This window comes from Emys orbicularis, chromosome 13 (assembly GCF_028017835.1).
Source record: "Emys orbicularis isolate rEmyOrb1 chromosome 13, rEmyOrb1.hap1, whole genome shotgun sequence".
NCBI lineage: Eukaryota > Metazoa > Chordata > Testudines > Emydidae > Emys > Emys orbicularis.
Window position 1 is genome coordinate 3,120,976 of NC_088695.1, and position 69,464 is coordinate 3,190,439.

The 69,464-nt window shown below is 55.8% G+C and overlaps 2 protein-coding genes and 1 pseudogene across 2 annotated transcripts; all 3 read left to right on the plus strand.

Moving 5' to 3' along the window:
• The first annotated feature begins 15,129 nt into the window (after positions 1-15,129).
• On the plus strand, positions 15,130-29,522 carry DDR1 (discoidin domain receptor tyrosine kinase 1). Its single transcript, XM_065415454.1, has 17 exons — positions 15,130-15,205; positions 17,442-17,544; positions 17,902-18,130; positions 18,918-19,065; positions 19,166-19,268; positions 20,152-20,338; positions 20,525-20,771; positions 21,517-21,675; positions 21,791-21,954; positions 22,279-22,477; positions 23,908-24,018; positions 24,783-25,021; positions 26,047-26,174; positions 26,802-27,002; positions 27,191-27,425; positions 28,231-28,380; positions 29,382-29,522. The coding sequence occupies exons 1-17, from the start codon at positions 15,130-15,132 to the stop codon at positions 29,520-29,522; spliced, it is 2,820 nt and encodes a 939-aa protein (XP_065271526.1).
• A 6,247-nt stretch (positions 29,523-35,769) lies between these two features.
• On the plus strand, positions 35,770-44,851 carry LOC135888132 (zinc-binding protein A33-like). The gene is made up of 6 exons (XM_065415941.1): positions 35,770-36,198; positions 37,836-37,931; positions 38,725-38,958; positions 39,645-39,667; positions 39,974-40,260; positions 44,510-44,851. Exons 1-6 carry the CDS (start codon positions 35,770-35,772, stop codon positions 44,554-44,556), a joined length of 1,116 nt encoding a protein of 371 aa, XP_065272013.1. The 3' UTR covers positions 44,557-44,851.
• A 1,310-nt stretch (positions 44,852-46,161) lies between these two features.
• On the plus strand, positions 46,162-53,633 carry LOC135888133 (zinc-binding protein A33-like; annotated as a pseudogene).
• Positions 53,634-69,464: the final 15,831 nt, after the last annotated feature.

The following is a 69,464-nucleotide window of genomic DNA, read 5'->3' on the forward strand; positions in this document are numbered from 1 at the left end:
AGAGTGTGTGGATTTGAAACTTACTTTGTTTAGCATGTGGAGCACATGTGTGTGTGTGTGTACCCGTGTGTGTGTGTGCGTGAGAGAGAGTTGGGGTTGAAACTCACTCCTTTTCCACAACAGGAAGGGAAGAATTGAAATTCCCTTTATCCCAGGATTGGGAGGTCAGGGGTAGGGGAGAATTTGAAAATCACTTGATCCTAGCATGAGGGTGGGGCTGGGGGGGGAATTGAAATTTCCCTGAGCCTAACATGGTGTAGGGGGAATTGAAACTCACTTTATCCTGGCATTGGGAGGGGGGATTGAAACTCATTTTATTCTGGAATGGGAGGGGGGAATTGAAATTCACTTGATCCCAGCATGGAGTGGGGGTCGGGGTGCAGGGGGGACCCAAACTCACTTGATCCTAGCATGGGATGGGAGGAATTGAAACTCTCTTTATCCTGGCATTGGAGGGGGGGGGATTTGAAACTCACTTGATCCTAGCCCTGGGCAGGTGAGCAGTGAGAGAGGAAACCCCTTTGCTGCTTTTCCCCAAGCCAGCAGGTGGGGATTTTGCAAACAGCGCTCTGAAAACGGAGCTGGAATTCCCCCCCACCCCTTCCTTTCTGTGCTTGGTGGAAATCCAGGGACCCCCCCGGAGAGCTGCCCTAGGCTCCCTAGACCCAGCCACCCCCTCCAAGGGGCCCTCTCGTGGGAAGCCCGCAGCCAGCAGCTGGGAGGGGGGGGGGGGGGGGTTAATTCCAGAGCTGAGGGAGGCGGGGTGTGGAAGGGGGGGGGGGGATTTCTGGGCTTTTTGCCCAGCCTCTGCCAGCGAATCCCGGCACCAGGCTGCGGATTTGCATAAACTCCCGATGAGCTCAGGGGAGCAGCTGGGGAGACTCCGGCGCGGAAGGACTCCGGGATCGTTCGGAACCGCCGGGTGGATCGGGGCGTTTCGCTCCGAATCGGAGCTCTGGAGCCGGCTCCCCCGCAAAGCTGGATTTACACAGCGGAGCAAAACCCGGGTCTTTTCCTGCCCTGCCGAGGGATTTTCACCTTCCTGAGTTCCAGGGGATTACATGGTGTTTGGCGTCTGCCAGGCGGAAGATCGGAGCGGCCGGGAAAGGTACCGTGTTTGGGCTTGACCGTGATCCGGGAGGGCAGGAATCCGGGGGGATCTGGCGCCACCCCAAAACGTCCGGGTCTCTGACGGGGGGTGGAACTCCGCTGGATTCTGATCTCCGTGATCCCGGTGTAAATCCGGAGTGACTCCCCTGCAGTTCCGGAGTCCAGGCTGGATTCTGATCTCAGTGATCCCGGTGTAAATCCGGAGTGACTCCCCTGCAGTTCCCGAGTCCAGGCTGGATTCTGATCTCAGTGATCCCGGTGTAAATCCGGAGAGATTCTGCTGCAATGGAGTCCAGGCTGGATTCTGATCTCCGTGATCCCGGTGTAAATCCGGAGTGATTCTGCTGCAATGGAGTCCAGGCTGGATTCTGATCTCAGTGATCCCGGTGTAAATCCGGAGTGATTCTGCTGCAATGGAGTCCAGGCTGGATTCTGATCTCAGTGATCCCGGTGTAAATCCGGAGTGACTCCCCTGCAGTTCCCGAGTCCAGGCTGGATTCTGATCTCAGTGATCCCGGTGTAAATCCGGAGTGACTCCCCTGCAGTTCCCGAGTCCAGGCTGGATTCTGATCTCAGTGATCCCGGTGTAAATCCGGAGAGATTCTGCTGCAATGGAGTCCAGGCTGGATTCTGATCTCCGTGATCCCGGTGTAAATCCGGAGTGATTCTGCTGCAATGGAGTCCAGGCTGGATTCTGATCTCAGTGATCCCGGTGTAAATCCGGAGTGACTCCCCTGCAGTTCCCGAGTCCAGGCTGGATTCTGATCTCAGTGATCCCGGTGTAAATCCGGAGTGACTCCCCTGCAGTTCCCGAGTCCAGGCTGGATTCTGATCTCAGTGATCCCGGTGTAAATCCGGAGTGACTCCCCTGCAGTTCCCGAGTCCAGGCTGGATTCTGATCTCAGTGATCCCGGCGTAAATCCGGAGTGACTCCGCTGCAATGGGGTCCAGGCTGGATTCTGATCTCCAGTGACCCTGGAGCAAAACTGGTGTAACTGAGCTCAGCATCCGCGTGTTGCTATTTCAGGTTCCGCTCGGGCTGTGAAGTGTCCAGACGGCTCCGAAAGGGGCGTGTGGGGGAGACGTCAGGTATCAGCTCAGACCTGAGCCATTTTTAACCAGCCACTTCCAAGCGGTTCCCTCCTCTTGCTTTTCCACCAGTCCCTGCGTCCCACTCAGCCGCTCCCAGCCAGCTGCTCCGGGGGTCGGCAGCGCCCTCCTGCTAGGGCCAGCCCAGGAAGGAGGACTAATTACTAGCAATTAAAACAGCGTTAACAAGGATCCTTATTCTCTGACTAGAAAGGGGAAAGAAAATCTAGCGCCGATGGGCCCTGAGTACAAAGGAACAGGACCAAGAACCAGCCCTGTCAGTGGTGATGGCAAATGTCAATTAATAGCCTTGATACTTCATAATGAATAGATCTAGTAATAACTACAACCACTGCTGTTCTTAAAAGTAAAAAAAAAAGTGTAAAGAAAAGGGAATATTAACAGAGAGAATGAAATAACACCTTGCTGTAACATTACAGGTGAGAATAAATAATAGAATTTACTGTTTCTATTACAGTAATGTATCTAATTATTGATTATTATTATTATTTATGTATTTGTGTATAAACTGCAGCTGAGATCAGGGCCCCGTTGTGCCGGGCGCTGCACAGACACACAGCGAGAGACAGTCCCTGCCCCAGCTGAGATCAGGGCCCCGTTGTGCCGGGCGCTGCACAGACACACAGGGAGAGACAGTCCCTGCCCCAGCTGAGATCAGGGCCCCGTTGTGCCGGGCGCTGCACAGACACACAGGGAGAGACAGTCCCTGCCCCAGCTGAGATCAGGGCACCGCATTGCCGGGCGCTGCACAGACACACAGACAGAGACAGTCACTGTCCCAGCTGAGATCAGGACCCCATTGTGCTGGGTGCTGCACAGACACACAGGGAGAGACAGGCCCTGCCCCAGCTGAGATCAGGGCCCCGTTGTGCCGGGCGCTGCACAGACACACAGCGAGAGACAGTCCCTGCCCCAGCTGAGATCAGGACCCCATTGTGCTGGGTGCTGCACAGACTCACAGGGAGAGACAGGCCCTGCCCCAGCTGAGATCAGGGGCCCGTTGTGCCGGGCGCTGCACAGACACACAGCGAGAGACAGTCCCTGCCCCAGCTGAGATCAGGCCCCGTTGGGCCGGGCGCTGCACAGACACACAGGGAGAGACAGTCCCTGCCCCAGCTGAGATCAGGGCCCCGTTGAGCCGGGCGCTGCAGAGACACACAGGGAGAGACAGACCCTGCCCCAGCTGAGATCAGGCCCCGTTGGGCCGGGCGCTGCACAGACACACAGGGAGAGACAGTCCCTGCCCCAGTTGAGATCAGGGTCCCGTTGTGCCGGGCGCTGCACAGACACACAGGGAGAGACAGTCCCTGCCCCAGCTGAGATCAGGGCCCCGTTGTGCCGGGCGCTGCACAGACACACAGGGAGAGACAGTCCCTGCCCCAGCTGAGATCAGGGCCCCGTTGTGCCGGGCGCTGCACAGACACACAGCGAGAGACAGGCCCTGCCCCAGCTGAGATCAGGGCCCCGTTGAGCCGGGCGCTGCACAGACACACAGGGAGAGACAGTCCCTGCCCCAGCTGAGATCAGGGCCCCGTTGTGCCGGGCGCTGCACAGACACACAGGGAGAGACAGTCCCTGCCCCAGCTGAGATCAGGGCCCCGTTGTGCCGGGCGCTGCACAGACACACAGCGAGAGACAGGCCCTGCCCCAGCTGAGATCAGGGCCCCGTTGAGCCGGGCGCTGCACAGACACACAGCGAGAGACAGTCCCTTCCCCCAAAGATCTTACATAGGAGACAGACAAGGGGTTGGAGGGGAAATTGAAGCCCAGAGACTGCCAGTGAGGTGCCCAAAGTCTGTGACAGAGCCAGGAACAGAACCCAGGTGTCCTGCCGCCCAGTCTGGAGCCCCGCCCACTCGACTGTTGTTATGCAGATAACCACTAATAGTAGCAATAACAACAGTTATAATCAGTTAAGAATCCGTAGGGTGAAAGGTCGTGATTATTTCTGCAGAAAAATCCTGTTTAGGATTGAATCCACGGACAGAATGGAAATGGTCTGCCCGGGTAGTAGCCTGGGGTGAACGCGAGGTGTGGATTTTTCAAATCTAAGTAATATTCTCATTTTGATTTAGCTCAAAACAATTAGGAATTGATTTAAGTTTCAACCAAATTAAAACACACTTAAAACACACACGGGGGGTTGGCACCCAGTTAACACAATTATTTAAAGGTGGCAGATTTGTGGGCAGACAAAGCTGGGATTTGAGAGGGGCTTGAAACTCACTTTGTCCCCCAGCAAGAAGGGGAGGTTTGAAACTGATTTTTTCTCCAAGGAAGAAAGAGAGGGATTTTGAACTCCTTTGAAAAGTGAGTTTCAAGGCCCAAATCCCATTTTATTTCCGCAAGAACCAAGTGCTTTCAGAAATCTGACCTGGGATCCTAATTGCTGTGATGCCACGTAAGCATCCATGGTCTTGTCCTTGTTTCTTGTGAATATATTCATTGCAATTGCGGTTGTGTGTGGTGTCGTTGTTCAGAAGTGTGTGTTGCTGTTGCAATTGTCACAGGGCATTGTGGTCTATTGTGTATGTACATGTTGTTGGCTGTTGCTACTGCATCATTGTTTATCTCTTGCTGGAAGTTCATAAGAACGGCCATACTGGGTCAGACCAAGGTCCATCCAGCCCAGTGTCCTGTCTAACGACAGTGGCCAACGCCAGGTGCCCCAGAGGGAGTGAACCTAACAGGTAATGATCAAGTGATCTGTCTCCTGCCGTCCATCTCCACCCTCTGACAAACAGAGGCTAGGGACACCATTCCTTACCCAAGTTGTTTCTTGCTACAATTTGTGTGCATTGCTATTGTAATTGTGTGTTCTCATTTATTGTGTGTGTACCTGTATTGGTGGCTAGCATTGTGTTTAATGCACTGATTTCTCATCTTGTGGTTGTGTGTTGGTTCTTGTCACGGTTCATGTATGTGCGATATGGTTATGCATTGTTGTTTGTTGCATATGTGCCCATTGTTGGGAAGTGTTGTAAGAGTGACACGTTTTGTTAGTTTTGTGTTGTCGCTTCTTGTCACGGGTTTGGTAGATCTGGGCAGGAACTGTGTTTTCCATTTTGTGGGAAGTTCTACAATGCTGAATTTTTTTCCTGTTCTAAAGTGAAACGAAAACACATTTATTTAAAATTTCCCATGAAACAAAATTCCCAAATAATGTCATTTTCAGGCCAATCAAAATATTCCATTTCAAGGAATGTGAAACATTTCATTCTGCTTTTGACTGTACACAACTTTTTATTATTTGTGTCTCTGAAGAAACAAGGAACTTTGCTTCCAGGTGCAGTTTCCAAACGAGAACTCCAAACCAATCCGAAAACGTCAAAACCGGGACGTTTCCACATGAGCCAAACGCTTCATTCAGGGTTGTACCAAAATGAAATTTTGTTGAAATTGACACGTTTTTCGAAACGTTTTGGTTTAGCCAACAGTTGTGCTGGTGATGATGGGGGTTTTGTCACCAAAAAGAAAAAAAGTTTAGATGAAAAATGTCCAGCTTTGCTGATCGTCCTGGGGTGTCGGGGTTTATTGTGCGGATGTGAATTGCAGACGGCAGTACGTTTATGGCCACGACTGATAAATTTATGAGTGGAATGATACACTGGGACTGGCTGAAATAACAGGGGACTGGTCCCAGTGACCCGGTTCTGTAGCCTATGTTCCTATTATGAGTAGCTCATGTTGCCAATACATGGATCCATATTATCCTCCTTGGTAGCATGCCAAGGTGCGTGTTGCTGTTGTGGTTTATTGTGTGTATCCGTATTGCGGTTGGCAGTGGCTGCTGTTGGTTTGTGTTCTTGTTAAATAGTGGGGGCAGGGGTGTGTGTGTGCCGCACAGTATCTGCATCGCTTCTCGGCTCTCTGTGAGCTGAGGGGTGAAAACATTATCTACTATCGGTTCTTATCTAGGGTGACCAGATGTCCCGATTTTATAGGGACAGTCCCGATTTTGGGGTCTTTTTCTTGTATAGGCTCCTATTACCCCCCTATCCCCTGTCCTGATTTTTCACACTTGCTGTCTGGTCACCCTAGTTCTTATCAGTTTAATATTCATCGTCGCCGGTGTGTGCGTTGTGGCATCTGTGTTTAGTTGTGGCTGACGTTGCCGGCAACAGGTCGTGAGTTTGCTGTTTGTTTGTTAGTGTTGTGTCTGTGATTTTGATCAAAACCTCTCCTCGCTCCATCCCCATCTGCATCGCTCTGTATCCATCCCTGCCCGCATCTCTCCCTATCCATCCCCGTCTGCATCGCTCTGTATCCGTCCCTGCCCGCATCTCTCCCTATCCATCCCAAGCCAATTTCACACCCTAGGCTGGCCTCCCATCTGCAGCCCATGGCCGAGCGCCAGCTGTCTGACACGGGAGCTGTCTTTAGCCCTTGGCTCGTCCCCCGCGGTGCATGACTCCGCGGGCACCACGGTCGGCTGAGCATGTTGGGGGCAGTTACGGGTGCTCTGGGGATGCGTGTGTGGGCCAGGAATCCCAGCTGAGGGGGGCCCAAGGCCATTACGATCCTCCAGAGACCCGGCATGTTTCAGAGTACCACGGCGTTCTCCTGGCTTCTCCGGGCAGTAGGGGCTAGTTGGATGGTTATGACCAGGACTGGGGGAAGGCTGTAGGTTTTGCAGCGGTGCATGGGGAGGGCTGGCTGGCTGCGCAGACCAGAGGTGCTCAGGGAAAGAGACCGGCTCTAAGGGGGCGTTGCAACTGCATGTGGAGCATGTGGGAAGTGGGAAAAGGGTGGCTATAAACGCTTCGCTCAATAGATCATTAATTATTAAGAATTCGTCGACTGCCCAGCTGACTGTATTAATTAACCCGAATTATGATGACTCCAAAGCCCAGATCAATACATTACAATACTGTTAATAATCTAGGGATCTGTACGTTATTGGTAATACTCACTCTAATGACTGGATCACGACGTTATGAAGTATTGGTGATAATTTCATACTCTTTTACTGCAGGTTGACGAGCGAAAGCACAGCTAGTGTGAGAAATGCCTAGATTAATACTTCATTAATTATACATGAGCAGTTATTAACCACTTAAGGACTAAAGCAATACCTTAATAAATATTAATGGCTAGATTAATCCTTAATAATTTGACTGCATTGATACATCATTAATTACTAGTTGAGTCTAATGCCTAGATCAATACATTAATTATCTAGTCATTAGTCATAATTATTAATCATTAATGCAATGAGCTAGGCATTAGAGTAATTATATATTACTCTAATGTATTCATTAATTAATAATGTATTCATTAGAGTACTAAATATTAATGGATTGCTCTAATCATTACAGGAATTAATGTATTGAGTCATAATTATTAATGTATGTATGTAGTCAGTGAATTATTAATATATAATTAATGTATGTCATTAGAGTAATAATTAGTTGATTGCTCTAATCATTCGAGCAATAATTAATGTATATTTATCTAGTTGTTAGTCATAAATATTAATAAATAGATCACATGAATAATTACTCTAATGACTAGAGGGATTCATTAATAATTATGATGCTAATGACTAATAATAATTACTCCAATGCCTAGATCAATACATTACTAATTACTCATCTAATGACTGGATCAATACTCTATCAATTGTTACCTGACCAGCAGTAGGCAAACAAGAACTGCACATCTCTGCAGTCAGCAAGTCTGTAGCGTGGGCCAGGGTCCCGAGAGGATATAGGCACCTCATGGCCCCATTAGGCCCCAAAATCCCAGCACCAGGCCCCCCTGGCGTTCCCTCGGCACCCAAGTGTCTGCCGTAGATGCTTCCTGGGCGTGGCCGGCTGTGTGCCCGTGCCCTGCAGCGCCCTCTCCCTTCGGCATCCGGACGCCTAAACCCCACAGCGCTGCCCCAACACAGACGTTCCTCCGCCGAACTCACCTGTGGGCGCGAGCCGGCCGGCGAGCTCCCAACACGCTTCCCGGATCGGGCCGCAACACAGCCCTACCTGGGCGCCCCCTGGCTGGAGGAAACCTCAGTTCAATTCCCCCGGCCTGAAAAGAAGGGCTTTGAAGAGGGGAATCTCAGGTGAGTGCTCTAACCACTGAGCCCTGGGGAGACTCGGCAGAGTGCGATTTGTTTTTTAAATCTGTCATTTCGACAGGCAAATCGATGTTTATTTTTAAGCATCCCCCTGCCCCCCCGCTGTGGAGCGATTGAAGCTTTCGCAGTTGCGTGCACTCCTGGGGGGTTCAGCATTTCCCCCCTCCCCTCAATTTGGTATCGATTTTAGCTGTTCACAGTTGCAGGAGATTTGGGGGGTGGATTTGACGCTGGTCTTTTAGCCACATTAACGCAGCATTCTTCATACAATCCTAGAAATGTCGGGCGGGAAGGGACCTCGAGAGGAATTCAGTCCAGCCCCCTGTGCTGAGGCAGGACCCAGTAAACTAGACTATCCCTGACAGGTGTTTGTCCAACCTGGTCTTAAACACCTCCAATGACAGGGATTCCACAACCTCCCTTGGAAGCCTGTTCCAGAGGCTAACGTCCCCTGTAGTTAGAAAGTCTTTTCAATATCTAACCTACATCTCCCTTGTTACAGAAGAAGCCAGTTACATCTTGTCCTGCCTTCAGTGCATATGGAGAGCAATTGATCACTGCCCTCTGTATAACAGCCCTTCACAGATTTGAAGTCAATTTGATCCCCCTTCAATTTTTTTGCTCCTTACTTTGCCTAGCTGGGAATTTGGATTGTTATCGGCGGGAATAACTTTTCTTGTCGGTTTCGCTGTGGGATGGTGAAATTGACGTTTACCGACATTGACTGATAAAAATCGACTCCCTCCACACCTGGATGGCATACGGCTCCCTCAGTCTCTGCTGTCAAAACTTTGCCACTATGGGGAAATATTTTTAAGAGGCAGTTGGAGTGGGGGGCACTGGGGCCTGACTTTCCCGTATGAGAGCTCCCGCCGCCGGACGACAGGGTCGTTCTGCTTGCTCTCCTTCTGATCCTTTCGCTCTTTAATCCAGAGTGGCACAACTTCCACAGGAGAGATGGAGGGAGCTGGGAAGACTACCCTGTTGCCCAGTGGTTCGGGCACTCCCTGGACAGGTGGCGGAGTCCAGTTCAAATCCCGTCACACAGAGCGGGGAATCGAACCTGGGTCTCCCAGCTGGGTACTCTAATGACCAGGCTAAAAGCTATGTGGGAGATTCTCCGCCCCACCCGGCGGAGGCCACCAAGAGGGGGTTTGCAGCTGAGACGGTCGAGCGGCACTAGACATCTCCCTGCAGCCTGGACTTTGTCACCTGTCTTGGGGAGAGGGGCGGGGATTAGGCCACACCCCTCCAGTCGGCATCTCCCATTGGCTAGTTCAGGCTGCTTCCCGCCTAGCCTACATTCCGTTGTGAATCTGGCCCTTAGACGCTCCGTGGCTCAGTTTTCCCATCCGTAGAATGGGGATAAGAACATTGCCTGCCGTACAGGGGTTTGTGGAGGATAAATCCACAAGTTTGTGAAATGAACAAGAACTACTGATGAAAAGGGCTGTCTAAGAGCTAGGTATTCTAATTACATATCAACACCAATCAGCAATCAACAGTATCAGCAATTAGACATGATATTTTATTATTACAATCTGCACATTCATCTGTGGCCAACAATTAATATGATCAGCAGTTAGCAACTACACTTTTATTATAATCATTTAATGATTTATTATAATGGGAAATCAGCTATTAAGTATTATAACTATTCTTATTAGCAAGGACATCTTTGATTGGTTTTTGCCAATTAGCGTTTAGTACATTGATATTGTATATCAGCTAGTGGTCGATAATTACTAAATATCACATTGTTGTTATAACTGTAATTAGCAAATAGCCATTATATATTTGTCACTATTTGCTCTTAGAAGCATTTATTCGTGCCAGGCAAAATTCTGACTCCGGTGTGAATCCGGAGTGACCTGAGTGCCGTCAATGCAGTCAGAGCCGGCTTCTGATCTCAGTGATCCCACAGTGAATCCGGCATGACCCCATTGGGCTGGGTGTGGGGTGGTACCTAAGCAGGGTGCGGGAGATATCCGGTGGGAATGGCTGAGACGGACTTTAGAACAGGACAGAGATTGGTATGTTTGGATGGAGTTGCTGGTAGCTGATCTGGTTCTGGGGTTAGAGTCAGACTTTGATCCCCAATTTTCTTTCCTTCTTTCTCCACCTGCCTCCTGTCTGAACCCCAGTACCCCAACTTGAATTGGGGGTGGGGGGTAGAGTTTGACCATTCCCATGCAGTGATTGGCTGGGTAGCGTGCCACCTGCCGGGCAGAGGTGTATTACACTGGGAGAGGGACTTGGGGGTTTTGGGGGGTGCTGGCGTGCATTGGAGGCAGAGCTCGAGAGGTGTGCGCATAGGGTGATCCGAAAGCAAGTGTGGAAAATCGGGATGAGGTGTGTGGGAGGGAATAGGCACCTATATAAGACAAAGCCGTGAATATCGGGACAATCCCAATACAGTATGGTTGGGATGTCCGGTCACCCTGTGTCTGTGCCTGGCCTGGTCTCTGTGCTTTCAGGCTGGTTGGGAATTTTTTGACAAAATGTTTCTTTCCCCCCTGCCGAAAAATGTTGAATCATTCAAGCTGATCCCGCCTGACTGGAAAACGTGCGGAATTTTGTTCCCGAAACTTTCCAAAACTCCGGTGTTGGTATTTTTGGAATGAAAAGTGTCGTGTTTTTTTTTTGCCGGCGAGAAGCAACTTGTTGCTTTTAAAACTGAACTCAGCAGAAAGTAAAGAGAGGTTGGACTGGGAACAAAATGTTTGGATGATTTCCACTCCCCCAACCTGACATTTTTCTTTTCTTTGTTCCCAATTTTATTTTAGTTTTGAAATTTCGACTTTCTGTCCCGATTCGGGACGGGAAAATCGGTCAGAATCTCAGGGTTGGGTTTGTTTTTTGCGTGACGGGGGGAAACCAGGATAAGAAAAAAGCCCTTTTGTGTGTGTCTGTGCGGCCCCACTGAGCACGTTGGCCTGTCTGGCTCTGGCGCTAGCTTGGGCGCTGACTCGCAGGCAGGAGCGTTTGGCTGAAGGTTAATGAGATGCCAGAGGTTGTGTTTGCAGGAGCTGTTCAGGGAGGGTGGGGGCGTGTGTGGACCCACCTGCTTCCCCATGTGCACAGTCTAGCACAGGTTGAGTACACGCGCCCTGCCCCCACCAGTGTCTAGGCTTCTCCCCCCCCGCAACCAGCCAGGCCATTGTGCTGGGTCTGAATAGAGCCGGGGAAGCGTGGGCAGCATGGCAATGAGATGGGGGGAGGGGAGATGTAACATGCTGCTCACGGCGCCGCAGGGCGCGCTCAGGCCCACGGTCCCACACGCACAGAGCATTGCAACTGCACAGACACTCCCCCACACATCCAGCCCCCGTGCTCTAACCACTGGGCCCCGCTCCCCTCCCAGAGCCGGGGAGAGAACCCAGGCGTCCTGGCTCCCAGCTCCCTGCTCTAACCCACGAGACCCCACTCTCCTCCCAGAGCCGGGGAGAGAACCCAGGCATCCTGGCTCCCAGCCCCCCCTGCTGTAACCCACCAGACCCTGCTCCCCTCCCAGTGCCAGGGAGAGAACCCAGGCATCCTGGCTTCCAGCCCCCCGCTCTAACCAGCAGACCCTGCTCCCCTCCCAGAGCCAGGCAGAGAACCCAGGTGTCCTGGCTCCCAGCCCCCACTTGCTCTAACCACTAGCCCCCACTCCCCTTCCAAAGTCGGGGAGAGAACCCAGGAGTCCTGACAAGAAATCGCTGAAGTTAGGCAAGTCGCCTGCGGGCCCCTTAACCCTCCCCTGCTGTCTGCTGTGTCACCGTGGCTGCGCGCCCCACATACCCAGCTGCCTCTGACATTCAGCCAGGCAGCCAGCGGAAAATGCCTTATGTTGTAACTGCGTTTGCTTGGGAACCACCCAAGCCAGTCGCCGGGCCTGGGCCCAGATCAGAGCCGGCGCCCCCTAGAGGGGACAGGCCCCTGCCCCATTCCCCGCCCCCCTGGCAGAGGGGTGTGTCTGTGTGTGTGTGGGGGGGTGTCTAATCTGGTGCCCTTGGCAACTGGAAGGTCCTTGACTTGCACCGCCAGCATGTGAGGCTGGTGACCAGGTGACCTCCTCGGGCCCCTGGGCTCTGGGAGAAAAGGAAACTCATTGAACGGAGGCCAGGGCGAGGAATGCCAGCGATGTGCCAGGAATGTGAGGCAGCCACGAGCAACGCGCCAGCCCGCACAGTGCCCTGCGTGAGAGCCACACTGCCCTGCGGTGCCCCTCACTCCCGACCCGTGGCCCCCCACTAGCCCAGCCCTGCGGTGCCCCTCACTCCTGACTCGCAGCCCCCGCTAGCCCAGCCCTGCGGTGCCCCTCACTCCTGACTCGCAGCCCCCGCTAGCCCAGCCCTGCGGCGCCCCTCACTCCCGACCCGCGGCCCCCGCTAGCCCTGCCCTGCGGCGCCCCTCACTCCCGACCCGCAGCCCCCCGCTAGCCCTGCCCTGCGGCGCCCCTCACTCCTGACTCGCAGCCCCCGCTAGCCCAGCCCTGCGGCGCCCCTCACTCCCGACCCGCAGCCCCCCGCTAGCCCTGCCCTGCGGCGCCCCTCACTCCTGACTCGTAGCCCCCGCTAGCCCAGCCCTGCGGTGCCCTTCACTCCCGACCCGCAGCCCCCGCTAGCCCAGCCCTGCCCTGCCCTGCGGTGCCCCTCACTCCCGACCCGCAGCCCCCGCTAGCCCAGCCCTGCCCTGCGGTGCCCCTCACTCCCGACCCGCAGCCCCCTTTGGCCTTTGCAGGTAGCTCTGCCGGAATCCAGCGCCTGTCTAATGTCCAGGAATCTCCCCACCCACTTCTGGGTGGGAGCCCCTCCAGCCCCTGTGTGGGACCCAGCCTGGCTTTGAGCAGCTTCAGTAGCCCGCTCTGGGGATCAGCCCCATTCGTGGGTACAAAGGGACCCACCCTCCATGCCCTGATTCCTCCCCTCCCCGTCCAACTTGGCACCAGCCCCCCCTGCCCCCAGCCTGTCAGCTGCTGTTTACCAGGGCAAGAGACAGGCAGCTGTTGGGAGGGACATTCCAGCAATGCGTTGTCGGAGCAGCTGGCCTGGGGCGCCCCACACCCACACAGCCTCCCCTCTGCATCCAGGGGGCTCCTGCTGCTGGGAAAGGGGGTTGGTTGGGGCGCTGGGCTGCAGGGAGTGGGGCTCACTAGGGGGCGCTGGGCTGTGGGGAGCGGGTGGGGCTCAGCAGGGGGCGCTGGGCTGTGGGGAGCGGGACGGAGGGAAGCAGGGGGCGCTGTGCCGCAGGGAGTGGGTCAGGGGGCTCAGCAGGGGGCGCTGGGCTGTGGGGAGCGGGACGAAGGGCAGCAGGGGGCGCTGTGCCGCAGGGAGTGGGTCAGGGGGCTCAGCAGGGGGCGCTGGACTGTGGGGAGCAGGTGGGGCTCAGCAGGGGGCGCTGGGCTGTGGGGAGCGGGGCGGGGGGCAGCAGGGTTGCTGGGCTGCAGGCAGTGGGTCAGGGGGCTCAGCAGGGTACGCTGGGCTGCAGGGAGCGGGGCGGGGGGCAGCAGGGGGCGCTGGGCTGTGGGGAGTGGGGCGGGGGGCAGCAGGGGGAGCTGGGCTGCAGGGAGCGGGGCAGCAGGGGGCGCTGGGCTGTGGGGAGCGGGGCGGGGGGCAGCAGGGTTGCTGGGCTGCGGGGAGCGGGGCGGGGGGCAGCAGGGGGCGCTGGTCTGCAGGGAGCGGGCCAGGGGGGCAGCAGGGGGCACTGGGCTGCAGGGAGCGGGGCAGGGGGGCAGCAGGGGGCGCTGGGCTGCAGGGAGCGGGGCAGGGGGGCAGCAGGGTTACTGGGCTGCAGGGAGAGGGGCAGGGGGGCAGCAGGGGGCGCTGGTCTGCAGGGAGCGGGGCAGGGGGGCTCAGCAGGGGGTGCTGGTCTGCAGGGAGAGGGGCAGGGGTGGTACTGGTGGAGGTCCCATTTCCCCCCCCAAGGTCCTGACTACTTAATAGAGTCCAGGCGTGAACCCCGGTGTCCTGGTCAAATCCCAGTGGGGGTGAGGATCCCATTCATCCACGGGAACTTCCCCGCAGTGTCAAGCGGAGTTGGGAGTCACTTCCTGTCCTAAACAGCTCTGCTGGGGTGTGTGTGTAGGGGGTTGTGTAGCAGGGTGTGTGTGTGTGTGTGTGTGTGTAGTAGTTCATGTGGGGGAGGGGAGGCAGTGGTGTCCGTGCGTGTGTGTGTGTTGGGGGTCAGTGGTGTCTGTGCATGGGGGGGGAGGGGATCAGTGGTGTCTGTGCATGGGAGGTGGGGGCAGTGGTGTCCATGCAGGCACGTGTGTGTATCCGGCTGGCTGTTCACTCCTCCGCCCGACGTTGTGCCGGGGAAGCGCTGACAATCGCAGGAAGCCGCGATGCCCTGGCTCCACAGCGTGTGTTACTCAGCCCTTGGGGATTCCCAGTGCGGGGACCTGCAGGAAACATCCCTGGCTGGGGAGGGGCAGGATTTCCCATTCATCAGCTTCCCCGACCCTCTGCCACACCCCAGAGCTGGCTGCATTTCCCCACCGGGCGAACTGCGTCCACGCAGTGTCTCTGCGTGGCTGGTACCCAGCTGCCTCACCCCAGAGCTGGCTGCATCTTAGTGCTGGGCAAACCTTCCCTTTGCAGGGCTGTTCTGGGTGGCTGTTCCCCAGTCGCCCCACCCCAGAAGCAGCTGCATCTCAGTGCCGGGCGAGCCATCCTGGAGCGGCATCGCTGTGCGGGGGTAACCCAGCTGTTCCGCCCCAGAGGTGGCTGCATCTTGGTGCCGGGGTGAGCGGTTCCCGCTGAACTGACCCTGCTTTCTCCTTTCTGCAGGCATGAAGACCCTGTTGCCAGCCTAACGTGGCCTGAGGGGCTGAGACCGGGCGGAGCACGATGAGACCCATAATCCTTTGCAGCTTCCTCTTGGCGTCTGTCCAGGCATCGGAACTGGAGGGGCACTTTGATCTAGGTATCTCTAGGAGAAACCAGCCAGGGGGGCGGGGGGTTGTGTTTGTGTGTGCAGGGGGGCTTGTGGCCAGGTAGTGCCGTGGCGGGGGTGGGGGGAGGAGCAGGGATGGAGAAATGGAAGAATGAAGGAAGGAAGGAGTGAATGAAGGGATGAAGGGAGTGATAAGAGAACGGAGGGGTTAAGGATTGAACGACAGTGGAAAGGCCAGAGGGGGGAGAGGCGTGGCTGATGGGGGGGAGAGGGAAGAATGGGGCGGAGCAGGGGATGGGGTGCGAGTGGGGGATGGGGCGCAGGGCGCAGAGGATGCGAGGGACACCGGATAGGGGGTGCTGGGTATGGGGGATGGGTTGGGGAACGGGTGCTGCAGGAGGAGTAGGGTGGGGGGGAAATGGGATGGGGATTGGGGTGGGGGATGGGGGTGAGCAGGGGAGGGGGTACCGGGTGTGGGGAATGAGTTGGGGAGCAGGGAGCAGCAGGGGGGGATGGGGTGGGGAGGAGCAGGGGAGGGGGTGCTGGGTGTGGAGGACTTTGTATGTTCTGTACATGCTAATGCACACGCACGAATATGCTCTGTACATACTAAGGCACAGAACAGATCTGATTCCCACCAGCAGGGGGCAGTCACACACACACAGAGTGAGAAATGCCCTGCTGCTCCTCAGCCCCCCTGGGTGCCCCCCCAATTCCTCACCCCGGGCATGGGCGAGAGCCCCCCCCCTCCGCCCGGCCTAGACTCAGGTCCCTCACTGCCCCTCCAGCTGTGCCCCGGGCGAGGAGAGTAGTTCTGGGGTGTCGCGTGCTCCTGGACGGGAGAGGGGGCAGGGCAGGGGTGGGCGGGCAAGGGGCTACGGGCTGCATGAGCCAGGAAGGGAGGGGTGAGGTGAGTGGGGATGGGAGGGGGATGGGAGAGGGCAGGGGGGAATGTGGGAAGGCAGGGGAGGGGAGAGTGGGGAAGGGAGGGGAGGGGTGAGTGGGGGGTGAGTGAGGAAAGGAGGAGAGGGGAGTGGGGAAGGGGGAGAGGGGAGGGAAGGGGTGTGTGGGGAAGGCAGGGGAGGGGGGAGTGTGGATGGCAGGGAAGGGGGGAATGTGGAAGGGAGGGGTGAGTGGGGAAGGGGGAAGAGGTGAGTATGGAAGGGATGGGAGTGGGGGTGTGGAAGGCAGGGAAGGGGGGAGAGGGGAGGGGGTGTGTGGAAGGGAGGGCTGCGGTGAGTGTGAAAGACTGAGTGTGAAAGCAGGAGGACAGGGTCATGGCCAAGTGGCTTGGCTTGTGTGTGGGGCTGGGGCGCCCCCTGGTGGCCGGATTGGGGCTTTCCCCTTTCTCCTCCCCCTCCCGCTGCTAGAAGACTCATCATCCCCCTGCCCCCGGGGTCCGAGCTGGGCAGCGTTACCCCCTCCCCCCCGGTCTCTCTGCCTCGGGCTATGGGGCAACGGATAGGGCTGGGGGCAGTGGAGGGGGCTAGGTAAGGGGACTGGAGGATGGGGTGGGAGGAGGGATATAGGGTCATGTGGACGTGATGAATAGGGTATGAGGGGGAATGTAGAGGAGATGGGTGCCTTATAGGGACATGTATGGGGCGTTGGTGAGGTGTATAGGGGCTGGATGCGCTATATGGGCCAGGTAGAGTGAACATATAGGGGCTGGGTGGGTTATAGAGGCAGGCGAGCAATGGATGAGCTTGTAGGGCTATAGGGGATGTGTAGGGCCCGGGTGGGCTATAGATGTATAGGGCCCAGGTGGGCTATTAGGATTTATTGGGGCTGGGGGGACTATAGGGGGTATATAGGGATTATAGGGGGTTATTGGGGCCAGGTGAGCTATAGGGACTAAGTGGACTATCAGGGTGTATAGGTTCTTGGTGGACTATAGGGGGTATATAGGGCCCAGGTGGACTATCAGGGATGTGTTGTGACTGGGTGGACTATAGGGGGTATGTAGGGGCTGGGTGGGCTATAGGGGGTGTATAGGGGCTGGATGGGTGTATAGGGGCTGTGTGGGCTATAGGGGGTGTATAGGGGCTGTGAGGGCTATAGGGGGTGTATAGGGGTGGGTTATAGGGGCTGGGTAGGCTATAGGGGGTGTATAGGGGCTGGATGGGTTATAGGAGCTGGGTGGGCTATGGGGGTGTATAGGGGCTGGGTGGGTTATAGGGGCTGGGTGGGCTATAGGGGTGTATAGGGGCTGGGTGGGCTATAGGGGGTGTATAGGAGCCACTCTCCATTCGCTCTCTCTCTGCAGCCAAGTGTCGCTACGCGCTGGGCATGCAGGATCGAACCATCCCTGACGAGGATCTATCTGCCTCGAGTGCCTGGTCTGACTCCACGGCCGCCAAGCACAGCCGGTGAGAGCCCCCCCTCCCCCACTACGATAAGTCTCAGCCCTCCAGGGAGACCCTACAATAACAAACCAGCCCCAGATCTCCTGAGAGACCCTACAATAACAAAGCAACCCTGCTCCTTATCAAAGATGCTATGATAACAAATGGGCCTATGTAGGACTGCGAGGCAACCCTACAATAACAACCCAGCCCCAAATCTTGTGAGAGACCCTACAATAATAACCCACCTTCAGATCTTATGAGAGACCCTAAAGTAACAAACTTGCCCAGGCAGCTCCAGCATTTCCGAGAGACCCTACAATAACACTGGGGCTAACCCCCCTGTGTGTGTCATGTCCCCCCCCCTTCCCTCGGGCGCAGGCTGGACACGAGTGACGGGGACGGGGCGTGGTGCCCGGCGGGGCCCGTTTATCCCAACGACGCCGAGTTCCTGGAGGTCGACCTGCAGCGCCTGCACTTCCTGACCCTGGTGGGCACCCAGGGCCGCCACGCGGGGGGCCATGGCAAGGAGTTTGCCCGGACCTACCGCCTCCACTACAGCCGCGACCGGCACCACTGGCTCGCCTGGCGGGACCGCTGGGGCAACGAGGTACGGGGAGGGGGGAAGGGGACAGACCGCTGGGGCAGCAGGATGTGGGGGGAGGAGCAGAGGGGAAGGGGAGGGAGTTGGGGACAGGGGGTGGTTGAAGGGGTGGAGGAAGAGGGGGTTTAGGGTGTGGGGAGGGGGCAGTGGCAGGAGAGGGGGCAATGTGGGGAGGAGGGGCGGTGAGTTAGGGAAGGTATGTTTCATGCCCAGGCTCTGTCATGCTGGACTTCCCCCTTCCATCGCCACCCCCTGTGACATCATAATTGTCTCCCTGTGATGTCACAGCTCCCTGTGACATGATTGTCTGTGACCTCATGACCCTCTGTGAGGTCTCCTCAATACGACTTTGACATCATGACCCCATTGTGACATCGTGACTTGTCTGTAACACCACAGCCCCTTGTATGTGACATCACAACTGCCTGTGACATCACAGTCATCTCTGTGATGTCATCGCCCCTTCAGACATATTCTTTGCCCACCTGCCTGTGACGTCCTCATGCCATGTGACTCTGATGACACCGGTGGTGGTGGGGGTCACAATGTTACAGGGCTCATAAGGTTACCGCAAGAGCATGATGACATTACTCTAGGCTGTGATGTCACAATCAGACAAAGATGACATCAACACCAGGGTGGCAACACCATGGTGTCCTGTGATGTTGCGCTGTGATGTGATAGGGCCCAGGGCTGTGATGTCCGGCAGTGGGGGAGGTCCCAGCAGGGTGGGTGGGGCTGGCACGAGGAGCGGGGCTCCGGCTCCGGGAGTGATTAACCCCTCCCTGCCCAGGTGATCTCTGGGAACGAGAACACCAACGAGGTGGTACTGAAGGACCTGGGGCCGCCCATCATCGCCCGCTACGTGCGCTTCTACCCACGCGCCGACCGTGTCATGAGCGTCTGCCTGCGTGTGGAGCTGTACGGCTGCATCTGGCGTGGTGAGGTGCCCTGCCCCCGCACCCGCTACTTTGCTCTACCCTCCCCCCATCGTGTGGGTCCCGGTGGCTGATGCATGTCCCTCTGTGTCTCCCCCTGCAGACGGGCTGCAGTCCTACACCGCCCCCCTGGGCCAGACCATGGCCCTCCAGCCGGAGCCTGTCTACCTCAACGACTCCACCTATGACGGCTACAGTGTCAGCAAGTGAGTTCTTACCACCCCCATACCCCTCTCCCAGCCCCGGTCCCCCACCCCTCCACCACTGACCCACCCTATTCCATACCCTACTCCACTCTCTGCTGACCCTGCCACCCTTGTCCCCTAGCCCCCATCCCCCTGAGCCCCATGTCCACCCTGGCGAACCCCCCCATCCCCTAAACAAACACTCCATCGTCCCTGACCCCCCTGCCTCATCCCCTAAACAATCCCCTTCCCCCTCAGCTAGATCTGAGAATGGGTGAGTAAATGGATAGGTAGGTCCGAGAATGAGTGGATGGATGGATCTGACAAGGTAGAACTGAAGATGGTTTGACAGATGAATGGAGAGATAGATCTGATGATGGATGGATGGATAGATCAGAAGATGGATGGATCTGGTGGGTGGTTGGGTGGATGGATGGGTGGGTGAATCTGGTGGGCGGATGGATAGACCAAAAGATAGGTAGATCTAATGGATCTGGTGGATAGATGAGTGGATGGTTGGATGGATCTGGTGGGTGGATGGATTAACCAGAAGATGGATGGATCTGGTAGGCGACTGGATAGACTGGAAGATGGATAGATCTGATGGATCTGGTGGGTGGATGGATGGAAGGGGGGAATCTGGTGGATGGATGGATAGACTGGAAGACGGGTGGATCGGCTTCTCCTGTAGGTCCCAGTTCCTGTTCCCCAGTGTACCAGCCTGATACACTGGTCTCCCCCATCTCACTCCCCCAGTGCAAGAACCCAGGAGTCCCAGCCAGTCCCCCTCCTATGGGTCTGGAGGGGCCCCTGGGGCCATCCCCCTCCCAGTGCAGCACCTGACTCAGGGCAGGTGGGGAGCTGGCATTACCCCTGTCCGTGGTGCTATGTCTCCTCCTGGCAGGCTGCAGTTTGGGGGGCTGGGGCAGCTGACGGATGGCGTGGTGGGGCTGGACGACTTCACCCAGACTAAGGAGCTGCGGGTCTGGCCGGGCTACGACTACGTGGGCTGGAGAAATGACTCCTTCCCCAAAGGCTACCTGGAGATGGAGTTCGAGTTCGACAGCCTGCGGGTCTTCACTTACATGAAGGTACCATCCGGACCCAGGACAGAGACTGTCTGGTTCAGGGGAATGGGGAATGGGGTAGGGGGCCTGTCCCCTCTAGCGGGTGCCGGCTCCCATCCAGCCCCAGGGTGGAAGAACTGGCTGGCTCAAGGGTGCGGGAATGGGGGAATTTGGCATCCTCTCCACAGCTGACCCTTCTTCTTCCCCCAGATCTACTGCAATAACATGCACACGCGGGGGGTGAGCATATTCCGGCAGGTGGATTGCAGGTTCAAACGCAGCCTCCCCACGGCCTGGGAGCCCGAACTTGTCTCCCACGAGCTGGCTGTGGACGTCAAGGACCCCAGTGCCCGGTCAGTCACCGTGCCCCTTGAGGGGCACCTCGGGCGTTTCCTGCAATGCCACTTCCATTTCTCCGGCACTTGGATGCTCTTCAGTGAGATCGCCTTCCTCTCGGGTGAGTTGGGTTCCTTCGTTCGTTAGCTAGCTCATCCATTACTCAGTTAGGTTGTTAGCTCGTTTGTTCATTCAGGGTCGTTGGATAATTTTTTTGTTGGTTCCCTCATTATTTATTTAATCAATTCTTTCATTAATTAGTCAGTTCTTTCGTGTGCTTGTCTTTCCTTTGTCAATTTTTAGGTGTTTTTCTTCATTAGTTGGTTAGTTCGCTGGTTGGCTGACTGATGGTTGGTTGGCTTGTTGCCTGGTTGATTGGTTGTCTGGTTTATTTTGCTGGTTGGTCGGCTAGTTCATTGGTTAGCTGTTTGGTAAGTTTATTGATTGGCTTCTTGGTTGGCTGGTTAGTTTAGTTCATTTGTTGGGTTCATTGGCTGGTCAGTTCCTTAATGAAATGGTTGGTTGGCTTGTGCCTTGATTGGCTGGTTATTGCATTGTTTAATGTGTTGGTTACTTTGGTTCATTTGTGGTGGGTTGGATGGTTGGTGGGTTAGTTGGTTGATTAGTTTGCTGGTTGGTGGGTTAGTTAGTTGGTTGGTTGCATTGATTCGTGCGTTGTTTTGTTGGTTCGTTAGCTCTTTTTTTTGTTCTTTCATTTGCTAGTTCTCTCACTCATTAATTAGTTGGTTCTTGTTGTTCGTTAACTCATTGGTTCTTGGTTTCCCCCCTCTCATTCTTCAATGAGTGTGTTGCTGAGTTCATTCTTTCGTTTGCCATCCATTCAGTCGCTGCTTCTCTTTCCCTAGATGTGGTGGACGACGGGTCCGTTTCTGGAACAAGCCACTGGCCCCCGATGGCTGGCCCCCGGCCCTCGGGCAGGGGTGCTGCAGCCCCCCGTGTCCTGGAAGACCCTGGCTCCACCCTTCACAGAGACACCGGGGTCACATCCAACCTCACACTCCAGGGTAAGCTACTCGGCAAGGGGTGGGACAGTGCATGGGGTTACTGTGGTCTTCTTCCCTGGGATCCACCCACTGAGAGGCTGGTCCCAAATCTTCTCCTTGTCTCTGTCCATTTCAGACCTCGAGGTCCAAGGAGAGTCTAAATCTGGCCAGCCAATCGCCAAGGATGATAACAGCAATACCTCCATTCTGATTGGCTGCCTGGTGGCCATTATCCTGCTGCTATTGGTCGTCATCTTCCTCATTCTTTGGAGGCAATATTGGAAAAAGATCCTGGGGAAAGTAAGTGAGATGGGGCCAGGGGGGCTGCAGGTCGGGATTGAGGGGCCCTGGCAGAGCTGTATAGGGATGTGAGTGTGTGTTATATTTGCCATTGGGTGGCATTACAGAGCATATACCTATACATTCCTTAACATGCGTGCTGTTCCTATATCTCGTGGGGCAGACATGAATCAGGACACCTGGGGGTTGGGATTGGGGTCTAGTGGGTTACAGCAGCAGGGGCTGGGAGCCAGGACTCCTGGGTTCATTCCTAACCCTTGGGGAGGGAGTGGGGTGTTGTGGTCAGTGCAGGGGCTGGTGTGATCTCCCTGCCGCCCCTCTCAGGCCCAGCGGCGAATCTCCGACGACGACCTGACCGTGCACTTGTCGGTCCCGGGCGACACCATCGTCATCAACAACACGATGGGCTCCCAACGCCACTCGAACCGCTACGAGCGCATCCACTCGGGGGAGACCGAGTATCAGGAGCCCAGCCGCGCCCGCATGAAATTGCCCGAGTTGCCCCATGGTGCCGAGAACTCCGGTGAGGGGCAGGGGATCGGAGGGACCCACCAGCTATGCTGTGGGGAGAGAGGATCCATCCAAGCATGGAGAGCCAAGGCCAAGGGGACTGGGTGGAACAGGATGGTAGAAGGAAGGGGTGGGAGAAAGAGGTGGATGGGTTGACAGGCAGATAGACAGATGGATGGACAGACAAATGGATGGATGGAGAGATGGACAGGTGGGTAGGTGGTTGGATGGATGGACGGACAGGCGGATGGTTGTATGGATTGACAGGTGGATGGATAGGTGGACAGACAGGAAAATGTGCAGATGGATGACCATATGAGTGGATGGATGGATAGACTGACAGGAGGATGAAGGGATGGATAGATGGCTAGACAAATAGGCAGATAGATGGCTGGATGGTGGCCAGGTGGATGAAGGGACTGATAGATGGATGGACAAATAGGTGGATGGATGGATGATGACCACATGGATGGATGGACTGACAGGTGGATGAAGGGATGGATGGATGGATAAATAGGTGGGTGGATGGATGGATGGATGATGGACAGGTGGATGAAGGGATGGATAGATGGATGGGCAAATAGGTGGATGGATGGATGGATGATGACCACATGGATGGATGGATAAATAGGTGGATGGCTGGATGATGGACAGGTGGATGAAGGGATGGAGAGATGGATGGATGGACATATAGACAGATGGACAGTTGGAAGGCTGAAGCAATAGATGGATTGACTGACGGATCGAGGGAGAAATAGAGAAGTGGGCAGGACAGAGAGGTGGAGAGATGCAGGGATTTCAGGGGGTGGAGGAGGAAGAAAGAGCAGGAATGAGAGAGAGAGTGGGGCATGGAGAGCGTGAATGGGGAAGGGCCAGATGGAGGAAAGGAAGCCCATGGCAGAGAGCAGGAGGGCTGCAGGAAGGGGGACAGAGAAAGCCAGGAAGGAAAGATGGATGGAGGGAAAATCTGGGGTGGGCAGAGAGATGGAAGGGGGAGGCAGCTTCCTCCCATGCCCCCTTCTCTGGTACTGCCCCTCCCCCCTCAGCTGCAGATTTGGGACCCCCTCCCCCATCCTGCTGTGTTTACCCCTCCCCTCCCATCTCATCCTGTATGTCCTCCCCCATCCATGGCCACAGAAAGTGACTGATGCCCAGCTCTGGGAGGGGAGTGGTTCTAGTGGTTAGAGCCAGGGGGCTGAGAGCCAGGACTCCTGGGTTCTATTGCCCCAAAGAAGGGGCCTGGCTTTATTATCCTCATGTGTCAGGAATGTTCATCTCCCTTCCATTGTCTCGGGAAAGATGGAGGCTAAAAGGGGAGAAGCATAATGCAGCCCCGCCCCCTTCCTCATGCCCCACCCCTCTCGTGTGCGTCTGTCAGTCTGTTCTCATCCATCCGCTTGTCTCTCCCTCCCATCCCCGCCCCACCTCCCCTTCTCCCGACAGCTCTGCTGCTCAACAACCCGGCCTATCGGCTCTTCCTGGCCACATACGCCCAGCCAATGGGAGGGCTCGCTCGCCCGCCAGCCGACGGGGCTAAGCCAATCAACACAGATGGTAAGGAGGGCGCCACCTGGCGGCCCGACCTGGGAGCGCAGCAGCTCGTGGGCTGCATTCCTCCGTCCCCCTCTAGGGGGCGCTCTCTGCTTCCCACCTGTCTGACCTTCCACCCTGTCTGCATGTATAACCCAGGTTGGCATTGACCCGTGGCCCTCTGCTCCCATGAACCTCTCTGCTTTGGCTTATGGGACCGGGAGGGGTCGGGGCTTTGATAAGAGATAACATTGTACCTTCAGCTCTGCAGGATTCCTCATCCTGGTGCCAGGATGCAGCTGGCTCTGGGGCGGGGCACGTTCACACATAACAACGCTGCAGAAGGATCCCTCACCTGATATGCAACCGCTTCTGGGCTGGGGCAGCTGTTTATACAGGGATCCCAGCACCAACATGGCGCTGCCTCTGGGCTGGGGCAGCTGTTCATACATGGATCCCTTGTCTGGCATTGAGATGCGGCTGCTTCTGGGGTGGGGCGGCTGTTTATACAGGGATCCCAGTGCTGAGAGGCAGCCATCTCTGGAGTGGGGTGCTGTTTATACATGGATCCCTCATCTGGCACTGACATGCAGCTGCCTCTGGAATGGGGCGCTGTCTATACATGGATCCCTTGCCTGGTGCTTAGATGCGGCTGCTTCTGGGGTGGGGCGGCTGTTTATACAGGGATCCCAGCACCGAGATGCAGCCAGCTCTAGGGTGGAGCATATCAGGGTCTCCCAGCTGACAGGAACGTCCCCGCTAACCCCCAGTCTCTTTGCCCCCTGCAGCCTGCAGCGGTGACTACATGGAACCAGACCCTGCCGGGGCCCAGGCCGTGGCGCAGAACAATGTCCCGCACTACGCCGAGGCAGACATTATCAACCTGCAGGGGGTGACGGGCGGGAACACCTACGCTGTGCCCGCTGTGGCCGTGGACGCGCTGGCCGGCAAGGACATGGCCCTAGGGGAGTTCCCCCGGGGGCGTCTCCTCTTCAAGGAGAAGCTAGGGGAGGGGCAGTTTGGAGAGGTGGGTCCCTGAACCTCATGTGCCCCTCTGGCCATCCCTAGCCCCCCTCCACCGTCCCAGCTCTCCGCCTGCTTTCACTTCTGCTCATTCTCCCATTGCATCCTTCGCGTTGTGCTTTCATCTGTTCTTCCAGTCTTCATTCCTTTGGTCCTCCCCTGAGCCTTTCGTTCATTCCTTCTTCCATTGGTTTTGCCACTCATGAGTTCAGCCTTTGCCTCATTCACCTGGTCTTGTGTTCGTGCACTCCTTTCGTCTTTCACTAATGTAGTCGTTCACTTGTTCATTTACACATTCGTCGGTTCCTTTGTTCTTCCTGTCATTGGTGCATTTGTTTGTAGTTTTGTGCATTGCTCCTTTCATTTGTTCGTTCATTCATTCATTCATTGTTTTATTCAGTTGGTAATTCTTTCCTTTTTTTCATTACTTCATTCATGCGTTTGTACTTCCATTCTCTTCTTCACTCATTTGTTCATTCTTTCCTTCAGTCAGTAGTTTTTATTCGTTCTTTTGTTTCTTCCTGTGTTTGTTCATCTGTGCATTCATTTATACGTTCTTTGATCCATTTGTTCTTTCATTCTTTTTCCTCCATTCTTTTGTTCGTTCTTTCATTTGTTGGTTCCTTTGGTTCAGCCTTTCATGTTATTTCATAATTAATTATTTTATTCTCTTCCCTTCTTCATTCTTCTTTCTCTCTATCCATCTGTCTGTTCTCCCTCCAGCCAGCCTTGTCTCTTACTTTCTCTCTCTCCCTTTCACTCTCACCTTCTGTCTATCTCTTTTCCCAACCCCCCTTTGCTTCTGTCTGTCTTTCTCTGTAGACCTGTTTTCCCCTCCACACCTTCCTCCATCTCTTTCCCCATCCCTCTCTCCGCTCTGAGGAAGTGGGGGAACTATTTTATAGGCAGAAGGATCTGGGAGGCCGTGCTGAGTCCAGGGGAGGGTGTATTAGTGGGCGGGTGATGTGGCTGACCCTGCCCGGTATTGATTGGCTGCTGCTCTCTGCCCACCCTACCCCTACCTCCCAGGTGCATCTCTGTGAGATAGAAAGTCCCCAGGATCTGCCCATTCTGGAGTTCCCATTCAACGTGCGCAAGGGACGCCCCCTGCTGGTGGCTGTGAAAATCCTGCGCTCTGATGCAACCAAGAATGCCAGGTGAGTGCACGAGGGTTGCGGGGGGAGGGGGGGAGAGGTGGGGGACGATGCTTGTGCAAATATGGAGCATCTCATTGCACGCGGGGGGAGTGATCGTGGAGACACAGTATCTCCTGCTGCACATGGAGAGTTCCTTGTGAGACCTCAGGCCATCCCTTGTGAGTGCACGAGGAGGGGTACATGTGCAAACATGGCGTGTCCTGATTCACAAGGAAGGATGCTTCTGCGACCTCAAACCATCTTTTGTGAGTGCACAGGGGAAGGGGGGCAGTCGTGCAAACACAGAACGTCCCATTGCCTCAGGTGGATGCTTGTTCCACCTTGGACCATCCACTGTGAGTGCACAAGAAGGGAATGCATGTGCAAACTCAGAATATCCTGTTGTACCAGGGAGACAGGTGTGTCACCAGAGACCTTCCTTTGCACAACGCAGATGGTTGTTTCACCATGGCTCACTCATCGTGAGTGCATGAGAAGGTAGCTTGTGCCCCCTTAGACTGTCCCATTGTGAGCATGCAACAGGGATGCTTGTGCAACACAAGAACGTTGCACGAGGGGGATGCTTGTACAGCCGTGGATTATTCCCTCGTGAATGCACCATGATGAGACCTTTTCCTCCACCCCAAGGAACGACTTCCTGAAGGAGGTGAAGATCATGTCACGGCTGAAGGACCCCAACATCGTGCGGCTGCTGGGCGTGTGCGTGCGGGACGACCCCCTGTGCATGATCACCGAGTACATGGAGAACGGGGACCTCAACCAGTTCCTCACCAGCCATGAGCTGGAGGACAAGCTGGGGGGCAGCACCAGCGATGCCCCCACCATCAGGTACCAACTGCACCACCCCCCAGGCAGGCCAAGGAGGCCTAGCCCAGCCAACCCTGAACCCTGGTGTGGGGCTCAGGGTGTGGGATCCAGGGGTCCCGGTGCATGCTGGGAATATCTAATGTTCCCTCCCTTTCTCTACCTCGGTGCATGCTGGGAATCTCTCTGACCTCCCCTCCCCCTCTGTTCAGCTACCCCACGCTGGTCCACGTGGCGGCTCAGATTGCCTCGGGGATGAAGTTTCTGGCCTCTCTCAACTTCGTGCACCGGGACCTGGCCACCCGCAATTGCCTGGTGGGGGAGGGCTTCACCATCAAGATCGCCGACTTCGGCATGAGTCGCAACCTCTACTCGGGGGACTACTACCGCATCCAGGGGCGTGCCGTGCTGCCCATCCGCTGGATGGCCTGGGAGTGCATCCTCATGGTGAGACCCTCCCTGAAGGCGGGGTCTGGTGGAGAGGGGGCGGGACCTGGGGAAAGGGGTGGGGCTAGTGGAGGTAGGACTACGCCCGCATCCTGGGCTGCAGTGTGTGGCCCATTTGCTGGATGGCTTGAGAGTGCATCCTCCTAGGGGGAGGAGGCGGGACCTGTTGGGGAGAGGGGCAGGGCCTGGGGGAGAAGGGAGGAGTGTAGAAGTGGGGAATGGACAGGGAGTGGGCAAAGGGAAAGGGGGAGTGTGGAAGGGGAGAAGGAGGAAGGGAGGGGGAAAGAGGAGTGTGGAAAGGAGAGAAGGTGAAAAGGGTGGAAGAGAGGGAGAAAGTGGAGGGGGAAAGGGAGTGAACGGTATGGGGGTGTGCAGAGGTGGCAGGAGAGCGGAGGGGCCTGTGCCGGCTCCCTCCAGCTTCCAATCCACTGGCTCCTGGCAGGAGGTAATTTATTTTAAACCGTGGGGTGCACCCTGGCAGAGAGGAAGGGCTCCCCACAGTTTGAAAACCTCTGTGCTAAATGGAAGGCAGAAATATTGGGGGGGGACGGACAGGGGACATGACCCTGCATGCCCCCCCATGCGTCGCCTCTAGGGGGCACAAATATGCTTGCTTACCCTGGGCGCTAAAATGCCTCATTACAGCTCCGAGGTGGAGAGAATTTGGGTAGGGAACGGGGCAGAAGGAGTGGAGGATGGGGCAGGAGGAGGGAGCGGGGAAAGAGGAGTGGGATGGGGGGGCAGGGTTCTGTCTTGGGGGTTCTGCCCTCTCCCACACCCACACTAACCCCGCCCCCCAATGCAGGGGAAGTTCACCACGGCCAGCGACGTCTGGGCCTTCGGGGTGACACTCTGGGAGGTGCTGATGCTGTGTCAGGAGCAACCCTACAGCGAGCTCACCGACGAGCAGGTCATCGAGAATGCCGGACAGTTCTTCCGGGACCAGGGCGAGCAGGTACCGGAGACAGGGCAATTCTCCCCCCAGGGTTCCCATCCGGCCCCTGGCATTGGAATGGCTGGTTCAGGGGGGAAGGGGAATGGGACATGGGATCTTTCCCCTCTAGGGGGCACTGGCTGCCCTCCGGCTCCAGAGGTGGCTCAGGGGGTGGGAATTGGGCCTGTATCCTCTAGGGGGTCATGACATCCCCCAGGGTACAACCTGGACTGTGGAATCACTGTGCCCCCTTAGCTCCCTAGCTCAGGGGAGCCCCTCCAGACTTTGCCCACACACAGCCATCAGCATGGGAAGCCGCACCCAGCAAAGTTACAGGAATCTTCTCCCAGCCACTCATGAATGGTACACAGGGAGACACCCACAAATCCCCCCAGCCCCAGCCTTGCACCCCAGAACTGTGAGTCTTCTCCCTGCTCCCACACAAACACACAGTTCAATTATTCTTCTCTTTGTCTTCCAAACGATCTTCTGTCCGTGTGTTGAGATGGTGATGCATCTCTTAGTTTATACCCTCCTCCTCTCCTCGAGGAACACTCCCCACCCGCCCTGCTGGGGTGTAGACAAAACAGTCCCCTGTGTACATGAGGTTCAAAGCATCTCTCAGGTGAATTGTATATTTCTTGCTCGCACCTTCTGGTTCGTGACATTTGGGGTGACGTGCAAGGCCTTTGTTTACAGTCCTTTGTGATTTCTGAGGAGCTAGTCCGTGGGCGTTCCCCAGACTCACAATATGTTTCAGTAACAAACATGTAGCAAAATCTCATAAGTCAGTATACAATGACTCACATAGCTTTTAATGGGACAATGATGTTCAGCAAGTTATGAATTTTCAAATGATACCTCACAAGGCATAGTTTGTACAAAATATATCATAACCATATACAAGGGGTGAATATGGAGGTATAGTATGTCACAGGGGTGCCGGCTCTGATCTGGCACCAGGGCGGGACAGCTGGCTGGCTTGTGGGATAGGTATCCACTGACCCCTCTCTGCCCCCCAGATATACCTGTCCCGGCCCCCTGCCTGCCCCCTGGCTCTCTATGAGGTGATGCTGCGCTGCTGGGTCCGCGAGTCCAAGGACCGTCCCTCCTTCCAGCACATCCACCGCTTCCTGTCTGAGGACGCCCTCAACATGGTGTGAGCCAAGCTGAGCAGGGGGGGGCCAGCCCATGTGGACTCCCAGGCATCAGCTTCTATTCTGCATCTCTCCAGCTACAGCTGTGGGTCGTCTGTGCAGCAGCTCGGGTGGGGAGCTGGATTTGGGAACTGGAAGCTTCTCTACTGGGGCGTCTTAAGGGGCATCTGTCCTTGTGTCTGGCCCTACCTCAATCTGTCCATCCCTGGCTGGCCAGCCTGCCTGCCACTCTAGCTAGCTAGCTCACTTCTCTCTCCAGGCATTCCTGACTCATTCTATTGATCTATTTCTTCTTCTATTCATCCTTTCTTCGTTCTCTCTCACTCACACACACACACACACACACACACACACACACACACACACACACTCCATATCCCTCTCTCACTTTCTCTCTATCCCCTACTCTCTCTGTCACCATCTCTCATTCCCTCTATGTCTCTCACTCCCTTTTTTCCCATCTACCCTTCCTTGCTCCTTACTCCTCCTTTTACTCTTCCCCTCTGTATCCCTTGGAGGGTTTTTCTTTCCTCCCCACTGCAGTCCTGCAGTGGGGCTGACTCCAAAGGGGACGTGGCAGAACTGGCTTTGGGGGTCAGACTTCTGTATTATTTTTATTTTGCGTGGACTGGACTAACACTGGGGGGAAAATAATGCCTTGGTCTCATGGCACTGGGGTGAACTGAACACTGGATGTAGGAGTTGCTACTGACATGGACAGGGGAAGGGAGGGGTGGGGCAAAGGTACGGGACAACAATGAAATAGCCTGGAGGCAACCAGGCCACCCTCAGAGGAGGGAGACTGGTCTAGAGGGGCCCGGTGGTCTGCTCTAACAAAGCAAGAGACACTGTTTGTTCTAACAGTGCCAGATCCCCAGCTGATGCCAATCAACCTCAATGCAACTACTGCTGGTTGATACCAGCTGGGGATCCGGGCATCATTGTTTGTAATTTAATTTTTCCTTCCTCCTGAGACTTGGAGGAAGGAATTGTAGATACCGTACTGTAGAGTCTGGGGGCAGCGAGATTTTCACCGGGGACTAGTGTTTTAGGGTGCATTCATTTTTGTAGAGGGAAAGAGGCACCACGCTAAAGGGCCTTCTCGGAAAATCAAGTGCCTTTAAGGTGCGAAATCACTAATCACTTTGCAAAGTCTTGAGCTGAGCTTCTCAAAGGAAGTGAAGGTGAGTGAAGTGCTCAGAGAAATGAATGAGCTTTGAGCACTAAATTTCCTTAGATTTCTCCAAAATCCCCAGTCATATTTTTGTTTCCAAGGAGTAAATATTGATGACTGTGATATAGATTTAATGATTCGGATGTGTATGTTTTTGTCTCTCTCCACCCACACACAACCCTGTCAAATGCTTTTTATTCATTTTTTAAAAAAATTCCTTGCTAATCTTGGTAGTTTTTTTCTTTTTTACTATTGTTATTTGGAAACGGGATCTGTACATATTTGGCGAGTAGAGAGAAAAAAAAGATTTTTACACTAATATATAGATTTTTGTTGTTGTTGTTTAGTTGTTTCCTTTTATGTGGTGAATAAAAGCTTTGCATTTTCTATACATGTCTCCTTGAAGTTGCTTTCCTCATCAAAAGTTGTGGGAATTAGGTTGTAAAGTTTTGTCGGACAAACTTGATATTTTTTTTGATGATTTCAAAACTTTGGTTGACTGTTGTATATACACAATGTTGAGAAAGGTAACTCTGTTGACATAATACAATGAGACTTTTGTACCACACAACATCCCAATTAAAAAAAATTAGCACTCTGAAAAGATCAATGCAGGCCACATGGAATGGGTAAAAATTGACATACTGATAAATCTCAAGACGCAGTTTTCAATGGGAAATCATTTTTGAATGAGGGGGCGTCTAGTTGGATCTGTTCTGGCACTTACACTGTTCAGTTTGAGGGGGAAATGCGGCCTTCTGTCCCCAAACTACGCCCATGTAAAAAAGTGGGCAGGCATGTCCCCCCCCGACCTCCCCAGTTCTGGCACCCCGCGTTTCAGTAAACAGCCACAAGATTCCAGGTTTGGAAAACCTGCATTATAGTGATAAACTAAACAAGCCCCATCTATTTAGTTTATCCAGGAGAAGGTTAAGAGGTGATTTGATCATGGTCCACATGGGGTGAAAATTGAGTGCAGGAGGATGTTTAATCTAGTAGACAAAGGTAGAATGAGATTCAATGGCTGGAATTTGAAGCTAGACACATTTAGGTTACAAAAATGGTGCAATTATTTAGCAGGGAGGGTAATTAATGACTGGAACAACTTACTTAGGAACCTGGTGGATTCCTAATCACCTGGAGTCTGTAAATCAAGATAAGATTGGTCTTATCAAAAATACATTCTAGCTCAACCACCAGATATGGGCTTCATGCCGGAATTGCTGGGTGAGATTCTCTGGCGTGGGTAGGAATGAAAGACTGAATGTTGCTTCAGGTTGGGAGGGGACCTGAATCCAAACTGGGGAAGAAGAGATGTGGCTATTTAGAAAAGAAAGAATAAAGTAGTGAAGAAAGGAGCAATAAAATGAGAATGAAAGCCAGTGTGGGTTGGGAGGGTACTACAGGCTACAAAATGGAGGAAAGCGGGATGGAAGGAAGGGAAAAGAAGGCAGGGCTGGCCTCGGGGGTGGTGGGCCACCCGGGCGACTGCCCAGGGCGCTGTGGTCAGGGGGGGCACCATGTTGCAGCGCAGAGGTGTTTGCGCTGCCTGTGTAGTGTCAGAAATTACTCCCTGCTGCTCTCCTGCCCTCCCCTTATGCAGCCCAGGTGGGGAAAGTGACCTGGGTGCCGGGTGCCCTGACGTTGCTCCTCGCTCCCCCCCTCACAGCCCCCTGGGGGGCGTGGCGGAGCAGCGTTCTGGGGAGCGAGCAGCAGTGTATCCAGGTAAGTTTCCCCATGTGGGTGCGGGGGGGCAGGGGTTGGGGTAAAAGGGGGGGAGGGCAGAGATTAGGGGCACAGGATGGGGTGCAGGGGTTAGAGATGCAGGGGGCACAATACAGGGGTTAGGGGCGCTAGGGACACGGTGCCAGGGTGAAGGGGGAAGTGTGGGGATTAGGGGTGCAGGGGTTAGGGGGCAAAGGGAAGGTGGGGAGCCAGGGGCAATGGGGGGCACACACAGGGGCCAGGGCAATGGGGGGGGGCACCGCACACGCGGGCTAGGGGTGCCAAAAACAAGTTCACCCAGGGTGGCATTTTCCCTAAGGCCAGCCCTGACAGGAGGCAAGAAAAGGAACAAAGGAATGAAAGAAGAAGAGAGAGAGAATGAAAACTGGTGGGTTGGAGAACCTGCGAAAAGAGGAATGGCGAGCAAAGAAAGAATCCAAGCAACGGGAACAAGAAAAGGAAGAGTCAAGGAACAAACGAATGAGAGAAAAAACTGGAAGGTTGCTGCAGATTGGCAGGACCCGGCTGCAAACTACGGGGGAAAGGGCTGGAAAGAGAGAGAGCGAATACAGGTAAGTGGCAGCAGGCTGGGCGGGGACCCAGTCACAAAACTGAGGACGGCGGAATGGAGGCAGATGATGGAAGAAAAAAAGAAAATGGCTGAAAGTTGGTAGGACCTGGCTACAAACTGGGACCAGGCTCCCAACGGGGGCACGAGGGCTAGGGGTGGGGAGGAAAGAAAGAAAGAAAATGAAGAAATGAGAGTTGCTGCAGGGTGGGAAGACCTGGGTCAGAGCTGGGGAGCAGGCCAGGAACTGGGGAGACGGAGGTGGGGTGGAGAAGAGAGACTGAAAGGAGGGGAGTGGGGAAACAAACACACGAAAGCAAGTCACAGCAGGTTAGGAGGGACCCTGTAAACTGAGCAGCAGGAGACAGATTGTGCGAGGGGTGGGGGTTACATAGCACCTAAGAGCATGACTGCACCCTGCTGGTGGAAAGCCCTAATTGCAGGCCCTGCTCCAGGAGGGATTAGACCAGGGGTCTCAAACACGCGGCCCGGGGGCCGCATGCGGCCCGCGGGGTTGTTTTCTGCGGCCCGCGAGCTCCTCGCGCCCCCCCCCCCCAGCGTTTACCTAGAGCGGCGCCAGCCCGACGCGCACTGGGGGAAGGGCAGGCTCCCTGCCTGCCCTGCCCCCTGCTGCTCCGGGAAGCGGCCGGAACGTGGGGAAGGGGGGGCACAGGGCTCTGTGTGTTGCTCTTGCTTCAGGCAGCGCCCCCAGCAGCTCCCATTGGCCGCAGTTCCCCGTTCCCGGCCAATGGGAGCTGCTGGGGGCGGTGCCTGAAGCAACAGCAATACACAGACCCCTGTGCCCCTCCTCCCCCAGGTTCCGGCCACTTCCCGGAGCAGTGCGGGGACAGGCAGGCAGGCGGCCTGCCCTGCCCCCGGTGCATGTCGGGCTGGAGCCCGCCCCCTGAGCCCCTCCTGCAGCCCAACCCCCTGCTGTACCCCACACCCCAACTCCCTGCCCTGAGCCCCACACCCCTCCTGCCCTCCCTGGGGGCAGGAAGGGGGCAGAGTTGGGGTGGGGATTTCAGGGAAGGGGTTGGAATGGGGGCAGGGCCTCATGGAAGGGGTGGAGTGGGGGCGGGGCCAAGGGTGGTGGGGGGAGGTGTCAGTAATGCGGCCCTCGGCCAATGGACTAGTCCTCATGTGACCCTCGTGGTCATTTGAGTTTGAGACCCCTGGATTAGACCAGTGGTTCTCAAACTTTTGTACGGGTGACCCCTTTCACATAGCAAGTCTCTGTGTGCGACCCCCCCTTATAAATTAAAAACACTTTTTTATATATTTAACACCATTATAAATGCTGGAGGCAAAGGGGGGTTTGGGGTGGAGGCTGACAGCTCGTGACCCCCCATGTAATAAGCTCATGACCCCTTGAGGGGTCCCGACCCCCAGTTTGAGAACCCTGGATTAGGGGGAGGGGGGATTAATTGCAAGGGGTGTAGAAAGCTGCTGGGGAGTGGAAGTTTTGATCCCTTTCCCCCCTGCCCACACACACACCCCTGTACACATTGGTTTAGGGAGAGGTTGGATGGGGGTAGAGCAGGTAAACCAGGACTCCTGGTTTCTCTCCCCAGCCCTGGGAGGGGAGTGGGGTATAATGGTTAGAGCAGGGAGGGCTGGGAGCCAGGACTCCTGGGTTCTTTCCCCAGCTCTGGGAAGGGAGTGGGGTCTAGTGGTTAGAGCAAGGGGGGCTGGGAACCAGGTCTCCTGGTTTCTCTCCCCTGGTGTGGGAGGGGAGTGAGGGCCAGTGGTTAGAATGGGGGGTGGGGGCTGGGAGCCAGGACTCCTGGGTTCTCTCCTCAGCTCTGGGAGGGGAGTGGGGTCCAGTGGTTAGAGCAAGGGGGGCTGGGAGTCAGGACTCCTGGGTTCTTTCCCCAGCCCTGGCAGGGGAGTGGGGGCTGGTGGATTAGAGCTGGGGGCAGGAGTCCTGGGTTCTCTCCCCAGCTCTGGGAGGGGAGTGGGGTCCAGTGGTTAGAGCAGTGGGGGCTGGGAGCCAGGTGTGACGAACCTGGACTGTTCTTAATGTGGTCTTTGAATGCTGAGTGGGGAGTGTTGGCTGGGAAGGTTGCAGGGGGGGTTGGCTAGGACGGTCTGCATTGGGGGATGGGAGATTGGCCTTGAGGGAGGATACCTGAGCATGTAACATGAGAACCTAGGAAGTTTGGAGGCCAGGTGACACCTTTGCCCAGGGAAACTGGACAAAGGCTGGGGGGAGGAGACGCCTGGGAGAGTGGGAGTTTCAGGAGCTGGCTGATGGAATGGAGGGGAGCCCAGACGGGGCTCTGATCCCCCAATGGGGCTGTGGTGCCCCTGAGGCCCCAAGATGCACCTAATTGTGGGGGGTCCTGTTGTCTGTGCCTGCAAGACCTGCCTTGGACTGTGTTCCTGTCGTCTAAATAAACCTTCTGCTTTACTGGCTGGCTGAGAGTCATGGTGAATCGCAGGAAGCTGGGGGTGCAGGGCCTTGTGTCCCCCCACACTCCGTGACACCAGGACTCCTGGGTTCTCTCCCCAGCCCTGCGAGGGGAGGGAGTGGGGGCTAGTGAGTTAGAGCTGGGGGGGCAGGGGCAGGACTCCTGGAGTCTCTCTCCAGCTCCGGGCATTACTTATGACTGGTGCAAACAAACTGAACTTTGGACAGCCTGCGGAAGTGGGTTAGGCGGTGACAGCTGCCGGGTTCTCCCTTTCCTCTGGTGGGGTGTGTGTGTGTACGGGTGTGCGGGAACCGAAAGCAAAAGCCCCAGTGCCTGTGACTCCGGCCGGCCGGGGGACATTTCGGGGCTGCGATGGCGTCTGCCCTGGACGTGTCCAGCCTGGCCGAGGACCTGCTCTGCGCCATCTGCCTGTCCCTGTTCCGGGAGCCCCGCATGCTGGAGTGCGGGCACAGCTTCTGCGCCGCCTGCCTGGAGCCCTGCGTCCCCAAGGGGCAGCGCCGGGGGCTGTGCCCCGAGTGCCGGCGCCCCTTCGCCCTGCGCAGTGTGGCCACCAACTGGGCCCTGTGCAGCCTGGCGGAGAAAGCCCGGCTGCTCCGACTGGACGAGGGGGCCCAGCCGGGCGGAGGCGGGTCTGGATGGTCCATCTGCCCGGAGCACGAGGAGCCCCTCAAACTCTTCTGCAGCCAGGACAAGGGGCCCATCTGCGTGATCTGCCGGGACCTGCCCCAGCACCGCGGCCACGACTTCCTGCCGGTCAAAAACGCCGTCCAGAAATATCAGGTGAGGGCCAGGACGCCTGGGTTCTCTGGGAGGGGAGTGGGGTCTAGTGATTGGAGTGGGGGAGGGGCTGAGAGCCAGGATGCCTGGGTTCTCTGGGAGGAGAGTGGGGTCTAGTGGTTAGAGCGGGGGGGGGGGGGGGCTGAGAGCCAGGACGCCTGGGTTCTCTGGGAGGGGAGAGGGGTCTAGTGGTTAGAGTGGGGGGGGGCCTGAGAGCCAGGATGCCTGGGTTCTCTGGGAGGGGAGTGGGGTCTAATGGGTTAGAGCTGGGTGGGGGAGGCTGGGAGCCAGGACGCCTGGGTTCTCTGGGAGGGGAGTGGGGTCTAGTGATTGGAGTGGGGGAGGGGCTGAGAGCCAGGATGCCTGGGTTCTCTGGGAGGAGAGTGGGGTCTAGTGGTTAGAGCGGGGGGGGGGGGCTGAGAGCCAGGACGCCTGGGTTCTCTGGGAGGGGAGAGGGGTCTAGTGGTTAGAGTGGGGGGGGGGCCTGAGAGCCAGGATGCCTGGGTTCTCTGGGAGGGGAGTGGGGTCTAATGGGTTAGAGCTGGGTGGGGGAGGCTGGGAGCCAGGATGCCTGGGTTCTCTGGGAGGGGAGAGGGGTCTAGTGGTTAGAGTGGGGGGGCGGGCCTGAGAGCCAGGACGCCTGGGTTCTCTGGGAGGGGAGTGGGGTCTAATGGTTGGAGCAGGAGGGCTGAGAGCCAGGACGCCTGGGTTCTCTGGGGTGGGAGTGGGGTGTAGTGGTTAGAGTGGGAGGGCTGAGACCCAGGATGCCTGGGTTCCCTGAGAGGAGAGTGGGGTGTAGTGGTTAGAGCGGGGAGGCTGAGAGCCAGGACGCCTGGGTTCTCTGGGAGCGGAGTGGGGTCTAATGGTTGGAGCAGGAGGGCTGAGAGCCAGGACGCCTGGGTTCTCTGGGGTGGGAGTGGGGTGTAGTGGTTAGAGTGGGGGGGGGGCTGAGACCCAGGATGCCTGGGTTCCCTGAGGGGAGAGTGGGGTGTAGTGGTTAGAGTGGGAGGGCTGAGACCCAGGACGCCTGGGTTCTCTGGGAGGGGAGGGGGGCCTAATGGTTAGAGCTGGGGGGGGGAGGCTGGGAGCCAGGACGCCTGGGTTCTCTGGGAGGGGAGTGGGGTCTAGTGGTTAGAACAGGGGGGCTGGGAGCCAGGGCTCCTAGGTTCTCTGGGAGTGGGATCTACTGGGTTAGAAGATGGAGGCTGGAAGTCAGGACTTCTGGGTTCTATCCCCAGTTCTGGGACGGGAATTTGCGGTCTAAGTAGGTCAAACTAGGCTGGGGGACACTGCCAGACTCAGTCCCCTGCACTGCTCCTGTCTCGTTACATCCCCTGGGTGGCCAGTTCATTGGGGGGGGGGGGGACTCCTCGCTGTGTCACTGGAGAATGGGTCTGAAATCAAGATGCAATTCAGTAAAGACACGTGCAATGTACTACACTGAGGAAGGGAAAAAATCAAATGCACGACTGCAAAACCGGGAACAACAGCAGTTCTGGGCGCTGCACTTCCGCAAAGATGTGGACAAACGAGAGAGAGTCCACAGGGGAGCGACAAAAATGATCAAAGGTTGAGAAAACCTGACCTGTGAGGAAGGGGTAAAAACCCCTCGCTGACGGGTGGGTTTCTCTGCTACACAGGACAAGCTGAAGGCATCTCTCGTACCCCTGAAGGACAATCTGAATTCAGCCACTGAGGACCAGCGCCACCAGCAGGAGAACATAGCAGAGCTGGAGGTATTGCTAAGAGCCCCCTTGTATGGTTGAGATGGGGTCAGGCTTTAACCCACGTTTATGGTGTGGGCTCGCTGTCCCCTCCTAGTGGCTGGACCATGCACATAGGCCTAGGAGAGCGACGCCACGTACCCTAGTGGCTCAAGCACTGGCACGGAATTCAGGACACCTGGGTTCTATTCCTGGCTCGGCCACTGGATGACCTTGGGCCAGTCATTGCCCCAATCTGTGCCTCAGTTTCCCTACCCATCAGACAGGGATTATGACACTGACTTCCTTCGGAAACCCCCCTTTTGAAAAATCAGCCTTTCCCACCGGTCTGGTTTTTTGACCAGCGCTCGTTAACAAAGGGCCAGTAGCGAAGACTCAGGATTACGGAGCGGACACAGAGGTTGGCAGAGCCAGGAAAACTTGTCAAGAGCGGCTAGATCTGAGGATGAAAAGTGCTAGGTATTATTATTGTTAGGAGTCCGTGACTGTCCCTAAGTTAACAGGCCCTGGCCCTTTAGCTCACCTTCCCTGCCAAACTTTTCCTGATTTAGGAGACTTGTCGTGTCCAAACCCTGTTTCACACACAGTTTCGATTGTTCCAAATTTTTCTATAAAAAACATTTTGTCAAAAAAATTCCCATCTCGCTCCATTTTCCTGTGCTCACCCTCCCAGCCCCCCGTGAGGTAAGGAAGTGCTGTTCTCTCCACTGTACAGTTGGGGAAACTGAGGCACCGATCGTCCTGCTTCCCGCACACGCTTCGTGGTGGGTGATGTGTTTTGAACCTCCCGCTGGTTTCTCCGCAGAGCTGCGCCCAAGACCTCTTGGGGTATATCGCCAAGGAGTTTGGAGTTCTCCATCAGATCCTGCAGGAGAAGGAGCAGGGCATGAAAGAGACCGTGGAGAGGCTGAAGGAGGAGAACCGGGTGGAGATGGAGGAGAGGCTGAAGGAGCTGGATGAAGAAGTGACCTTTCGTAACGAGACCCTGTCCAGGGCCCGGGCGGGGCTGGACACCTCAGATCACATAGCCTTCCTCAGGGTGAGGTGGGATTTCATCTGCCAGGAGATGGGAACAAGACGGGGAGGCGCTGCATGATGGAGCTATGGGATGGGAGATTGTGTAATGGGGCTGGGAGCCAGGACTCCTGGGTTCTATCCCCAGCACCAGGCCGGCAGTGGGGGTCTAGTGGGTTAGAGCAGGGGGGGCTGGGAGCCAGGACTCCTGGGTTCTATCCCCGGCTCCAGGACGGCAGTGGGGTCTAGTGGGTTAGAGCGGGGGGTGCTGGGAGCCAGGACTCCTGGGTTCTATCCCCGGCTCCAGGACAGCAGTGGAGTCTAGTGGGTTAGAGGGGCGGGGGCTGGGAGTTAGGACTCCTGGGTTCTATCCCCGGCTCCAGGACAGCAGTGGAGTCTAGTGGGTTAGAGCGGGGGGCTGGGAGTTAGGACTCCTGGAGTCTCTGGGAGGGGAACAGGCTGTCGAGGCAGAAGCAGGTTAGGGGAGATGGGCAGGTGTATGACGCGAGGAACATGCAGCAGAAGGGGTATGGAGGGAAAGCAGCTGGGGACAGGTGGGGTTGGATGAGGCAGGGGTGGGAATTGGGGCTGAGCAGGGTGGGTGGGAAAGGACTGCCCCATAGGGCTGGTATATCACCCACAAGGGGGCACGGCTTGTTACTGTGGTGGGTAGTTCCAGGGGCTAATTTTGTCACTTTCTCACGCATCTAGGGCATCAAGGAGCTGATAAGAAGGTGAGTGTGTGTCTCCCCCCCCCCCCCCCCCCCACATGCACACTTCTTTTTAGGTCTACTCGGTCTGCGTGTTCCTCTCTTTGTGTTACTGACACACACACACACACACACACACACACGGAGTCACACACACATCTGACCTCACACACAGAGATCTGTACACACACACATGGAGTCACACACACATATGCCCGCACACACAGAGATCATGCGCGCGCACACACAAAGAGATCCGTATGTACACCGAGGGAGAGGTGTGTGTACACACACACAGGTGGCTGGTTTAGTAGATTTCTCCTTCTGTAGAGTCCGGGAGGATCAGTCGAGCCGCGGTGGGGAGGAGGAAGAGGACGGTGCAAGTGACGAAGGGTCCAGCGGCGATGAAGATGATTGGATTGATGAAGATGAAGATGTGGCTAATGGCGAGGAGGAGGAGGAGGAGGAGGGAGATGAAGATGAGGCTAACGGCGAGGAGGAGGAGGGAGATGAAGATGACGATGGGGATATCGTTGCTGTGGACCCGGGTCTCGAGGAATTCAAGGACTCGCTGGACTTTGAGGCCTGGCAGGAAATGCTGGGGACCATCCAAGCAGGTCAGGCTGGTTTCTCACCCTTGTCCTTGTGACGGGTAATCACCCCCGGGCTGCAGTCTGGGAGCCGTGGGAACTGCTGTGACCCTAACCACTTAACTGGGCTGGCCCTTCTCATGCGGCTCTGTTGGTGGCTCAGCCAGCCTCTCCAGGCCCTGTTATCACCCGGCATGACAGGAGGTGGCGCCACACACCCAACTAAGCTACCTGAGTGCTTTACCTAAGCCCCTCAAGGACATACAGGAGCCAAGAGCCAATTTCCCAGCTCCCCAGCCCTGCACCCTTGCTGGTGTATGAACCCAGAATGATACCGTCTTGCACTGCACGGGGATCTGTACAATGCACGCTCATTAATATAGTTGCTTTCCCCTCGATGTCGGAAAGATATGCACAACAAGCCTGTGTCCACCAAGCTGAGATTTTCCCAGGCACTTCACATAAAGACACACTGGTTAAGATAAAACCTTTAAACAAGTGCATTAACTACAGAAGGAGAGATTTTAAGGGATTATAAGTGACAGCGAACAGATCAAAGCAGATTACCTGGCAAATAAAGAAAAACGCAAGCTAAATGTATTTTACTAGATCGATAGGATTTGAATTGGCCATATCTCACCCTGACTGACGGTACGAGCAGGCTTGCAGATTCTTAAGGCACAAGCCACATCTGCCTGGCAGCCTCGGTTCCCCTCCCCTCCCCTGTTCCAAGTCCTTTGTCTTCCAGAGCTTCTTTCCCGTGTTGAGTTGCAGGGAGTGAAGACCAGTCGTGATGTCACTCCCCCCTCATATAGTCTCTCCACACGGCGGGAACCCCTTTGTTTCAAGCTCAGTTCCCAGCCCAGTTTCTGGCAAAATACAGGCACCAAACTGGAATTTAGTGTCATGTGGTCTGGTCACATGTCCTTGCTGGGGCTTGGCAGCCATTACTTAGGGTTACCATATGTCCGGGTTTCCCCGGACATGTCTGGCTTTTGGGTCTTTAAATAGCCGTCCGGGGGGAATTTGTAAAAAGCTAAAAATGTCCGGGATTTCCCCCCGGACGGCTATTTAAAGACCCAAAAGCGAGGACAGGGCAGCCGCGCTGGGGGAACCGCGGCAAGCCGGCGCCGCCGGCGCCACTCACCTTTCCTCCCTGGGCCCTGGGGCAGCGCGCAGCTGAGAGCTCCCGGCGCGGGGGCACCAGCCCACGGGGCCCCCCGCCTGGCCGGGAGGAGCCTGCAGAGTGCAGCCCTCCCCCTGCCCCGGCACACAGAGAGGCAGGGAGGTCTCACTCCCCTGGGTGCTGCAGCAGGGCGGGGCTTGTAGACTCGGGCAGAGAGACTCCCCCCCGCCCCTGCCCCCCTCCCCTCGACCCGACCCAACCGTAGGAAGGAGCCAGGTGGACTGGGAGGGACCTGCCTGCTGGATGCTTCCTGGGAGCCGCTCCAGGTAAGCACTGCTGGGCTCACCTGGCCCCCTGGCAGGTCCCTCTGGGGGGGCTCCCCTCAGCCCCACTGCCTTCAGCCCCCACCCTGAGCCTGTTCCCTCAGCCTCCCCCGCAGGCCCCCTTGTGCCCCCCACCCTCAATCCACTGCCCTCAGCCCCCCTGACCCTGTTCCCTCTGCCTCCCCCACAGTCCCTCCCCTCCCCCCATCATCTCACCCGACCCACTGCCCCCAGCCCCCACCCTGACCCTGTTCCCTCAGCCTCCCCTGCAGTTCCCCCTGTACCTCCCACCCCGAACCCACTGCCCTCAGTCCCTGCCCCCGTTCCAACAGCCTCCCCCACAGTCCCCCTGCTCCCCCCAACCCACTGCCCTCAGCCTTGCCCTACCCCAAATCTCTTCTTCAGCCTCCCCTGTCATCCCACCCCCATCGCTCCCCCTGCTGCCCCACCCCCTCAACTTCCCCCCATTCCAGTCCTGCTCCCCTCTGTCTCATCCCCTCCAGACCCTGTCCCTCTCCCCAACCCCCCAACCCTCCCCAGCCCAGCCCCATTGTCTCCCCCGCCCCACCCCACTCTACACAGCTCTCTCTACCCTGTCCCATTCATGCTCCCCTCAGCCCCTACCCTACTCCCCCCATCCCAGTCCTGTCCCATCCCCCTCAGCCCCTCCCAGTCCTGTCCCCCTCAGTTCCTCCACCCTGCTTCCCCCGGTCCATCCCCACACACCCACCGACTCCCTCGACCTCCCTCCCCCCAATCCCACTGCCTGGACCCACCCCCGTCCCACTCAGGATATGCAGGAAAAAGAAGCAATGGGCTTAAATTGTAGCAAGGGAGAGTTAGGTTAGACATTAGGAAAAACTTCCTAACTGTAAAGGTAGTTAAGCACTGGACAAATTACCTAGAGAGGTTATGGAATAGCAGTCATTGGAGTTTTTTAAGAGGTTAGACAAACACCTGTCAAGGATGGTCTAGTTGTTATTACTCAGTCCTGCCTCAGTGCAGGGGTTTGACTAGATGACCTGTTGATGTCCCTTCCAGTCCTACATTTCTGTGATTCACACTGAATTGCCTTGTACCACTGTCTAGTAGTAGTGGCACACAGTTCTCGGACATGCAGGTTTATAAAATTGTAGTTAATATACAGTTTAGAGCATAGCAATTTTAAAGCTCTGCATGTTCAGACCAACTGAGCTGAAAATTGTGATCTACAGTATTCAAAACTATTAAGATGTGGGCTGAAATAAAATCAGCATGAATTGCTCAACAATCTCAATGGAATCAGCATTGCGCTGCTATATATTGTAAAACATTACAGTGAAATCTTGCAAGTATTACATAGCACGCCGCCTTGCCCAAGTGGTAACTAAGCAGAACATCTTCCTGTTTCAACATTCTTAACTTGTATCCCTCCTAGAAGTTGTTTTTATTCAAACACTGAATGCTGCTAAGTTATGAGTTTTAACAGGTTTTTTTTCTTTTAAACCACAGCACTGAATGTTCTTCTAAAATTGTTTTCCAAATATTCTTAAACTCCCAGTTGATCCCCCGCTGATGTTCATTGTGAAAAGTATTGCAGGTCTAATAATAATATTTGGCACTTTTGTAATTCACTGTCCAACATGCGTTTTGTGCCCTCCTCTGGTGGATTTGTAGAGGATAACTGTATAGCTACCAGCTAAGGGAGTTATAGCTTGAACTCAAGTAGTAGAAGCTCATGCTTTTAAGTCTGGATGGCTCGGGTTCAATCTTTGGTGACTAGTTATGATGGAGGTTGCTACACTTATAATCCCCTTAATCAGAGGTTCTGAATATGCTTTGTTGTAGGCAGAGCTAGCCTATAGTTAAGCAACCGAAAATTTAGAATGGGAAGTGTTGAAATGTTGGGAAGCCTTATAATTTTGCCAGTCTGGAACGAACATCCCATCTGAGGGATGGGGGCGGGGAGAGAGGAGAGTGAGACAGGACCAGGAAACTGGGACAAGGAATCCAGAGCGGTAGTGGGGGGCAGTTGAAATCAGATGAGGAGCTGGGGCGGGTTAGACAGCAATAGGATAGACATAGACAGGAGGGGACGGGGAAGAAGGGTCTTTGACTACTAGAGACCACTCCGTTCTCCGAACATTTGATTCGCGGGAAGCAGGGGAGGGGGAAGAGTAGGGGGCGGAGCGTTCAGGGGAGGGGGCGGAGTCAGGGCAGGGACTTTGGGGAAGGGGCGGAGTTGGGGCGGGAAAGGGTGGAGTTGGGGCAGGGCCGGGGGCGGAGTTGGGGCCCCTTGGAGTGTCCTCTTTTTCCAGGACTGCAATATGGTAACCCTACCATTACTTATAGGCTGGCTGAAACGTTTGCAGGAAGGCTAAGCTCTTCCATGGTCCATTGTCTTTGTTGACGAGCCATCGGCATTGTCTAGCGTCTACATTGTTGTACCTGGAATGCTAGTTGTGGGTGTTACCCAGAGTAAGCCCATTTGAAATACAGCTACACAGTCAATATTCAGATACACAAATGATACATGCTTAAAAATAGGATAATCATATTCAGCAAATCATAACTTTTTCATAGCCACCTCACATGACACATCTTGTACAAAATGCATCATTATTATGTCATAATCATGCCACTATGATGAATATGGGGTGCAGTGTCACCGTCCTATCTTTAGCAGACACTGGGGGGGAGCCAAGACCCACCCCAGAGGTGGCTGCATCTCAGCGCTGGGCGAGCCATCCCCATGTGGTGTCGCCGTGTGTCTGTTACCCAGCTGCCCCACCTCAGAGCTGGCTGCATCTCCGCAAGGTATCAATATCCAACTATTTTTCTTTTCTAGCCACTGTCCATGATGGGGCTGAGGTCACACCTATCACATGGAACTGACGACCACCTGGGGTGCATCTGTGCGGCCGATCCCAGCCCTCGGAGATTCGGAGCTGCCATATATTTTGAGGAGGAGATTTGGTGGAGGGTAAAGCCACCAGGATCCAGCCTCTCTAGCCTGCCAGTGTGAGGGATAAGCCATGGAAATGTACCCGGATTGCCCAGCAGGCAGGACACCGGCATTTCATTGGGTGTTGCATGAGTAGCTGATTCTATCGAGTCTTTGGACAATATTGACCTGGTTACGAGGACATTTTCAAAGTGTATGAATCAAATAAACCAGAGCTCAGAACAGAACCCAGGAGTCCTGGCTCCCAGCCCCCCCTGCTCTAACCCACTGGCCCCCACTCCCTTCCCAGAGCTGGGGAGAGAACCCAGGAGTCCTGGCTCCTAGCCCCCTACCCCTTGCTCTAACCTACTGGCCCCCACACCCCTCCCAGAGTTGGGAAGAGAACCCAGGAGTCCTGGCTCCCAGCCCCCCTGCTCTAACCACTAGCCCCCACTCCCCTCCCAGAGCTGGGGAGAGAACCCAGGAGTCCTGGCTCCCAGCCCCCCTGCTCTAACCACTAGCCCCCACTCCCCTCCCAGAGCTGGGGAGAGAACCCAGGAGTCCTGGCTCCCAGCCCCCCTGCTCTAACCACTAGCCCCCACTCCCCTCCCAGAGTTGGGAAGAGAACCCAGGAGTCCTGGCTCCCAGCCCCCCCTGCTCTAACCCACCAGCCCCCACTCCCCTCCCAGAGCTGGGAAGAGAACCCAGGAGTCCTGGCTCCCAGGCTTCATGGCTTGTGGGGCAGTTTCAGGAAGGGGGGGTGGAGTTGTTTGCTCAGACTGTCCCCCAAATGACTTCACCCTGAGCCCCCACATTGCCTGCACAGCCAGGGCAGTGGCCAGAGCCAATCACAGAGGTGCACAGTCATTTCCAGCAGCCCTGGAGAGGTGAGGGTTAATGGGGGGAGGGGGAGAAAGCAGATTGGTGCTGAGTCAGGGCTGGGCGGGGGCAGGATGCAGGCACCTCGCAGCCACAGGCGGAATCCCTGAGTCAGCAGAGGAGGTGGGTCCTGCTGCAGTTGCAGCCTGGCCTCATTGCACTGCAGCTGGCTCCAGTGCCTCTGGGCTTGGGGGCAGAGACAGGGCAGCCCAGCCCCGAGGACGTCCTGGCCCAGCAGCATCCTGGCCCCGGGGAGAAGGGACGTCCCGGCCCAGCAGCATCCCAGCCCCGAGGAGAAGGGACGTCCCGGCCCAGCAGCATCCCAGCCCCGAGGAGAAGGGACGTCCCGGCCCAGCAGCATCCCGGCCCCCAGGAGAAAGGACGTCCCGGCCCAGCAACGTCCCGGCCCCCAGGAGAAGGGACGTCCCGGCCCAGCAGCGTCCCGGCCCCTGGGAGAAGGGACGTCCCGGCCTAGCAGCGTCCCGGCCCCTGGGAGAAGGGACGTCCCGGCCTAGCAGCGTCCCGGCCCCTGGGAGAAGGGACGTCCCGGCCTAGCAGCGTTCAGGCCCCCAGGAGAAGGGACATCCCGGCCCAGCAGCGTCCCGGCCCCTGGGAGAAGGGACGTCCCGGCCCAGCAGCGTCCCGGCCCCGAGGAGAAGGGACGTCCCCAGCCTGTGATGGCATCAGTCAGAGAAGTCTCCAGTTTCACAAAGGACCTGCTGTGCCCCATCTGCCTGTCCCTGTTCCGGGAGCCCCGCAGGCTGGAGTGCGGGCACAGCTTCTGCGCCACCTGCCTGGAGCCCTGCGTCCCCAAGGGGCAGCGCCGGGGGCTGTGCCCCGAGTGCCGGCGCCCCTTCGCCCTGCGCAGTGTGGCCACCAACTGGGCCCTGTGCAGCCTGGCGAAGAAAGCCCGGCTGCTCCGACTGGATGAGGGGGCCCAGCCGGGCGGAGGCGGGTCTGGATGGTCCATCTGCCCGGAGCACGAGGAGCCCCTCAATCTCTTCTGCAGCCAGGATGAAGGGCCTGTGTGCGTGATCTGCCAGGACCTGCCCCAGCATCACGGCCACGACTTCCTGCCCATCAAAATTGCCGTCCAGAAATATAAGGTGAGGGCCAGGATGCCTGGGTTTTCTGGGAGGGGAGTGTGGTCTAGGGGTTAGAGTGTGCAGGGGGGGAGATGGCAGGCAGGACGCCTGGGTTCTCTGGGAGGAGAGTGGGGTCTAGGGGTTAGAGTGTGCAGGGGGGAAGATGGCAGGCAGGACGCCTGGGTTCTCTGGGAGGGGAGTGGGAGCCAGGACTCCTGGGTTCTCTGGGCAGGGTCTAATGGGTTCAATTCTGCCCACCCCAGCCTGCCTCTGGCTGCTTCCCAGCCCAGCCTTTAATTCTGCCACTTCAAGCCCCATGTGAACCCAGTGCCCCCATCCCCACATCAGAGCTTTCTGGGCTCCTCAGAGACAAGTCGAGACCCACATCAATGCTGATCACCACCAGCCACCTGTCGGTCCTGCCCCCACCCTGCACTTCGTCCCTCCCTGTCCCGCAACTGCAGGGGCTCCTCACCCCTCCCAGGCCTTGTGTTCGGGGTGTGTGTGCGGACTGACCCATTGTTCATAGGGGGCGCAGGGAGTGGCTCATCAAGGGGGAGGGGGGGTGAAAAGGCCCATTGCTCTGAGCGGGGGAGTGGACTGGCCCATTGTTCATGATGGGAGAGGTGGATAGATTCACCACTCATGGGAGTGGGTGGGCGGGTTGGAAGTGGGAGCGTCTGAACCATTGCTTCCAGGAGGGGGAGGAGTGAACTGATCCACTGCTAAGAAGGGAGTGGACTGACTGACCCCTTGTTGGCGGGGTGGGGTGGGGTGGGGTGGGGGCAGTGGACTGACTCATTGCTCTCAGGGGGGAGTGGACTGACCCACAGCTGGATAAGAGGGGAGTGGACTGATCCATTCCTCACAGGAGGGGAGTAGAGTAGAGGGGAATGGAGTGATCCAGTCTAGGAGAGAGAGAGCAGAGCAATCCATTGGGGGGAGTGGACTGACCAATTACTCACAGGAGGGAAAGAGGGGAGAGAGGACTGACCTCAGTTGGAAGTGGACTGATCCATTGTTAACAGGAGGTGGTGGGAATGGACTGACCCATTGCGAGGGGGGTGAGAGCAGTCTAACCCATTGCTCCCAGTGGGGTGGGGAGTGGACTGACCCATTCCTGGAACTGTCAGGCTCTTTCTGCTCCCTCCTCCCTACCTGAAAACTCCTCTTGGCTGTCGGGGGAGTGGGGCGGGGGAAGGTAGTATGCTCTGCCTGTCATCTGCAGCAGCTCTGATTGGCTGCCTGTTCCCAGGAGGCAGGGATTTGGGGAAGGGCAGCCAATGGGAAGGACTGGGCAGGGCTGAAATTCCCAGGAGGGAGCTGGGACTGAAATCCCACTGCTGGGTGGGGAATCTTGATGGGGTGGCAGCAGGTCTCCCCTCCAACTGGTAACCCGGGATCTCTGCTGCCCAGGAACAGCTGAAGGCGTCTCTGCAGCACCTGCAGGAAGCTCTCATGAGGCTGACGTGGAGCCAGTGCCACCAGCAGGAGAATATAACAGTGCTGCAGGTAGGAGGCGGGATACCGGGCTAGATGGGCACATGGGCTTGTTCCAGGGAGGGAAGGACTGCTGGGTTCTATCCCCAGCTCTGGGAGGGGAGTGGGGTCTAGTGGTTGGGGGGGGGGGGGGGGGAAGGGGCTGGGAGCCAGGAATCCTGGGTTCTATCGTCAGCTCTGCAATAGGCCTTGGTGTAGAAGGGGGTCTGGTTCCTGACGGATCAGACACACACTCAGGTCTCCATCCTTCCCCGCCCCGCCTCGCCTAGAGCTGCTCCGAGTTACTGTTGGACCACATCTCGGGGGAGTTTGAGAAGATGCGCCGGCTGCTGAGTCTGCGGGAGCTGGGCCTGAAGGAGGCGCTGGAACGGCAGCGGAAGAAGAACCTGGCGCAGATGGAAGAGAAGCTCCAGGAGCTGAATGGGAAAGTGGCCTCGTGGACCGAGACCCTCTCCAGGGTATGCGTCGGGCTGGAGCGTAAGGACAACATTGGCTTCCTCAAGGTGAGGGGAAGGGCCAGACCTTGGTGGGGGGGGGGAGGGGGCAGGGAAGGCTGGAGGGGGACAGAACAGAATCAGAGCTAGCATGGGGGACAGGTTAGGGCTTTGGAGGGGGCAGGGGAGAAGAACTGGGGTATGGGTGCCACCAGAGATGGGTCAATGGGGGTTGATAGGACCGAAAGGGAACAGAGATGGGGACCAAAAGTTGGTCCAGGGAGGAAACAAGGGTCCTGTTGACTGGGGTGAGGCAGCAGTTATGGGGCTGGGGAGCAGAGTTTCTCCCATGGACAGAGGTGGGCGGAGGTAGCTCCTCTGGGGGTTGACTCATTCCCATCCCTTTTCTCCTCTCATCCAGGATGCCAAGGAGCTGATGGAGAGGTGAGTATCTTTGGGGTTTGTCCCTCCCTAAAATTTCCATAGGAAAGTTTGAGTTCATAGGTCACCTGCAGGGTTCAATCCAGGGTCCACCAGACCTAGGAGCAGGGGCCGCTACCGTGTGAGCGACTCCATCTAGCTGGTCGCAGTGATAAGTTGTTCTCTCACATGGACCAGCGCTCGCTGAACTCTACCACTTGAGCTCCAGGAGTACCACCCTTCCCTGGTTGCAATAGTAGGTTATTATCCTCTCATGAGCACACAGTGAACGCTGAGCTCTACTGCTTGACATAAGGGAGTACCACCATTAACTAGTCGCTGTAGTTATTAGGGTTACTCTTCTGGTTGAGGCGGGGTTTTGTAATCCTGTCAATGTGCTGCTTGTGTCACTTGTGTTCTCATACAGAGCTCTACTTCTCCCTGCTGCACGTCCCCTCCCCGTGGAGCTACCCTGCAGGACCTACGTTCCCCCGGGCTGGGTTCCTCCCGCCCCAGAACCCGACACGCACACAGATTCTGAGCGAACCGGGTCAATCAGCACTTCCAAGCTGCCGCCCTCGTATGTCACAAGTTCAGCACGTCCCTCTCCCCACTTTCACGTCACAATTGTACTGGTAGTAACCCACTTGATGAGCAAACCCCACAGGATTTTTGGGCACTACAGGCATCTTAAGCTTAGGTAAGAGGAACGTTGTTGCAGAGTAAATGGAGAAGCTAAAAACACAAAAAAGAGTAATGTTCAGAGAGAGAGAGAGAGAGAAGGAAGCAACCAGCCTAACCATAAAAGTTATTTATTGAATAATAGTGATACCCGTTGTGACAAAGTTCCTCCTCTGCCTTGGTGGGTCCTGCGCTCATTGGCGGATTTGCTCGCCTCGGAGATTCACGGCAGCCCTCAGTTTGGCCACATTTGCTAATGGCTCAAACCTGCCATTCACTCAGCTCACCTCATCCCTGGCCAGCATGGGGAAAAGAAAGGAGAACAATCCCCACAGTCTCTGCTGATCCACCTAGTGGGTCAGGGGACAGGCCAGGGATCTTCCCCTCTGGTGGGACCCACAGTCCAGGTCAACTTCTCTTGTATCCAAGGGGGGGTGGGATGGGGGGAACCCAGGCCAGCCCTCTACTCTGGGTTTCAGCCCAGGGCCCTGTGGATCACAGCTGTCTATAGTGTTTCCTGTGATAGTTACAACTCCCTGGGCTACTTCCCCATGGCCTCCTCCCAACACCTTCTTTATCCTCACCACAGGTCCTTCCTCCTGATGCCATATAGCGTTTGTACTCCTCAGCCCTCCAGCAGCACACCCTCTCACTCTCAGCTCCTTGCATGCCCCTCACTGACTGAAGGGAGGTCCTTTTTAAATCAGCTGCCCTGATTATCCTGCCTGTCTTAATTGATTCTAGCAGGTTCTTAATTGGCTCCAGGTGTCCTAATTAGCCTGCCTGCCTTAATTGGTTCTAGAAAGTTCCTGATTGTTCTGGAACCGCCCCTGTTACCTTACCCAGGGAAAAGGGACCTGCTTAATCTGGGGCAAATATATCTGCCTTCGATCACTCTCCTGTAGCCATCTGGCCCGACCCTGTCACACCACACAAGGAGCCTAAACCAACACAACAGTTACATTATTAAAGGTTACAAAAGTCAGATATAGAAAACTATACCTGCCTGAGGTAGAAAAGAAAACAGAGAGAAAGAGAGAGAGAGAGAGGGAGGGATCTCACCCACTCCATGAGGCTTGAACTGGGTTGGGGTTCCCAGGTGATGGTGGTGGCTCAGGGTCCTGAGTGCTGGAGACAGGCAGAGCCCCCAGCACAATCAGTCAGGAGAAGATGAAATCCCAGTGGAACTGATGCAGAGTTGGATCCATGCATCAGAACACTTACTGGAGTGTGAGTAGGGGGTTTGCGTGTCAGGAGGGGTCTAGGTGTGTCTCCCACCGCTCTTCACTGCTCTCCGCAAGTCTTTTCTCTGATCGGTTTTCAGGCCCAGCAGAGGCTGGGTGTGTGTGTGTGTCCTTTCGTGAGTCAGACAGGCTGGATACTGCGCCCTGGTTCCCCAAGAACACAGAGCTGACTGGTATCACCACACACATCCCAGACATTACACCTGAGCTAAAGCGGTAACCCCGCTAGCTGGCAACGGTACATAGGGCAGTACCCTCATGACGCCATTGGTTGACAGTGGTAGGTAGGCAGTTATCCTTGTGACCCCATTGGCTGGCAGAAGTAGGTAGGCCATATGACGATGCCGCCCATGGGAACCAGCTGAGGTCACTCAATCAGGGTGAACTGCAAACAGAACAGGGCAGACAAACCCCAAAAGCTGGTGGATATTCCAATACTTAGGTTTACCAAACCAGCACAAACCAGCTTCTGTAGTACCTCACTGGTTACTCAGAAGTCCAAACAACGCAGTTCCCCTAAAGTACCCAGCCTCAGGCCTCCATCCAGACACACATGTCAAACATATGATGATAAATTCTGAAAATCTTATTTCATGATATAAAAGAAAAGGTTCTTCTAATCCCAAAGGACCAAGCCCCAGACCCAGGTCCAATGATAACTTAGATCTTACCAAAAATACACGCTTATAGCCAATTCTTGTTAACTAAACTAAAATGTATTAAAAAAGAAAAGAGAGAGAGAGTTGGTTAAAAGATCGATATACATACAGACTTGAATTCAATTCTTGAGGTTCAGATACATAGCAGAGATGAGCTTGTAGTTGCCAAAAGTCCTTTTAGAAATAGTCCATGGGTTATAGTCCAATGTCCATATTCAGGGTGACTCCAGTCAGTGACTGGGGATCTCAATCCTTATGGCTTAAGGTTTCCCCCTCTTGAAACCCAAAGCAGATCTGAGATGAAGTAGGATCGTGTCCCAGGGTTTTTATACATTTCCTGCAGCCTTTTGGCCTGAGAACACAATAGGCCTAACACTCCTTCTTCCAAACATCCTGGCAATTAGCACAGGGTAATTTATCCATTAAACAGTTCAGATACAGGTTACCACAACCTTCGAAGAGACATAGAGACAATAATACTATTTCACTCAAGTGTCTTCCTAAATGTTAATATTCCTTTTTTGATCTTTGAATCAAAGCTATAGCAATAGACAAGACTTGTTTGCTTACATCCCAAGACCTGAGCAAACATCTCCCCTTCTATCTCTAACAATGCCGGCTGCATTTCAAAGCTCTGCTCATTTACAGATCTTCCTAACCAGTCTTTAAAGTTCAGCCATCGGTCAGGTCAGTCTGTGAGTTAATTAACTCTTTCTGGCCCTGTCACAGAGATATTATATTACACTCATAATGTCACAGGCCATTATCCTTGCGACACCATTGGCTGATGGTGGTGGGTAGGCTGTTGCCTTCATAACCCCATTGGCTGGCGGTGGTAGACCGTTGTCCTAAAAAACCACAGTAGGGCCACTCACACCAACCCACAAGCTTCTCCACAGGGAACGAGACGAGGTGGAGGTGGAGGTGGAAGAGGAATTGAGAACCAGTGACGACGACACCAACAAATGCAAGAAAGAGGAGAAGGGGGAAGAGGATGAGGAACTTGAGGTGAAAGAGGAGGAAGAAGAGGAGGGGGCTGAGGAAGAAGAGGCTAAGGAAGAGGAAGATGATGGGGTGGTGCCTGTGGATCTGAACCTTGGGGAGTTTAAGGGACCCCTGAAGTTCTACGCCTGGAAGGAGCTACTGGGGATAGTCCATACCAGGTGAGGTGACCGTACTCGGCCTCTGTGCTGTAGGGAGCAGGGCGGGAGATCAGCAGGGGGCGCTGGAGACTGAGGAGGAAGAGACTAAGGAAGAGGAAGATGAGGGGGTGGTGCCTTTCCCATGGTATTGCTTTGCATGCCCCCAGTGTTGGAAAAAGCATCCCTGACTCTGCTCCCTACAGCACAGTGCCCCGTAGCCCTGCAGTGGGGTATTGGGGTCAGCACTGACTGTGAGGGGAGAGCTCCCCCTATGGTACCGCACCATGCTCCCTGCAACACAGCACACCCTCGTGTTGCCATGGGGCCAGCACTGACTTGGGGGAGAATATCTCTCTTAAATTGATGGGGAATCCCACTCCCCTGCTGCCAGTATGGGGCATATGAAACACAGCCCAGCCATTAAGCCCTTCTACTCCCTCTCTCCTCCCACAGTGCCAGCCTGCATCACCCTGGACTGCCACTCGGCCCACCCCAGCCTGGTCCTCATCAAGGAAGCCACCAGCATCAAGTTCAGCAATAACCCTACCCCCTAACCCTGATCCTAACCCCTAACCCTAACCCAAGCACTTCATGACCAGCCCCTGTGTGGTGGGGCGGGAGGGCTGCGCGGGCAGCCGGCTCTACTGGGAGGTGCGGGTGGCCAACAGCCCCGACTGGGTGGTGGGCGCCACCCGGAGGTCTGTGAAACGCAAGAGGCATCTTGGCTTCCAGGCCAGGGAAGGGGTGTGGGCCATTGAACAGCGAGGGGGGCAGTACCAGGCCCTGATGGACCCCCGCCTTGCCCTGTCCATCTGCGGGAGGCTGGAGCTGTATCTGGACTTTGAAGGAGGCCAGTTGTCGTTCTATAACAGCTCCAGCTTGAGCCATCTGCACACCTTCCAGGACTCCTTCGCGGAGGAGTTAGTTCCCTTCCTGAGCACCCAGTCCAGCGAGCCCCTCTCCATGTGGGACCTGGAGCTCTGACGCCCTTAGAGGGCAGAGGCTCCATGTCCCTTGCCCCATCACCCTGGGCCAGCCAGTCCCCCGACCCTGGGGCCTGATCGGAGCCATCTTGGTGCCATGGCCAAGTTGCCCCACATCGTCCTCTGCTGATGTGCCTGAGTCCTACACCTGGACGGATTCTTCTCTACTCAGTTCCTGAGGCCCAGGTAGTCTTGGCTTATCCGCCAATGACAGGGGGCCAGTTAACAGCAGGATCAGTGATGATGGCTTCAGGAACCCTTCCACAGAACCCGCCAACATCCCACCACCTTGTTTTATCCAACCCAACAGCCCTGGGATTCGAACCCGCAACCTAGAGGCAAAGGCAATTTTGGCCCTAAGTCCATGACATCCTGACGTATCCACTAGCTGGGGTGGCTCACACCAGCTGAACCTCTAGCTTGTTGCTGGTTCTTTGTTCTCAGCAGCCCCTGGGTGCATGGTCCGGCCATTTCCCCGGTGAGATGTAACCTTAAATTGGAAGCATTCAATGGCAATTAATTTGGTTTCCTTTAAGAATTGCTGGTTCATTCGTCCCTTTGGTGCTCCACAGAGGTCAGAACATCTGAGTTAAGAGTTTCAGACTTTCTGGGACCGAATCTGATCACAGTTACAGCTGTGTAAAACCTGAGCAACTCCTGTGACATCCATGCACTTGCTCCTTGGTTGCGTACGGTTGTACATGTGGAGTAACCCCCACTGACTTCACTGGTGTTTTCCCCTCACTCACATCAGTGTAAATCCATTGCAGAGCTTGGATTTACTCCTAAATTACACCCGGGTGTGAACCTGGAGTAACCCCTATTGAATTTGCTGGAGTTTCTACTGACTTAGCCCAGTGTAAATCAAGAGAATTATCTGGTCTCACTCTTCACTTACACATTGGTGTAAATGTGGAGTAACCACACTGAAGTAATTATCGCTACCCGTCAGTTACAGCAGTTTAAACTTGTGGTAACGTCACTGAAAGCACTGGTGTTACTTCCCATTTACACGCTGGTGTAAACCCGGAGTAGCTCCAGTGAAGTCAATGGCATTTCTCCCCAAGTTACACACGAGTTTAAAACTGGAGTAATTCCATCATAGTCACTGGCACTTCCTCCCAAGTTACTCCCTGGTGTAAATGTAGAGTAGCTCTATTGAATGTCACTGGAGTTACTCCCTTTACACCAAGGTAAATCCATTGAAGTTAATGAATTTACTCCTCAGAGACATGAGCATACCTGGAATAATTCCACTGGGCTAATTGGAGTTACTCTGGATTTGCACCAGTAGAACACTGGTGCAGTCAGCAGAGTTACTTTGCAGCCACACCAACATAAATCCAAAGTGGTTCCTTGACTGGCTCCTCAATTACACCCCAGTGTAAACCTGGAGTAACCCTATTGGCCTTTCTGCAGTTATTCCTCTATTACATCCCAATAAATCCATTGAACTAAATCCATCAGTTTATTACTCCGTTACGCCGGTGGGAACCTGGAGTAATTGAACTGAGTCAACCTCTCTTACTCTGGGTTTACAAAGTGTAAATCTAGTGAAGCTGCTGGACTTACTTCACTTTACGCTAGCATACTTCGAAAGTACACACTGCTGGCTGAAGTGGAGTCACTCTGGGTTTACACTGGGGGTCACTGAGATCAGACTCCAGCCCTGATTCCATGGACTCTGGAAGGGTCAGTCTGGATGTACACGTCAGACTCTGGATTCCTGATTATATAGGTTCAAGTCCCATATAGGATTATGCATCTTCTCGCCTTCCCTGGGGGAGAAATTGATCTCTCTGGCCTTGGACCAGCTGAGCATCTGTCAGATGAGTAAAGCTATGAATCTGTGACATGCCCCCCCCCCAAGCTGCCCAGCCCCTGAAGAAGGTGGGGGACCCCCCTCCCATCTCCCAGCCCCGTGGGCAGCGGGGGGACCATGGCAGCTGGTCAGCTGCTGCGAGCGGCAAGCCACCCCTCCAGCTCCTAGTCACCATGGGAGGTGGGGGGACTCCCCAGCTCCCAGCCACTGGGCAGGGGGGCCGCAGCTCCCAGCTGTTGCATGCAATGGGGCAGGGTGCTGGACCCTCCTCCCTCCCCATTTTGTCAGGGATGCTTTTAGTAAAAGTCAGGGACAGGTCATGGCTTCCCTGAATTTTTGTTTATGGCCCGTGACCTGTCCCCGACTTTTACTAAAAATATCCATGAGGAAATTGTACCCTCACGGATGAGCCGTTGCAGACTGCTGACGTGCCACTTTGAGTGAGTCGTGAGGTTCCCGGGGGAAATGGGTCTCCCGCCGTCTCTTGGCAGTGAAAGCTGAAGATGTTCTGGGCTGGAAGTTAACGGTGCCAGATGGCCCCTTGGGGCGACCGGGCGGAGCTCAGTTGCACCACTCGGGGCTCTGGCTCCGTGGGCCCCAACGGAGCGACGTCCGAATGACACTAGCTGTGGATCTAGCCCAGGGAGGGCTGCCGCTGGGCGCTCTTGACCTCGCAGACTGACTGAGATACAGAGGCGGGAACGTCTCTTCCTAGGAAGTCAAGGCCAAGTGAAGCCCTCATGTAAGTGGCTTGAACTCCGTTGAATCAAGGGTTGTTCGCCACCAGCAGGGAATTTGGCCTGGAATCTGTCATGTGTTGCAACACGTAGCAAGACATACCCACATGGCCTAAGGCGAAATGAACAAAGAGACAATCGCGCCTTCTGTTAGTTGCCCTTCAACCTGGTTTCTTGGCAAATAGGTCATGTCAGAGAAACTCAGTATCGTTTTTTTATGAGCGCCCCGGTTAGGTAAATAAAGGTTACTGTGTTGACATAGTACACTCAAAGGAAAGTTGGCATCACATATGGATGGCATTTGACTTAGCCCTGCACGACATCCCAAGTCAAGAATTAGCCGTAGGCGAAAACCAATGCAGCCCACATCCAATGGCTTAAAAACTGGCTTGCTGATAGATCCCACAAAGTAATTTTTGCTGGGAATTGTCGTCTAATAGGGGTGTTTCTAGTGGGGTTCCCCAGGGACCAATGCTAGGTAATATCTGTGTCAATTGAGCTGGAAAAAACCCATAAACCAGGGGTGGGCAAACTACAGCTCGAGGTGCAGGGTCAGGGCTGCACCACACGACTCCCAGAAGCCACAGCATGGCCCCACTCCTGCTACTATCTGCTCCAGTGGCCTCCTCCAGCACACCAATGGGACCTGCATGGCCGGTGCCTGCGTGTAAGAGCCGGAGAAGGGACATGCCGCTGCTTCCGGGAGCTGCTTGAGGTAAGTGCCGCTGGGAGCCTGCACCCCAGAGCGTCTCCCCACACCCCAACCCCCTGCCCAGCCTGATCCCCTTCCCTCCCTACGAACCCCTCGGTCCCAGCCCAGAGCACCCTCCTGCACCCCAAACTCCTCATCCCCAGCCCCACCCCAGAGCCCGCACCCCCAGCCAGAGTCCTCACCCCCCCGCCCCCGCTCCCCCACTCCAGCACAGAGCCCCCTTCCGCACCCTGAACTCCTCATTTCTGGCCCCACCCTGGAGCCCACACCCCCTGTCAGAGCCCTCACCCCCGCGCACCTCCAGCCCCAATTTTGTGAGCGTTCATTGCCCGCCATACAATTTCTATTCCCAGATGTGGCCCTCGGGCCAAACAGTTTGCCCACCCCGGGCTACACACACACACACACACACACACACACACACACACACACACACGTCTGATTCCCTCCAGCACTCCCACTGCCTTCTGCCAGCTCAGCACAATAACGAGCCTCGTGTGTCAAAAGTCTTCTGACTGCAGTATGAAAAGAGACAAATTGGTTTCTTTATTCAAGCAACATTACCAAGTTACAGTGGGCCAGGCAGATGGCGTGGGGAGCAGGGCCGGCTCTAGGCACCAGCAAAACAAGCTGGTGCTTGGGGCGGCACATTTTTAGGGGCGGCATGGCCGGCGCCAGAATGCCGCCCCTAAAAATGTGCCCCGGCCGCCCTAGCTCACCTCCGCTGCTGCCGCTCGTGCGCCACGGCGCGTGAAACAGCTGATTCGCGCGCCGCTGCTCCCCCTCCCTCCCAGGCTCTCAAACCTGGGAGGGAGGGGGAGACTCCGAGTGGCCGCGGCGCGCGCGCGGCTTCTCCCCCTTCCTCCCAGGGCCACTAGGATGATCCGAGGAATGGAAAACCTGTCGTATGAAAGGAGACTCAAGGAGCTCGGTTTGTTTACCTTAACCAAAAGAAGGCTGAGGGGGGATATGATTGCTCTCTTTAAATATATCAGAGGGATAAATACCAAGGAGGGAGAGGAATTATTTCAGCTCAGTACTAATGTGGACACGAGAACAAATGGATATAAACTGGCCGTCAGGAAGTTTAGGCTTGAAATTAGATGAAGGTTTCTAACCATCAGAGGGGTGAAGTTCTGGAATAGCCTTCCGAGGGAAACAGTGGGGGCGAAAGACCTCTCTGGCTTTAAGATTAAGCTTGATAAGTTTATGGAGGGGATGGTTTGATGGGATAACGTGATTTTAGTCAATAGGTCAATAACGTGCCATCGCTGGAAATTAGTAACAATGGTCAATGATGGGATATTAAAAGTTACTACAGAGAACTTTTTCCGGAGGGTCTGGCTGGAGAATCTTGCCCACATGCTCGGGGTTCTGCTGATCGCCATATTTGGGGTCGGGAAGGAATTTTCCTCCAGGGTAGATTGGCAGAGGCCCTGGAGGTTTTTCGCCTTCCTCCGCAGCATGGGGCAGGGGTCGCTGGCTGGAGGATTCTCTGCGACTTGAAGTCTTTAAATCATGATTTGGGGACTTCAACAGCTGAGTCAGGGGGGGGGCATTATTCCAGGAGTGGGTGGGTCAGCTTTTGTGGCCTGCATCATGTGGGAGGTCAGACTAGATGATCATAATGGTCCCTTCTGACCTTAACGTCTATGAGTCTATGAGGTGGGAGATGTGGGGAGCACCGGGCGGAGTGGGGATCCCAGCAGTGGGAGAGGTGAGAGATGTGGGGAGCGCAGGGCAGGGTGGGGATCCCAGCAGTGGGAGAGGTGGGCGATGTGGGGAGTGCAGGGCGGGGTGGGGATCCCCGCAGTGGGAGAGAAGGGAGATGTGGGGAGCGCAGGGTGGGGTGGGGATCCCGGTAGCGGGAGAGGTGGGAGTTGTGGGGAGCGCAGGTCAGGGTGGGCATCCCGGCAGTGGGAGAGATGGGTGATGTGGGGAGCGCAGGGCAGGGTGGGGATCCCGGCAGTGGGAGAGATGGGTGATGTGGGGAGCGCAGGGCAGGGTGGGGATCCCAGCAGTGGGAGAGGTGGGAGATGTGGGGAGCGCAGGGCGGAATGGGGATCCCTGCAGTGGGAGAGGTGGGAGATGTGGGGAGCACAGGGCGGGGTGGGGATCCCCGCAGTGGGAGGAGGGGGTAGGCAGACAGATTCCAGTCTCTGAGAGAGCTGGAGAGTTTTAGGGCAACTGGGTTTAGAGGCTGCGGGGGGAGGGAAGTGGGGGACGGGGACAGGTTTGCCTTAACTTCTGGAGGTGAAGGATTTGGGGGAGTCGCCCACTTAGGAGCCTGCCTCGGTTTCCCCAATGGCCTCCGCTCAACGGTCACTATTTGCTGTAATTGTAACGCTGGATGGCGTAGCAGATTAAGGCGACCAGCTCCCAGTATTCCTCGAAGGAGATGAGCTGATTCTTGTCTGTATCCAGTTTCTTCAACAGGTCCTTCCCCGCCTCTGTGCTTTGCACATCCTGAAACACAAGGGAGACATGGCAAAGCCGCGGTGGGGGAAGCAGTTGGCCAATGAAGGCTGCTACTGATGAGGGGGAGTGTGTTGTGGTGGCCCCTGCTGGATGGAATCACACCTGCTGTGTGTGTGTGTGTGTGTGTGTGTTGCTGAGCTTCAAGCTAGAGGCAGAGGTGGATAAAGGGGGGGGTGAATTAAGAATTAAAGGGCATCATCAGAGCTGGTGGCAGGAAAGGGGGAGCCCAGGCCCAGGCTAGCAGGGGACTGCAGGTGAGGATAGAGGGGCACTGACAGAGCTGGGGTGAGGGAGCCCAGGGCTGGGATAGCAGCAGGGGGCTGCGGGTTGGGAGTGACGGGCACCGGCAGAGCCCCCTTTAACATCAGTGAGCAGTTGGCAATTGCTGGTGCCTTGGGGTGCGAGTAGGGTGACCAGATGCCAAAGATAAAATATCGGGATGCCGGGGGGGGGGGGCGCACTCCCGCCCCGCCGCAACCCTCTGCAGCCGCTGGCTGGGCCCCCGGCTCTGCAATCAGAGATGCAGCGCTCGGCTGCTCCTCTGCCCTAAAAACCAGCCTCCCTCCCGGCACGGGCTTGTCCCGCCGCCGCACACAAAGGCTGGTGCAGGAGGCAAAGTCCCGGGGGGTGGGGCCAGGAAGGCCGCAGGAGCAGGGGGCAGTGAGAACCCACCTGGGGCCGGGAGAGCCCCGCAAAGGAGGCACAGACCCCCCCCTTCCCCAGCCTGTAGCTGCCATAAGCGCCAGTGAACAAACCGGAGCGCTCCCCCCCTGGTGTGTGTGGGACTGCCGAGCCGAGCCGCTTCCTTCTTCCCCCGCCGCCTCCGCTCCACTCACGGGCGGGAGGTTTTGGGTTACAGCGCCCGGACCCCGGACCCCCCACAGCCGCCGCGCCAAGAGAGAGGCGCGGACTCAGAGTAACTGCCCGACCCTCCTCCCTCCATCCCCCCGCCACACATCCCTCCTCCGCTGGCCTCCTGGCGCAGCTGCTGCACCACACCACCCTCTTAATCTTCATGGCGGCCGCGCCACACACGCTGGTGTCCGGCCTCCCTCCAGCGCTTGCGCCGCCGCCACACAGCTGATTGGCGCGCAAGCGGCGTGCGTGGGGAAGAGGCGGGGCCAGGGCAGGGATTTGGGGAGCTATCCAATGGGGGAAGGAGGGGGCGGAGTCGGGGGGGGCGCGAGTCGTAGCGGAGGGCAAAAATTGCTTCTTTGTCCAGTGTCCCGACCAAACATTGGTCGGGACGCGGGACAAACAAGTAAATATCGGGACAGTCCCGATAAAATCGGGACGTCTGGTCACCCTAGGTGCGAGTCGCCGGGTCTCACCGTGAGCTGACGGCTCAGCTCGTTGTTGAGCAACTTCTGGAAAGCCGCCTGGTCCAGCGCCTGGGCTCCGCCTTTGTCCTTGGCGTATTTGTAGAAGCTGCCCACGATGGCATGGAGGCCTTTCTCCAGCTCAGAGTCTTTCCCAGCCATCTCGGCCGGCTTCCTTCCACCTGCAAAGCAAAGGCAGACGCCGCCTTTAGGGTCCCACCAGCCCCAGCGACCTCAGCCAGGGGCCCATGTCTTGGCCTTGCTGGGGAATATCTGCTTGTGCAGCAGTGCCCTCTGCTGGAGATAGCCAGACCCGCTCAAGTATAGGATGGATAGATAGATTAGCTAGAGGGGGTGTCTGGGATAGATAGATAGATATAGATAATCAGTGGTTCACAGTCAAGCTGGAAGGGCATATTGAGTGGAGTCCTGCAGGGATCAGTTCTGGGTCTAGTTCTGTTCAATATCTTCATCAATGATCTGGATAATGGCACAGAGATCACACTTGTAAAGTATGCGGACAATACCAAGCTGGGAGGGGTTGCAACTGCTTTGGAGGATAGGATTAAAATTCAAAATGATCTGGACAAACTGGAGAAATGGTCTGAAATTCAGTGAGGACAAATGCAAAGTACTTTACTTGGGAAAATGGGAAATGACTGCCTAGGAAGGAGTACTGCGGAAAGGGATCTGGGGTCACAGTGGACCACAAGCTAAATATGAGTCAACAGTGTAACACTGTTGCAGAAAAAGAGAACATCATTCTGGGCTGTATTAGCAGGAGTGTTGTAAGCAAGACATGAGAAATAATTCTTCCACTCTACTGAGGACAGGACAAGAAGCAACGGGCTTAAATTGCAGCAAGGGAGGTTTAGGTTGGACATTAGGAGAAACTTCCTGTCTGTCAGGGTGGTTAAGCACCGGAACAAATTATCTAGGGAGGTTGTGGGTGGGGATCCCGGCAGCGGGAGAGGTGGGCGATGTGGGGAGTGCAGGGCAGGGTGGGGATCCCCGCAGTAGGAGAGGTGGGCGATGTGGGGAGCGCAGGGCGGGATGGGGATCCTGGCAGCGGGAGAGGTGGGAGATGTGGGGAGCGCAAGGCGGGGTGGGGATCCCGGCAGCGGAAGAGGTGAGAGATGTTGGGAGCGCAGGGCGGGGTGGGGATCCTGGCAGCGGGAGAGGTGAGAGATGTGGGGAGCGCAGGGCGGGGTGGGGATCCCGGCAGCGGGAGAGGTGGGAGATGTGGGGAGCACAGGGCAGGGTGGGGATCCCAGCAGCGGGAGAGGTGAGAGATGTGGGGAGCGCAGGGCGGGGTGGGGATCCCGGCAGCGGGAGAGGTGAGAGATGTGGGGAGCGCAGGGCGGGATGAGGATCCCGGCAGCGGGAGATGTGGGAGATGTGGGGAGCGCAGGGTGGGGTGGGGATCCAGGCAGCGGGAGAGGTGGGAGATGTGGGGAGCGCAGGGCGGGGTGGGGATCCTGGCAGCGGGAGAGGTGAGAGATGTGGGGAGCGTAGGGCGGGGTGGGGTTCCCAGCAGCTGGAGAGGTGGGAGATGTGGGGAGCACAGGGCGGGGTGGGGATCCCCGCAGTGGGAGAGGTGGGCGATGTGGGGAGCGCAGGGCGGGGTGGGGATCCTGGCAGCGGGAGAGGTGGGAGATGTGGGGAGCGCAGGGTGGGGTGGGGATCCCCGCAGTGGGAGGAGGGGGTAGGCAGACAGATTCCAGTCTTTGAGAGAGCTGTTGCATTTTAGGGCAACTGGGTTTAGAGGCTGCGGGGGGAGGGAAGTGGGGGAGGGGGACAGGTTTGCTTTAACTTCTGGAGGTGAAGGATTTGGGGGAGTCGCCCACTTAGGAACCTGCCTCGGTTTCCCCACTGTCCTCCACTGAACTCTTACGTTTGCTGTAATTGTTACACTGGATGGTTTGGCAGACGAAAGCGACCAGCTTCCAGTATTCCTCGAAGGAGATGCCCTTCTTGTCTGCATACGTCTTCAACAGGTCCTTCCCCGCCTCTGTGCTCTGCACTTCCTGAAACACAAGGGAGACATGGCAAAGCCCCGGTGCGGGAAGCAGCTGGCCAGTGAAGGCTGCTACTGGTGGGGGGCAGAGGGGGGGATGGCCCCTGCTGGAGGGAATCACACCTGCTACATGTGTATGTGGGTGTGTGTGTGTTTGTGTGTGTGTTGCTGAGCTACAAGCTAGAGGCAGAGGTGGATAAAGGAGGGGTGAATTAAGGGGCATCATCAGAGCTGGTGGCAGGAAAGGGGGAGTCCAGGGCTGGGCTAGAAGGGGCTGCAGGTCAGGACCGAGGGGCACCGGCAGGGCTGTGGTAACAGGGGGTTGTGGTCGGGAGTGTGGGGCACCAACAGAGCTGGGGTGAGGGAGCCCAGGGCTGGGATAGCAGCAGGGGGCTATGGGTCGGGTTTGAGAGGCACTGGCAGAGCTGGGTGGGGGAGCCCAGGGCTGGGATAGCAGCAGGGGGCTGCGGGTCGGGAGTGAGGGGCACCGCCAGAGCCCCCTTTGCCATCAGTGAGTAGTTGGCAATTGCTGGTGCCTTGGGGTGCGAGTCGCCGGGTGTCACCGTGAGCTGACGGCTCAGCTCGCTGCTGAGCAACTTTTGGAAAGCCGCCTGGTCCAGCGCCTGGGCTCCGGGCGGGCCCTTGGCGTATTTGTAGAAGCTGCCCACGATGGCATGGAGGCCTTTCTCCAGCTCAGAGTCTTTCCCAGCCATCTCGGCCGGCTTCCTTCCACCTGCAAAGCAAAGGCAGACGCCGCCTTTAGGGTCCCACCAGCCCCAGAGACCTCAGCCAGGGGCCCATGTCTTGGCCTTGCTGGGGAATATCTGCTTGTGCAGCAGTGCCCTCTGCTGGAGATAGCCAGACCCGCTCAACTGTAGGATAGATAGATAGATTAGATAGATAGAGGGGGTGTTTGGGGCTAGATAGAGTGGGTGTTTGGGGATGTGTAGATAGATTAGATAATCAGTGGTTCACAGTCAAGATGAAAGGGCATATTGAGTGGAGGCCCCCAGGAATCTGTTCTGGGTCTGGTTCTGTTCAATATCTTCATCAATGATCTGGATAATGGCACAGAGATCACACTTGTAAAGTATGCGGACAATACCAAGCTGGGAGGGGTTGCAAGTGCTTTGGAGGATAGGATGAAAATTCAAAATGATCTGGAGAAATGGTCTGAAATTCAGTGAGGACAAATGCAAAGTACTCCACTTGGGAAAATGGGAAATGACTGCCTAGGAAGGAGTACTGCGGAAAGGGATCTGGGGTCACGGTGGACCACAAGCTAAATATGAGTCAACAGTGTAATACTGTTGCAAAAAAAAGAGATCATCATTTTGGGATGTATTAGCAGGAGTGTCATAAGGAAGACCCGAGAAGTAATTCTTCCACTCTACTCTGCGCTGATTAGGCCTCAGCTGTAGTATTGTGTCCAGTTCTGGGCGCCGCACTTTGGGAAAGATGTGGACAAACTGGAGAAAGTCCAGAGAAGAGCAACAAAAATGATGAAAGGTCTAGAAAACATGAGCTATGAGGGAAAATTGAAAACACTGGGTTTGTTTAGTCTGGAGACGAGAAGACCGAGGAGGGACATGATAACAGTCTTCGAATATGTAAAAAGTTGTTGTAAAGAGGAAGGTGATAAATTGTTCTCCTTAACCTCTGAGGCCAGGACAAGAAGCAATGGACTTAAATTGCAGCAAGGGAGGTTCAGGTTGGACATTAGGCAAAACTTCCTAACTGTCAGGGTGGTTAAGCACTGGAATAAATTGCCTAGGTAGGTTGTGGAATCTCCATCACTGGGGATTTTAAAGAGCAGGTCAAACACCTGTCAGGGATGGTCTAGATAATACTTAGTCCTGCCCCAGTGCAGGGGACCTGGGCTAGACGATCTCTCTAGTCCTACAGTTCTACAACTCTATGGTCACTAAGTCAAGTATTCGGAGCTGTGCACAGGAAGTGAGGAGATCAGTCACCCTTTCTCGAGCTTTTTCTCCACTCTTCTGAAAATCTCCACGCTCTTTAAAAACATGGATTGAAAAAGCCTCAAAAGCGCCGTGCGCTGCATTGGACTGGTGGGCGCCATGAGAGGGCAGTGAGGGCAAGGGCTGAGCTGAGATTAGGACCCACCTCTGCAGCCTCCCCCAAGTCCTGTGCTCCGACCCCCAGGTCCCTCAGCTAGGAATAGGAGCTAGGGAGTCCTGGCTCCCAGCCCCGCTGCTTTAATCCCCTAGACCCCACTCCCCTCCCAGAGCTGGGGATAGAACCCAGGAGTCCTGGCTCCCAACCTTCCCTGCTCTAACCCCCTAATTATTGCATCTTCTTGCTCTAAGAGTCTCTCCAGCCCCCAACCTGAGGGGCAGGGGGGAACCTACCTCCACAGGATGACAGCCCGCAGCCTCGTTCTCGTCTCTCTCTGTCGGGCCCTGCACCGGGGCAGTCAGTTAATGTCGCCTTGCTTCTGGCTCTCATTCAAGTCCAGCCTCTTGTTAGGCAACCAGTCCCACTTGCATGGAAAACCGCTCCCCATCTCCCAAGCCCGAGCGCTGGACGACTGCTGGCGTCTCTCCCAGCCAGAGATAACACCGGCGTTGACTCATTAGAGCACCTGGGGAGCCGGAGTTTGAACTTTGTTTGCCCCAGCACAAGGCTCTACCCTTCGCCTCAACGGCACGTCCCACGGCAGGGTGGCCTTTGGCAGTGCCACTAGGGGGCGCCACTCGGGACGTGGCGGAGGGAGGCTTTGAACCCTTTGCCTTGCGGCTGCCGACGCACAGGGCTCTGCCCGTGTCAGTGAACAGAGGGGTCCCCCTCGCACTGCAGCAGTAGAAGGTTCCTGGGGGGCTCCCAGAGGCCACCGCTCGCTTCTCTTTCCAGCCGCTGGGAACTCATTGTGCCTTTGTCCGCTAGATGAAGGAGCCCTCAGCTAGCAGAGATGCTCTCCCGCTGTAGGACCAGAGATCTTCTCCCGCTGTAGGGAGCTGTAGACCACGATCAAGCCACCTCTTAACCTTCTCTTGGGTCAACCAAACAGACTGAGCACCTCCATCTTCCAGATCCCGAATCATTCTTCATAGAATCATAGACATGTCGGGCTAGAAGGGCCCTCGAGACGTCACCCTTTAACCTTTCCCCCTAAGTCAGGTTTTCTCCACCTTTGATCATTTTCGTTGGTCCCCTCTGGACTCTCTCCGACTTGGCCACCTCTTTCCTAGAGGGTGACGTCCAGAACTGGACACTGTTGGGCGAGTGAGGCAGGGGACGGAGTCACACATCTACCCTCTTTAGGCTGCATCAAATTTTGCCCAGGCTATTAGACAGATGAGGTGGGGGAGGCCATATATTTTATTGGACAGCAACAGAAGATGACCTCCCACACCTGGTCTCTCAGGTAGAATTATGGTCGTGTCTGGACATGCATTGATGCCAGATGAATAATGACAGACAAGATGAAATAGGTAAATAGGCCTGTTACCACATTCCGGGACACGGAGAAACCTTTCCACCTTCCATGACAGTCATGGCCTCGCAGGATCTCCTGGTCTGATCCTTCGGTCCCATCCTTCAGCTTCCGGTCTGGCGCTTCGCCAGTTTTGGGCCCATGTTCTCTTGGATTCTTGTGCCATTTCACATTCCCCATTGTTCGGCTTTTCTCCGATTAGCATTTAGCACAGGACGCACTGCTTTTCACATAGCCCATGGAATACATCTCCACAAGTTTCAGTTATCTAACATCTACTGTTTTCGGTGCCGAGTTATCCCGGGCGCCCTGTTTCTCAGCCTTCCCAGAAAAGGGGTTTTTATTTATTATTATGTTTGTGTACCTGTTACTGTTGTCAGATGCTACCGGTGTGGTGCTCTGCTTTCTCCTATGTTATCACTCGGCTGCGTGCGTGTGTTCCCACTGTGTGCTGCCCCAGCTCTGCGCAGATAGCTGACCCAGCAGACCCGAAGAGAACCCCCAATAACCACAGACTCTAGTAAGATGCAAAGTCACGTCGACTAGGTTTGTTGCGACCTTGGACACAATGGCAGTTCCCTGTAGATTACTTAGTCTACCGGGCATACTACGAGAAAGTGCCTCTTGGCAATGGACCCGGCTCAGTGGCGGGACTTTGCACTGCCCCCTCGGCCGGACAAAGATATCCACTCAGGGATGCATTCTTATACACAGCTACAAACAAGTTACACATCACTCCTGACGTATTGAGGTGCAACCCCTCTACGTAGCAAGGTACAACCCCTTTACATAGTAAGGTGCCGCCTTTCACCTTGTACATGTTGGTTTGAACAAAACAACTCTGTCCATCATATTACCCTTTTGCCCCTGTCATTGGGATGGGTCAGCCTGTTCCTTGTTGTGTGTGTGGAATGTGCAAGTATGCGAATGTTCTGATATCTGGTGTTCAGTACCTTTTAGGTATGTATCTTTTTGCAGCATCAGCCCTTTCCTTGCCAGCTTCTGTGAGCAGGGCCTGCCTCTGGCTCACAGCTTAACTTTGCTTTATGTTAGCAAAGTCTTGACCATTACTTAGTTCAGGCCTCAGGCCTCATATTGGGCCTCTGATAAGGGTTTATATCTCAGGGCCTCCTCTTACTACAGTTACTTCCATCTTCCAGCACGACACATTGCTCATCACAACAGCACTAATAGCATCCTAAGTCAGCAATTTGATATCAAAGAAGAATTGGCAAAAACGCTCTGGTGTTTCCTTATCTCTACTCATTATTACACCTTATCAAAAATGTAACGATCAACTCTCTTCCTTCCTTATAATTCAGCAAACCTTCATTGTTCTTACAGGATATGTACGTTTCCCTGTTCGACCCTTTAATCCAGTAGAAGCGGGGTTTGGAGCGCACAGTGTCATTTTTTAATAGCAACATTTCTTTATCTTCTGCAAACGCAGCTTTGTCAGGGACTTTTTGTTTCTGAGTCCAAAACCTGCATTTGTTTATTGCCAAATCTTGTGAGAGGTTTTCTTTTGCTGTTACAAATTCTGAGGGCCTTTGGGCTTTAGTTGTCCCCCAACACCATACTCCAGCTGAGGTCTCCCCCAGGTTGAGCAGAGCAGGACAGTTACGTTTGTAACCTAGCCCTGGGCCTAGGAGGGCAGTGACGTCTACTAGGTTAGCACCAGCGGAGTCAGGGCACCTAGGTTACATCCTGGGCTCTGGGAGGGGAGTGGGGCTTAGTGGGTAGAGCAGAGGGGGCACCAAGTAAGGACTCCTGGGCTCTATCCCTAGCTCCTGGAATGGGAGGATGGATGGATCAAGTACGGTAGAGCGAGGGATGGAGCACTAGATCTCTGGGTTCTAGACCCAGTTCTGGGAGAAGAGGGAGATCTAACGGATCACAGTAGTGGGGGCTTGGAGTTAAGTCTCCTGGAGCCTGTTCTGGGTAGAGAGTGGGGTTGTTGGGATAACTGGGCCTACACATGTATCCTAATTATGAGCCCAGCTGTAAGAAAGTGAGTAAAAGTTCATAAAATGCAGTGAGTGCGAAGGAATCCTCATATTATCCTGTATTTTACAGCTAGGGAAACTGAGGCCCACAGAAATGCAGTGACTTACCCAAGATCACACAGGGCATCGGTGGCGGAGCTGGGAACTGAACCCAGATCTCCAGAGTCCCAGCCCAATGCTGTAAGGTCAAGAGAGGGGGAACAGACGCATATTTAAGACGTCAGGCTGGGAGCTGAAGATTTTGATTCAAGGCCTGGCCCTGACCCCGATAAAAGATTCTGTTTTGGCCCTGTCCACCGTCCTTGGGGAGGTGTTTGGGGTGAAGTCTCATTGCTCAGTTGTGTACTGGCCAAGATGACCTTCAGCCATGCCCCTGACTACCCAACACCAATCACACGCTATCCAATAGTCCCCAGGAAATTCACTCTTTGAAACCCCTCATATTGGTTCATCTGGTTAACAGACGTGGGGTTAACAGAGCTGCCTGCTACCCTGAGTCAGCACAGCTAGGGGTGAATGGATTTCTGCCAACAGCAGCAGAAGATATTCCATGCTTTGGATCACTGCCTTCATTCGCTCACCTTTAGCCAGTTCCCAACGACCAGAGATACATATCACCCTGAGTCAACTGAGCAGGGCCCTCTTGGGTGCCCTACGCAGCCCCGTGTGGGGTCCCAGGCCTCCCTCCCCCCAGGGTCTGGGAGGCAGGAGCTGTGGGGGGCACTTTTGGGGGCCCCACAGGCCCAGAGTGGCCCGGGGGATTAGCGGGGGGCCGGGACCAGCCCCCTCCGCTTCCCTCGCTCCGGCCCAGCCGTGTTGCTCGGGGGAGGGGGCTTAGGGGGTGGGAGCTTGGGGGACGGGACCCCCCACACACAACCCTTCCCCAACCTCCCCACGCTCACCGGCGGCGGGAAGCGGAGCGCCGCCGCTGGGAGCTGGCGGAGTGGAGCGGGCTGGGGCCGGGTGGCTCCGCTTCCCGCCACTGCCGGTGAGTGCGGGGTTGCTGGGGGAAAAGGCGGAATGGGGGCGGGCTGGGGGCAGAGCAGGGGGAAGGGTAAGAGGTGGGGCGGAGGGAGTTGTCCGGGGCGCCACAGCCCGCTAGGGACGGCCCTGCCCCTTGCAGGGGCTGCAGCCCCAGGGGGGGCCAGGGACATAGGGCTGGTCACCGGGGCAGGTGCTGCCGCATATGCAGCATGCAGCTGCCTAGGGCACCATGAAATTTGGGGCAATTTGGTGCCCCAGATTTCATGGTGACGTATGCCTAAGGACGGCCCTGCCACTGAG

What these genes read in the sequence shown, in the direction of transcription:
- DDR1 (XM_065415454.1), top strand. Translation starts at nt 15,130, where the DNA reads ATGAGACCCATAATCCTTTGCAGCTTCCTCTTGGCGTCTGTCCAGGCA. An exon ending in CCATGGTGCCGAGAACTCCG is followed by an intron (nt 22,478 to 23,907) that starts GTGAGGGGCAGG and finishes TTCTCCCGACAG; the next exon opens with CTCTGCTGCTCAACAACCCG. An exon ending in AGCGATGCCCCCACCATCAG is followed by an intron (nt 27,003 to 27,190) that starts GTACCAACTGCA and finishes CCCTCTGTTCAG; the next exon opens with CTACCCCACGCTGGTCCACG.
- LOC135888132 (XM_065415941.1), top strand. Translation starts at nt 35,770, where the DNA reads ATGGCGTCTGCCCTGGACGTGTCCAGCCTGGCCGAGGACCTGCTCTGC. An exon ending in ATCACATAGCCTTCCTCAGG is followed by an intron (nt 38,959 to 39,644) that starts GTGAGGTGGGAT and finishes TCACGCATCTAG; the next exon opens with GGCATCAAGGAGCTGATAAG. An exon ending in GCTGGGGACCATCCAAGCAG is followed by an intron (nt 40,261 to 44,509) that starts GTCAGGCTGGTT and finishes TTTCTTTTCTAG; the next exon opens with CCACTGTCCATGATGGGGCT.